At 43.1% G+C, this 72,089-nt stretch overlaps 1 long non-coding RNA gene across 1 annotated transcript; it reads right to left on the reverse strand.

The window, feature by feature from the left end:
* Positions 1-8,443: 8,443 nt before the first annotated feature.
* Positions 8,444-59,758, reverse strand: LOC123383144. The gene is made up of 4 exons (XR_006592574.1): positions 59,578-59,758; positions 35,626-35,691; positions 11,822-11,931; positions 8,444-8,707 (listed from the first exon to the last, which is right to left on the reverse strand). It is a non-coding gene; the product is annotated as an uncharacterized LOC123383144 (long non-coding RNA).
* Between the last annotated feature and the right edge of the window lie 12,331 nt (positions 59,759-72,089).

Below are 72,089 nucleotides of genomic sequence, written 5' to 3' on the forward strand. Positions count from 1 at the left end.
GCAGTTCCATTTACTTATTTTTAAAGGTTATCACCTGTTTCTCTCTGGCTAAAAATAAATTAATGAAAAATTTTGTCCAGAAGGCTTTTCTTTGAAAACTCTAAAACTGAAGTCAATTATGCCTCAGAGTTTGGGGGTTTTGAAGCTGAATAACAACCAGAGAAGGTAGGCATGGGGTGAAGACTGAGGAGGACGTCACCTCTATCTTGGTAGCAAAGTCACCTTCTTATCACAGCTCTGGCAGCTGCCAGTATACATATGTGACAACAAAGCCGTGAGTAAGCTCATTGTTTTCCAGGTAATTTTTTCTTATTCTTTTCTATATAATCAGATGTTTGGAGAGAAAGCAGACAAGTAGGTCTTCCTGCATGCACGTGTGGATGTATACATACGCCTAGATATGCACACACATATGCATTGTATAGATTTCTCTCTGCTTTATGCACACAGGGGGGTTGGCACGATAGTGGTGATGTCATAGAGACTCGTGACACAACACGTGTTTGTTTTCTGCTTCTGCTGTTTTGGAAGCCTCTCTCTACCTCCTACTCACCCCCCTACCCAACACACTCCACACACGTAAATCAGCACGGATTTCCACTCCCGTGAGTGGAGATGTGTGTCTGTAACTGCATGCCAGGGAGATTTCAGAGGCACAAGGAGCCAGAAATAGAACAGAAGGAGTGTGGGATAGTGTGGCCTCTGACTTTTGCCACTTCCCAGTGACCTGGCTAACACAGCCGCACGGTGGAAGGTGGGAGCTATTGCCAATATTCAAGGGAGATTTTCTGAGTTTCTGGGCATCGTTCCCATTTTATCAGGCCTTAGGGATCAAATGAGACATTGAAAACAGAACAGCGTTCTCCATCCAGCAGCAGCAAGACCCGACGGGGGCCACAACCTTGCGAAAGGGAAACTCGAGAAGGGCCAGCACTGAAGGCAGGGAAGTGGGTGGTCTGTCCTGAAGGTGGGTCACGAGGAGGTTCACTGTCTTAGAAAATGCAGAAAACAAAAACAATAATGAGGCTGACCAAATGTCAGTCTGTCTCAGAATCATCATGAACAGAAATTCTTAACAACATCCGTGATGAGATCCTCTCCCCTGAAACCAACCAACCAACCAACCAACCAACATTTTTGGTTCGAGTTATGCAGAACTGCTGCACTTACTGTTGAGTCCCAAGTACACGCAGCACGACACATCACACACGTTCACACACACAAAGATGATTTGCTTCAAATTAGCACGTTCTTACTACCTATCTTCAACTAAGCATTGCATTCTATATAAAGGTCAGGCCTTCGGATTCTCAGTTATTGAATCAGACTCTGACACACACGTGGGCTCAACTACACAGATTTGCCTCAAGAATAAGCTGGAGAGGGTTCGCAGTCATCTGAGTGTGCCTTGGGTGCCGTCTGTGCCCCTGTCCCCTGTGACAGCTGCTGCATGTTTCCACCTTACAATGGCAGATTCAAGGGGAACAGTGAGAGCACAGAGATTGCAAAGACAAAGAAAATTGTCCTCTTTGGTGACCACGTATGGTTTTTATTTGTGTTTAACACTGAAAACAGTGACACAGCATATGAGTTGGGAGGTGTGAGGTTTCTGCTTCATGAGTGCAGATTTCAGATCAGGTTCTACTTAAAGCTTTTAACAAATTTAATAGCATCTCAAAATTGAATGTCGATCTTCTTTTTTTAATTTTTTAAAATGTTTTCTTTATTTTTGAGACAGACAGAGACAGAGCATGAGCAGGGGAGGGGCAGAGAGAGAGGGAGACACAGAATTGGAAGCAGACTCCAGGCTCCGAGCTGTCAGCACAGAGCCCGACACAGGGCTCGACCTCACGAACCGCGAGATCGTGGCCTGAGCCGAAGTCGGACGCTCAACCGACTGAGCCACCCAGGCACCCCTTCTTTTTAATTTGTTTAGAACTAAGGAATACAGGAAATAGTGACCATCGTGAAATAGGACTCTTTCAAAAGGAACAGGAAGTGGCCAAGGCCTCCTAAACCCCACAGCTTGAGAGCTTTGCGAGCTGGTTCAATGGCCCCGGCCACAGAACTGTCCTGATGTCCTTGAAGCCTGAGTCTTATCTAAACAACATGCCAGTGGAGAACAGGATGAAATGGGCAGGAGAGGCGAAGGGGTACAGGGTGTCAACCTTGTTTGAGGAAACCGTGACCTCTGGGTATTCCCCAAATCACTGAGGATCACTTTGAGATGAGCCCGAAGGTCTGACCATCCAGGGATGTGCTGACACTGAGCTGCGGGCAGTAGGTTTAGTACCAGAAACCTCCCCATCTGTAAAAACAGTAACGCCCAAGTGTCTGGATCCTCCCCCTCCTCTTGCCTGCACAGACCCCATCTCGTCGGTGCTTCCCACAAACGGATCGGGCTCCAAGGCCCTTTCTGTTCCTACTGCCACGCGTGGCCGTAAGACAGTTTATTTTAGTAAATACAGTTAACATCTACTGGGAAATGCTATATTCCAGGTGGGAATTCCTCTAGTTTGAAAGATGAAAACACTGAAGCACAGAGAATTTGAACAGCTTCCCCAAGATCATCGATGCAGGAAGTGACCATCATAGGTTTGTCGCACGGGCTCAGGAATCTGTTCCCGGCACGAAGTCATCCTTTTGACCACCATCATGGTGCCATTTTCTGAACCACGCCATCATGGCTGTCTGTACAAGACTGACATCTTAATAATGAACTTGCAGTATCTTTACCCACACTGCCTCCGTGCCCCTGTATTCAGGGTTACTCTTCTCCTGTGGGATCATGTCTCCTGAGTCCTGTTCCATGTGGCTCTACAGTATTACCACGCTACATGGTACCAGTACGACCAATGGCAATTTAAAATTCACACCACTTCACTTAGCGCTTGTGGTCTCCTGTGGACTAGAAATACAGAAAACACTAGAGGTTCCTGGGTGGCTCAATTGGCTAGGTATCTGACTCTCGATTTCAGCTCAAGTCACGATCTCACAGTTTCTGAGTTCGAGCCTGCGTCAGGCTCTCTGCTGTCAGCATGGGGCCTGCTTGAGGTTCTCTCTCTTACCTCCTCTCTTCCCCTTCCCCACTTGTACTTTCTCTCTCTCTCTCTCAAAATAAATAAACATTAAAAAAAATACAGAAAACACTCAATAGGCATTCAAGTATTACAGTTTTTATAATTATTTTTTCTTTTATTTCGTACCTAATGTAAGACTAACCAATGTAGATAATAGATTAGTGCCTTCTTCAATCCAAAAGAATTTTGCAAGCAATTCCAGGAACTTGCCAAACTAGATATTTGGTTTCGTTGCCTTCCATATTCTCATAGATAACTGCTGATTCCTGGATTTTACCCCATGCCTCAAAGCTTTCTTTATTTTACAGCATTTTCTTTCCTGGGCTTGCTTATTTGGGTATGATTCCTCTCTCCCAATCATGAGTATAATAGCCATACTTACCATCCCATTGTTCTATACTAGAACTCACGTGTGATCTACAATAAAATCATAATGGCCGCCAATCTCTGTACTACTCAGAGTAAGCAGGTTTATGCTATCATAACCCCTCTCCACAATCTAGTGACTTAAGAAAACAAAATTATTGGGGCACCTGCATGGCTCAGTTGCTTAGGTGTCTGACTCTTAATTTTGGCTCAGGTCATGGTATCACGGTTCTTAAGTTCGAGCCCTTTGTCAGGCTCTGCACTGATGGCACGGAGCCTGTTTGGGATTCTATCTCCCTCTCTCTCTCTCTGTCCCTCCCCATCCCTTCGAAGATAAATAAATAAACTTAAAAAAAAAAAGAAAGAAAGTTATTTAGTTACACCCATGCTCAGCAGGTGCTTTGTCTTACTATAGTCACTGTGACCCAAGCAGATGGAGGCTACATCTAAAAAATATGTGAGTAGCAAATAAGGTGAAGGTAAGGAAATAAATTACCCACTTACTTGCAGAGCTTCACTGGAGTGACTCATAGAAATTCTGTTCATTGTTATTGATCAAATCAGGTCATGTTACTATGTCTGGGGTCAACAGAAATGGAAAAGAGCAATCCCACCGTATACTACTGTGAGCAGCCCTAATTTCTAGAACAAGTGCCTGGCCTCCCATGAGTATGATCACAGTTGCAAACCACTGGTCAGGAGGGGGGAGTGATGCATCACTCAACTTTTAATTTATTCTCAAGTCTTTCAGCAACCTAAATTCACAGGAAAACTAATTAGAACAATATACCTCAGTGCATACAATACACATCCAAGTTCTTTCTTTAATATCACATCCCAATGTAACAAACCCTTTCTGAATTATGGTTTTCATAGCCCATTTCATATTCTAGGAATTATAATAATACTTTAAAAGTATATAATGTTTTACCTGCTCCCCAAATTTTCAGACTTCTGCTCTTTGATGCCAATATTATATGGCTCATAACACACTTTATTGGTAGTCGGGATCACACATACAGGGCCCAGGCTGCTTAGTAAATCAGATGTGGTATCTGCACTCTCCTTAATTAAGTTTTCTATTTCTTGCTCTATTAAAGCACCATCAGTCCATTGCTTCTTAAGTTTGAGAATCTGCTGACACTGTTACTGAGGCAAGAAGCTGCTACTAATGGAAAGCCGGGGCCTTAAAGGGGGGAGAAGGACCATGAGCCCAAACTAGAGACTCGCTCAAGATCACATTTACAAAAAGGTGGGTGAGGGTGGGACTGGCTGGATGGTGTGACCCCCAGAAATCTAGAGTATGTGTTTCTAGAGAACAATAATCATAATATGGTTGTGCCCACATATGCTTGGCTATAAGGTAAGGAGACACTTTCTTTTTTGAGGACCGAAGCCTTGTCTGAAGACACACTCATTTCTCAATTAGCAAGGAGGTGAGGAGATCATTTGGAAAACTAGCAGGAAGATGTGGACAAGGTTCTTGATCTCTTATTACCACTTTTTGCATCTGTTAATCTCAGATTTCCTTCCTTCCCTTCCTTCCTTCCTTCCTTCCTTCCTTCCTTCCTTCCTTCCTTCCTGCTTCCTTCCTTCCTTCCTTCCTTCCTTCTCTTCCTTCCTTCTCTTCCTTATTTCAACTAATACTTCAAATATCTCCTATGTGCCATACTCCGTTTTAGGGCCTAAAACTCAGAAATAAACAAGCTAAGCCCTTGTCCTTTTGGAAATGGTCCACCTCCACCCCCCCACCCCCGCCGCCCGCCTCTCTCTCCCTCTCTCTCTCTCTCTGTATATATATATATATATATATGTATACACACACACACACACACACACACACACACACACGGGATGGAGAGAATGAGAGAAAGACCAAGTAAATAAATATGTTATAGCCTGAATGATACCAATTGTGACCAAAAATAAAGGATAAGGAGATAGAGATGATGGGATAGAAGCTGCTTTTGTAAAGTCTGTATGATGTGAGTTTAGGGAAGGACACTTCTCTGGAGATGAAAGATGAACAGATACTTAAATTAAGCAATAGAATAATAATCATGTGGCTATTCTGGGGAAGAATGTTTCAGGCAGAGAAAATATCAAGGAGTGAGATGGGAATGGTCTTAATATGTTCCAGTGAGAGTAAAAAGTTAAGAACATCTACAGCCAAACAAGCGAGGACATCCTAAGGATAAGGGTGAGGGAGGTAACAGGATGCTCTAGGTGACAAGGCCATGCACTAGGTCATAAGGGCGTGTAGAGCACATCAGGTGCTCCAAATGTGAGAAGACTCTGGAGAACACTAAACAGAAGCATGGGAGGATTTTCCTCTGAAACGCTCTGCGGACAACAGTCACAAAGGTAGAATTAGATAATTCTGCAAAACAGGTGGTAGGTACTCAAATGAAAATCTGATGAAAAAAATCATTAACTAAATTATTTATTCCTTTCTCCAATTTTTGTCCTAGTGAGGAAAAATGATGGCCACATGCTGCATGTGTGTGTGGCCGGGTTTCCGGTGTTTGCCATTGCTCGGCGGCCTACACCTCGCCATCACTTTGTATTAGCACCAGATGCTCTATTTGAAGTTTATTTACTTATTTTGGGAGGGAGAGAGAGAAGGGGAAGGGCAGAGAGAAAGGGAGAGAGAGAGAATCCCAAGTTGGCTCTGCACCAACACACAGCCCAATGCGGGGCTCAAACTCACAAACCTTAAGATCATGATTTGAGCCAAAAACCAAGAGCTGGATGCTTAACAGACTGAGCCACAGGCACCCCAGATGCTCTATTTGAAGGCAGCTGTCCAGAGGGAGGGAGGGAAGACTGCAGCTTCGAGTGGCCATTGAGACCCCTTTCCTGTCTCTGTGAATCAAGAGCCATGGTGGTAGAGGCATCTAGCCCAGGCCAATCCGAAGGGATGGCCGCCATTCCAAGAGTATAGCCTCTAGAGACAACTGGTTGTGGCCTCCAGTTTCCAGCCCATTATTGTGAATTCCCTGGAGCATTTTAATAAATTTCTATTTTGCTTAAGGTCTTGTAGTGGACACAGTATGGCCATGGCCGTTTCCCTTCTTATCCCTCTTACCAGATCTGTTCATTCACCCCTTAGTTTCTGTGTGACCCACATGAACTGATCGCATGTATGACTTTCTGAAGAATGCCTTAGACACTGGAGCTGCATTGCCACGTGTTAGGAAGATCCAGAAGTACCTGCAAGTGGAACTTTACATCCCCCACTGCCCTGCCCCACAGCTCCCACCCACCAAAGAGCCCACCCTCACTGCCTGACTGATGCGACGTATGAGAGCAGGAGCCCAGTCCCTTTGCCTGGATGAGTGAAGGACACTGAGGTGTAATTCGCACTCTGGAGCTCCCTTTGGGATTGAGCTGAGTCTGAGACCTGGGACACGCAGCCTTGTTGGGCTCCTTCTCATATCCTTCCATGCTTCAACCATCCCCTTGCTGTTTTCTCCTGGTCTTAGAAAAACAGTTTGCTCTGCTTTGTCTTTAGTATAGTTATGCCTGATAGGATATTCGAGACATAGTCATACCAAAAACGTGTTTGTTGCATGTCTCAAATTCAAACTTAACTGGGTGTCCTGTATTTCATCTGACAACCCTCCCTGGGAACTCTCTGACAAAAAAAAAAAAAAAAATCGCCTACACCCATATTCTTTACTCAGGGTCTGTCCTGGGAAAATCACTTCTGAAACAGACAGCTGAGGTTAGTTTCTGTTGTTTACAACTAGTAACAGATTGAGGCAGATATATTCTGATTCCTGAGTTGTACAGTAAGGACAATATCTAAACTTTACTCTGCTATAACCACAAACCATGAAAATAGATATTGTGTGGGATATGGTCTGTTAGTCTCTCCAGATCCAGTTTCTACCCACCCCCGCCTCCACCCTTCCCTAGGCCCTGAGGATCTTTACTTGCATAGCGATCTCTGGCAGGGGCCAGCATGTGAGAACAATGGGAAACCCCAAAGGAAACCTGAGTGTAGCAGGAGATAGAGGTCCCCATATTCATGTTTCTGGTTCTTTCTCTAGGTTGTAAATACCTACACTCTCCCTGCTTAAGGTCTCAGCTGCATCAGGGGGCCTTGTCATACAGCTAATGTTCTCTCCAAGTTGGGTGACCACTCCCTCCCCTTGAACCTTCAAGCCCAGGGATCCTGGACTCCTTGTGCCCAGCCCAAGAAAGCTTCATCATTCCTGCTAGGTGGCTTTAATCTTGCCCATACTCTTGGAAAGTCCCCTTCATCAGTCACTGTTTTCCATGTGTCCTATGGGAATTCCAGTTAACATGAATATATGTATGTATTTTACGTGTTAATACACGTTTGTATTCACAACAAACAAACCTACCTACAAAGTATTAGGAATTATTCTCATTTTATTATGATTAAATTATTTTTACCAATAGGGGCACCTGGGTGGCTCAGTCTGTTAAACATCCGACTTTTGATTTCAGCCCAGGTCATGACCTCACAGTTGTGAGATCGAGCCCCGAGTCAGACTCTGTGCTGACAGCAGGCAGCCTGCTTGGGATTCTATCTCCCCAACTCCCCTCCCCAACTCAGGCTCTCTCTTCTCTCTCTCTCAAAATAAATAAACATTTTTAAAAAAAATTTTTGCCAATAATATCTAAGATATTCATTTATATATCATGTTGCATTTAAGCAAATGTACTCTCTTTCTCTAGAGCATTTATATACTAACATGGACTCTGTCGGTTATTAGAAGCCTGAAGTATCATATTTATTGAACAATGAGAGGAGTTATGTAGAATGTTTTCGAAATATGGCATTGCCTTGATGGTCAGAAAATGGGTTTTACAGCCAGATGAACATGTGTTTGTATCCTGGACCTAATTGCTAATAGGTACAAAACCTTAGTTACTCTACCTTTATGGATTTCTGTTTGACACCTGTGAAATGGAATTGAAGCTACTTTGTAGTTTAACTGTGAAGAAGAAACTAAAAATGCATGTAAAGCTACTAGCACAATATTTTATTAATGGTATAGATTCAATAATCAATGACCACTTGTAAACATTTACATGCTTAGCACTGAATTTAACCTGGCAGTCTCTTCACTTCTATGACAGTAATACTTTGCAAGGCTTTATGAGAATTACAGGCAATCTATACACAAGGTATGGCCCCATCATGGCAGCTACCATTATCAGTAGGGAAGGGAGAGATGGAAAGTCAGCCCAGGTGCCAGGAAATGCCTTCCATTCTTCCGACAGGTCTGTAACAAATACCAAAATAACAACAAAAAAATTGATATCCTTGTGGGAGATTAGAAAAGTTTAAATAACTCCAAGTAAGGAAAGTTTTTCTGTGGCCTTTTACTAGTAACTGGCCTTAATCTTCCTGACTGCTAAGAGCCTCATCCTCTTTCCCCACTGGATGCTAACTAATCTGTCTCCGAGTCCAGATAGGAGTAAGCCTGAGGCTATTCTGAGGTCAGTTCCTGCCGGAGGCACACCTGTCACCCTCTTCTATATATGCTCCCTGCTACCTAGGCAACCGGAGGCAGCTCCAGGGGGCAGGAAAGAGCACCAGGGATTCATTCCTGAGCCAGGAGGCAGGGACACAGTCCCTTCTTAGTGCCAATGTACAGTTATGTCAATGATGAATGTATTTTGGGGTAAGAATCCAGGACAAGGGATATATTTAATATCTTACTCCTCAATGCTCAGACCATCCCTCCGTTACCGTGTTAAATCTTTCACAATACAGCTTAAGAGGGAAACAGAAGCCTCAAGCATACCTCCTTCCTAATATGCTTCCTTAGCTCTGTCACCTTAAAAAGGATGTTCAGACTCACTTTGCCAACAACCATGGGAAGCTTCTCATGTAGGTCTTACCTCCGTCTCTCCTGTATCTTTTCTGGCCAGTGCACAACGTGCCTGCATGCCAACCCAACTTGTCACTATCCATCTCTGACCCTGAGAGACAGCCCCAGCACACAAATAGTGAGTACACCCGAGTTTGCTCCCACCCCATTTCTCCATGGAACATGGGACTGAGGACTTTTCCTTCTTTTTTTTTTTTCTTTCTCTCTCTCTTTCTTTCTTTCTCTCTCTCTCTCTCTCTTTCTTTCTTTCTCTTTCTTTCTTTCTTTCTTTCTTTCTTTCTTTCTTTCTTTCTTTCTTTCTTTTAACAGACTTACAGACAGTTTATTCTTATTGCAATAGCTCCTTCTTCTGTTGTTTCCCAGGCCTTATTTCCCCACCCAAATAATAAAGCAGGCATGAGCTTAGCAGGTGCAAAGTAAGGAATCTCACTGTTCTATCAGGCCACCCATTTGTCGTGGTCATTACAGACAGCATGCTAAAAAGTGTGTCCAGCCTGTCTTCTCTGTGTCACATCCTTGAAAAACGACAGGGCGCCCAGTGACAGGTAGGGGACACACACTCTCATCATTTTATCAGGTGCGACATACAGCGAAATTGGCTGAATAGTCGTCTTTTCTAGGCTTTCAATCAGTGAACAGAATGAATCCTGGAAGTTCGTTTGTGGTCATGCCTGGCTCGCCAGGGTATAATCTTCAGAGAGATTTGGGTGTCAAAGGCTGAAACCAGGAAGAAAAAACAAGTATTCATCTGAGTTTGTCTTTTCCACGTGCTATCGGAAACTCCTAATGTGGCTTAGGAGCCCGAGGCTGGACCTGCCACCATCCCTAGTTTTTCCAGGCACAGCCACCCTGAGAGCCAGCAGAGAACCACAAATAAAGGCAAAGATGGGGCTGGAAGAGAGGATGGCTAACAAAACTCGAACCACAAAGCGCCTGGGTTTCCTGCAGACAAAACAGTTCATGGGAAGTAGGCGGGAACACGCATTGGCCCAGGAGGCAAGATCTGGGCTTGTTAGGGGGGAATAGGTCATTTCCTGAAGGTAGGAAGTATCCTAGCCAAATGGAAAGAGTGCCAAGGTGCAGTCTTTGGTGGACGACACGACAGCCACTGCTCCCAGCCAATGTGGCTCTTCCTCTAGGTCAGCCTGGGCCAAGGGACTAGCTTAAGGCTCCTGAGGAAGTCACCACTGGTGAGAGGTGCTGGAACATAGGTTTTGTGATGCTCACAGAGTAGCGAAGTTTAGCTGAGCCTTGGAGAATTCAAATGTTGATGCAAACGACAGTTTGGAGAGGGGGCAGGTGTCGCCTCCCTTAAGTACCCATGTCCTATGTGGCAGCGTCCCCCCTTTAGAGGAGGCAGGGGTTCATCTGAGGACCCTGTCTCCCTCGGGATGTAGGCACCTATAAACCAGATGTGTCTGCGTTCACTTTCAAGTTCACAGATGAGGATTCTAGACCACCAGCAGGGATTGAACAGTGTATTGAATAAATTGAACCCCAACCCCAACACCTGTCTTTGATGTTCCCTTCCACCCAGCAAAAAATCAAGTTTCTGAGAAAAACTAGTAGGTAAGAAATCAAGGAGCCACTTGGCCAGCTTTTAAGCTAAAGGGAAAGTCAAGTCATAGAGGCTAGTCATGGTATAGCACGTGGGAAAAAGGCCCAAACTCGTCATATCAGAGAAGTGTTTCTGAGTCCACATGTGCCAGCAAAGGGGCTAATCTCCCTGGAGAGCTTGTGTGGGTAAAGACCCACCCCATCTCCATCACTTCCCAGGGGATACACGGGGAGGGCTGTCCTGAGCCCTGCCAGCTTCCTCGCCCCCAGGCCTTCCCTCCGAGCCTTTCTGCCACAGGCCTCCGGGCCTCTTTCTCCATCTGACAAACTCTAAGCCAAGTCCCGCCCCATGGCTCCTGGACCTAAGCTGGCCCACATTTTTTGGTTTTGTTTTTATTTTAAGTTGCATGTAAATGTGTTTAGTATGGTCTGTCTGGTTCCAGCACAGGGAGAAGAGGGGCTACAACAGGCACTATTTCACATAACTTCTTAACTTCCCGACTGCTACTGTTAATGAATTTGTGCGCCTAGCACTAAGTTACCATGTCCCCACTCCAAGAAGCCTTCCCTTTCCGCCCTTAATATGAACTGGGTTCATATTATGTTATGTGAGTTATGAAGTCTCACCGAGAAACATTCTTATATCCATCATAACTATTAATGACCACACTACATCTTCCTAAAAGCAGGAGTGGGTGTTTTATACCTGTTACCAATACCCAACGTCTGTCCTGGTGCTTGCACACAGAATTGTTCTTTTATCTAACACACATATTAGATATATAACATATATATTCAGAATACTCAGGTAGGGATGATTAATGAAATTGAAGGTCGTTAACATAGAAAAGTTAAACTGCTTGATAATCGATAACACAATAATTTCATAATGCATCATTTCATAATTGAGAATTCTATCACGTTTTTTCTAACTTCATGTATTACCTTTTTGACTGGACCATGCGCAGCTCTGGGACAGAGCGTTCCACTCCCTTTTAAATTAGTAAGTCTCCAGAGTCCCACGGTGTCCGGCAAATGGTAGATGTGCAATAAATCTGTTATAAATAAATGGAAATATCGAAAGGCTTTGGAGTGAGGATATACACTCCTTTGCTTTCCCAAACGCAGAACGTTCCCTGAGTGGCACTTAGAAGGAAGGGGACTTGAAGGCTTTGGGAAAGAATAAAACAGCTGGGACAGGACAAGCCTCTGATGAACCATTTACTGGAAGTCATGAGTGTCGGGTTCTTGGCCATTTGAGAGCCCTCTTCAAAGAAAAACTCTTCCTTTGAGGCCATGGATTGACTCTCTCACCATGGCAAGTGCCTGGCACTATATCAAAAAGAGATTTATTAAATTTAACAGACCAGAATATTATTACATAAAGAATACTGCCCCTGAGCTCCAATCAAGTCACCCAGCCGTCTGTCGGTTTCACTCATTCCCTGAATGCTCTACCCTCTCTCTCACTGCTAATCGGACAGAACCAGTCTGGGCACAGCCACCTGTGTGGCTCTGGGCCTCTGATCTCCAGTGGGCAGGAAGCTCAGAGGCGCTGATATCACTAGGCGTTTTGCTTGCTAGTTGTTCGGTATTTGTGTGCTGGTTCTTTTCTTCCAACAAATTTCTGTTTGGAGTTCCAATGACAGTAAGGGCAGTCATTAAGTGACCCCTGATCTTCTCCCTCTCACTGTATCACCATTTGCTGGTCTGAGCGACTTCCTCAGGTTCATGTACAATGGTTTACATTTGAGGAGAGGGCAATGAAGTTGACGGCTGCCTATCATGATGATGGTGTGGTGCTTCTGTATAATGCAGTGGCCGGAGACCCAAGGATGCCTACGTCAGCCCTTTTGGCCCAACTCAGCTCCCTAGAGGATTCAGAAATATTGAGATTCCTCCGAGTCGAAGCCCAAATGATGATTCATTATTAGGTAGGTTTTAGACCCAAACTTCAATTGGAACTCGAGTAAACTGTCATGGATGTACATTAAGTAAAACTCTCATGTACGTGAATTCTTTTCCATTTAGCCACATCACCAAAAGCTATCCTCTTGATTGTTTTAAAGACATATTTCTCTTTCTAGATTCACCCAAAGATACTTTGGGTATGCCACACTGCTAGTGAACAACATCCATAAGATCCTGGAATCCCTCTCTCCCTCTATCTGCTATGGCTTTTTTTGCACTTTCATGAAACGTAAAAACTAATTCGAATGACTGGACACACATAAATATTTCAAAAAAAGTGTTATTAATGGCACCCCTCCTCTGTTGCTTCACTGGAACAAGACCAGTTACAAGGGGAAGATTCTGATAAAGGAGTGTAAAAATACAAAATTATTACTTTCTTCCAATGGAACGTGTCACAGTACACGCCCCCAGGATCAGCCATTCCCACATAATGACCCCATCCCCCATGACAAAGCAGTAAGCACATATCAAGAAAAAAATGTGTATGCTATCATTTAGAGTCGTCATGTAGCTTATGGGATTTTCTAACACAAAAATTTACCCAGAAGCCTCAGAAGGAGATTTTATGGATCCCGGGTTTGTCCGTCACTTGTCACCTAAGCCATCTCTAGTGTTTTTCTTCACATCTAAAATTCATAGATCAGAGAACAGCCCATATTTAATAAACCCCATGTTCCAAGCAGTAAAACAGTAAAGGAAATTAAGTCAAGGTCACCAGAAGATAAACCGATAGATGCGGAGCAGCAAAAACAATGTTAGCTAGTATAGGTCACATCCGTCCTTCTGAATTCCCGTATCTATTAAATCCTGTGATAACCAAGACTCTCTTCTGGCTGAACAATATGCTGCCGGGAGAAGCCAGAGATTCTATAGACCCTGTCGGATCACACCAGCCACTGGATTGACGCAGGTGGCTCTTCTCAGCACAATGGAGTCCCTCCTGAAGCCCAATCCTCCCCGGGATGGACACTGAGGACAGCATTGCTGGAAGATGACAGGACAGAACCTTTGGGCTCTCCAGCGAGCAAGTGCCCAAAACCCAGAAGACAGATGGAGCCAAGCGGATTTGGGGACATAGCATCATTATGGGACTGGAAAGTTCTTTGTGCTTTTCAGCGTATAGTGTCCTGTTTCCCTGAGCGATCCTTATGTTCTGTTTATCGGCACAACGGACCACCCTGATATTTGCTCACATAAAACGATAACAAGAATCATTTTTCTCATGAAAGCACAAGTGAAACAGGGATCGGCAGGGGCAGGCTACAGCTGGGGCTGGAGGCTAGAAGAGATGAGATCCTCCAGTCTGGCTCCTCATGTGGGCTCTCCAGCATGATGGTTTCAGAGTAGGTGGCCTTTTAACATGGCAGTTTGGAGCTCCAAGCCACATTGCAAGAGAGAGGGAGAAAGAGAGAGAGACACAGGAAGATGTATCCCCTTTCTAATCTATCCTCGGAAGTCACACAATGCATTGCTTCCACTCACTCGATTCATTATAAAGAGTTACAAAGGCTGGCCCATATTCATAGGGAAAGGAATCACCTTTCACCTTTAACGGGAGGATTGTCAGAGAATTTGGAGGTGGGTTTTCCAAGCACCACACCTTGAATCTTAATATGTTAAGGTTCTAGGATTCATAGAACTTCTGTGTATCTTTTGTCTGATCTTTGAACAGAGCCTCAGGACCTGTTCTTTCGCTGTGTAATTTTCCACCAGTGTACCTTTTGGTAACCATTTGCATGGGTGTTTTGCTGCATTAGAACATGTGAGTCCCTCTAGCACTTGTGTGCGGGAATCCCACCACCAGGATAATCTGGAGGTCATGTTACGGAGAGAAAACGAAAAGCAAGTCAATACCAGGAGAATAAACCAGACCACAATTTAGGACACTTGTTAATCAACAGCTGAAAAATGTAGGACAAGGTAAGTATAATGCATATGTAAATAATCTGAAGATGGGTATTTGAGCAGAATGGTGTCTATTTTAGAGCACTTGCAGGAAATAATCCTAAGATGATGACAGAATGAAGAGTACAATGGGATACGCATAAAACACACTCAAAAGACGGGTGTCTGTAGGATGTTACCTTCCACTCAAGATGCTGTCATACATAATATAGCAACTAATATTTGTCAAGTACTTCCTATAAGCCAGTCATCTGTACATAGGAAGAACTCAATAAATATTTTTTTTGAATAAAAGGAAACAAGACAAAGCAAACGAAATAAATACTACTGTCTTCCTTTGACCTTCTTGGAACTTCCTGGAGCCCCAGGTGGGGTTGAAAGCAAAGTACTGAGCTCTAGGAGCAATTTTGTGGGGGAGACAGATAGCCCCCACAAGGAAATATTTAAAAAGCTGAACAGAGGCAACCTTCCATACTAGACAGAAGTGGCAGAGAGAGGACCATTTTATGATGGAAAAATGAACTACAGAGAGGACAAAGTCCCCCCTGTGTCTCAGAACCAATTGATGAAAGAGTCAGGATTTACCCCACACAGTATGTTTCAAGCCATTGATTAGTAAATTGTCCCCTCAGTGGAGTGCTGTCATTCTATAGATGCTCAAATTGGTCTTCTGGATGCCAGAAGAAAATATTACAACTTTCACTTATATTTTTCTCATGTTTAAAAATTAAAATGTGCTATATATATATATATATATATATATATATATGAATACATATGGTAATACGTTAAGACATATAATTTTAATATAAACACATATACCTATAGCAAGATGCATGTTCATTGTTTGAAGCTTACACATATTTAATTTTTTTTTAAGTGATAACCGAATTAGGCCATAATTGTGTGCCGCCCACTGGTGTCTTAAAGTGTGAACCGATCACTCCAGTCTTAAATCAAGAACGCAAAAATAAGCCACACTTCTCTGAGTTGGAATAAGTGTTCAATTACTCTGAGTAGCTTTCAAATCGATAGTCAAGAGGCATCATTATTTCAAAAGCTATTAGTTCCCATAGATTAAATTATATCTAACACTTACCACCCCCAACCCCATTAAAATACGAGGACATTTTATGCCACTCTCTCAGCTTTCTCGGGGGCTCCATTAGCACCATGAGAAACTCAACGGCGTGAATTGGCAAGTAATTAAACGGAGCATATGATGAGATTCTGAAGCCCTGCTTCTATTGGGAGGAAGCCCAAGTGTCTTACCTGAGTCAAGTATCTAAGGATTTCTGTCATCTGAAAACATGATTCTTAGAGCAGGACAGGCCACATTATACTGCTGATGGGGAAAATAATAGAAGATGTTCCTATCAAGAGGGACAAAGGGAAGTTACATGGCATGGCTAAGCCTTCACAGCCGGTTAGAGCTAAGTCAATGCACTTTCTTTCAAGAAACTGTTACTAAGCATGAATAATGTGTCAGACTCGGCAGGAGTGAAGAAATAAGACAAGTGTCCCGTCCTGAGGGCCTCATAGTCTAGCAGAACAGACACATAAACCAATACATTCATAATGCTGTCATAAATTCAAGAATGCATCAATACACAAGGTGTATTACCTTTGCTCCAATTCTTCAAACTTGACCTACACATTTCCTCAATTGCCCCACAGAGCTGGCATATAAATGGCACCAGAGGACCACAGGAACTGTTTTGGATGATTGTCTCAGATAATTCAGCATGTGCTCTATGTTTTTCAATTGAAAAAAGTTTCAATTTCAATTGAAAAATATACATAAAATTATAGAGAATAACATGACAATAATCCTTACCTGTATCTCTAAAAAGGAATCACTGTTAGAATCTAGTCATTGTCTATTTTCATTTTAAAGAAAAATAAACTTCTTATTTCACAAAAATGATACGTGATTATTAAAAAATGTAAATGCACACAAAAGAATGAAGGCAAAAAAAAAATTCACCACAAGCCTCACTACTTAAAAGTAACCATCAGTAGGGGTGACTAGGTGGCACAGTGGGTTAAGCTTCTGACTTCAGCTCAGGTCATGATCTCATGGTTCGTGAGTTCGAGCCCTGCATTGGGCTCTGTGCTGACAGCTCAGAGCCTGGAGTCTGCTTCAGATTCTGTGTATCCCTCTCTCGGCCCCTCCCCGGCTGATGCACTGTCTCTCTCTCTCTCTCTCTCTCTCTCTCTCTTTCTCTCTCTCTCTCTCTCTCTCTCTCTCTCTCTCTCTCTCTCTTTAAAAAATAAATAAACAACAACAAAAAAAAGTAACCGTCAGCAGTGGAGCCATCATGCCAAGTACCTTTCAATGAATGTAAACAATTATGTAGGTGTGGGGGCATGATGGAGTGCAATCTTTGATATAACCAGGATTATTCTACTCCATACTGTTTTCACAATCCTTTCCTTGTCTAATTTTGTATCTAAATAACTTCACTGGATTTTACTCTATTTTGCTTATCCCCTTGGGTATTAGATATAGGGCAGCATTTCGTGATATATTTGGTTCTCTACTTCATTTGCTCTTTACCTGCTCTTCCTGCCTTTGTCTATGTAATGTTCTTCTCTCTCTCTCTCTTCAGATACACATATACATATCATATCATGTACACTTCTAGTTTGGGTTCATTGATCTGGTTTCTTCTGCTTGACAGCTTTTAGATTTCTCTTTTCTAGCCCATGCCATTCATGCCTTAATAATGACTGGACAACTCCAATGAGCTGAACACTGTGCTAAGTCCCAGTTTCTGTTCTCCATGCAGAAGACAAACACAGAGCAAGTAAATGGAAAAACAAAATCAATACAAGCGCATATGAAGGAAGCAAACAAGGAGGGAAAGAGAGACGTCCCTCAGGTATTTTAGATCGTGTGGGCAGGAGCTGCTTCCCTGCAGAAGTGAGTTAACCCAAAATGTGAAGCATGACAAGCCCAGCACTAGGATTGCACCCATCATATAGCAGCTGCCTAATAAATATTTGTTGAATGAATGCATACATTAACATGAAGGTTATGGAGAAGGACATTTAAAAGAGGAGTGTACATGTACCCAGACCATTCTAGTGGACTCAGATTGTTTTTAAATTCACTTTCCCTTCCTGTTTTGAAATCTGATTAAGATGATAATGATAAGACTACTATTATCTTTCTAGTGATCATGTATTGACACTGTAGAAAAGGCACTTTATGGGACACCTGGGTGGCTAAGTGGGTTAAGCATCCGACTCTTGATTTTGGCTCAGGTCATGATCTCACAGTTTGTAGGTTCAAGCCCTGCGTCAGGCTCTGGGCTGACACTGCAGAGCCTGTTTGAGACACTCTCTCTCTCTCTCTCTCTCTCTCTCTCTCTCTCTCTCTCTCTCTCTCCCTCTGCCCCTCCCCTGCTCTCTCTCTCTCAAAAATAAACTTTTAAAAATATATTAAAAATAAAAATAAAGAAAAGGCACTGTGTGATTCACTTTACATCAATAGCTCAATGCGTCTCACAAAACCGTGACGCAAAAATTCATGGGCGTGAGGCGCTGCGTTTTTCTTTTGCCACCCAAGGAAACTGCAGCTTAAAGTTTAACTGCATTAGCCAAAGCGACCAAGCCATGAGACAGAACCCGAAACTGCATGCCGGCCTGTCCTTCTGCAAACCAAACGATCTACATCTGGAGGGCTCTTATGTCACCCACTGTTGCCTCAGTCAAAATACCAGGGTACAACAGGTGTGAGCCATCTACACACCCCTTCAGGATTGGGAAAGGGGTTCTGACAAAAGATGGTGAGGTAGGGTAGGAGAGAGGCCCCAAAGTGGGGCCAGGTACATCTGGATTCAAGTTCAGGTCCAGGCACCTGCTGGCTGTATACACTTCAGGCAAATGACCCAAGTCCTTGGGTTTCAACACCTGCACCCTGGAAAGAATAGTGCATCAATTCTCTCTCGTGAGGATTAAACTTCAATGATAAACACTCATGCACCACGGAGCACTGGGCTCCACAGAGGGTGAGGGCAGATGTCAAGTGACCCTGAGCGAGGAATCACCGGTCTGCACGTGGAGAAGGGGTGTGAGCAAGTTCTTAGAAGGGGGGACAGATGAGCGGGGATGTGAAGGACAAATAGGAAAAAAATTCCAGATAGAAGGAATGCTGTGCACAAAGACAGGACACAGACTCATTATCTGGAACCCGCCTCTTGGCATTTGATTCCGCTACCTTCCTTGCAGCAACGTGGGGGCCGTGGAGCACTTTTCCGCTGATAGAAATTCGGACGATGCTCTTAGAACAGTGCTCAGGATGCTAAGGATGATAATACAAACAGTTGCCCAGAAAAGAAGGAAAGGGCCTCCTCGAATCCCCGCTTCCTTCATTTTCTAAACCAACTGGGCCTGGAAAGATTTATTTTTTTCCTAAGTGCCAGAGTGTCTTCCTACATTAATTGTCCAGGGTGTCCATTCTTTGAGGCAGGGAGTTTTCAAAATTATGATGTTCGCTGCGTGTTAAATGCTAATGAATGTATTCTTCCTTTCCCAACGCTTTGGAGTTCCAGCTGGGCCCAGGGCTGGAAGCACGAAACTGCCATACAGAGGCTGGGCTGGGAGGTGTTTCCAGAAAGAACCGCCAGCTGAAAGAGTCTGTGAAGAACCCTGGCGCTTTGCTATTTCCAGCTGAATTGAGCAGCCTTGAGAAATCAGAGGAGATGTCCCCAGCATTTTATTCCTCCATGATCACCGGGGCTGCTTGGCAGGAATGAAATTTGAGTCTTGCCAGCTTCTATCTGTGTTAGAATCATTAAATACTTGAGTTTGGGTGAAATTATTAAAGGGGAAAAGGAGTCTCTCTTGCGGACAGCCTAGTGGGCATCATCACATAGCGCATTCCCCCAGTGTTGTAAGAATTACTACTGTCCCCCCATTTGCAAAGATAGACTGAAAGCACACCAGGCAAGCGGCTTGCGTGAGGTCACACAGCTAAAAAGTGCCCACGTCAGAATACTATCTTTCCTGAAACGTTAGAGCCCATTTTCAAACACGTCATCATGGATTGGCTCGGGTTAGATCATTAAATACGTGCTCTTTATTTCCAACAAATTCTCTGCAACATACACGTGGACAAATGCATTGATGGATAATGAAAAACAGAAGCTCATTCATTGCTTTTCATGTTCGTTACACCATCACGCAGGATAGAACCGGGAGTGGCACACATTAAAAAATCGCATGAATTTTTGAAGGAAACAAAAAAGAATAGGAAGGCTAACATCTATTGTTTAAATAATGGTAGCTGGGGTGAAGAAATCAATTATTCAAAAACTCCAAAACATGGAAAATGACTAAAAAACATTATTTCAGAGCATTCTGGTATTCAGAGTAAAAACAGAAGCAAATTGCATTTTTACCACCCATTACTTAGTAAAAAATTGAGCATCGGTTCGCCAGGAAAGATGAATGTGTTTGGAGTTCCTACTTTATAACATGTGGTGTGGATTTGTACAAGATTATTACGCAATCCATCGTAGGCTGCTGGGAGCAGCCATGATTCCCAGCATTTACAGATTACAGGCATTACCTCCAATTGCAGTACGATTTTCTCCCGATTGTGCCATTTGATCGGAGGAAGCTCCGTTTGAAGGCCAAATAAATCTCTCCATTCTTGTTTTGAACAGTCATTGTGGGTGACTTTGCAGCCATCCCGCTCAACACAGCCTCACCTCCACCACCAGGTCCTCCGATGTAGGTTGTGTTACCTGTGCACACATCTGCCATGGTGCTCTTTAATCCCCTCTCCACCTGCTTTTCCAATTTCCCTCCTACCTCTTCTCAGTATGAGCCTGACATGACTCCAACTTTGGTTAGTTTATATAGGGACCAAAAGAAATCACTCTCCTACAAAAGTCGTAAGTTTCCAGTGACCGTGTTGGGCGACAGCCACCTGCTTATATCCGGGTAGGTCCCACAAGACCGGGCGTACAATTCGCGGGACAATGCATGAAGCTTCCGCTTTCTTTGAACTCTTCCCAGAAATGACACCCGTGAATGAGATACCAGTGGAGGTGAGCAGTGAGTATGTGGGTGTGGGTGTGAAGTCAAACAGACAGGACTCTGAAGGTCACAAGAGGTCACATTCCACCCTAGAGGAGGAGGTGTCTTGAGGCGGAGAGCAAACCTCCTGTCCTTCAACTTGGCTAGTTGCATCTCTCTTCTGTTCAATATCTTTCCTGCATATCCCTTTCTTTAAGAATAAACACCAAAATGCTCACACAACCTGAAAACTCAGTATAGCTCGCACTTTCTGCCTCTGTTGTGTATGTTTAATGACTTTCACCTTTGGGTCTTTCTGCACAGCCACAGAGGCTCTTTCATTTCCTTTACGATGCAAAGCATCCTGCTGCCTCAGGGCTTTTGCACAAGCTGTTGCTGCTGCTGCGGCACTGAGCGCTTGGTGAGCTCCTCACTTTGTCCAGGTTTTCAGGCTTTAGGAATCACCTCAAATATCACTTCTTTAGGGAAATTGTGCTAACCCAACAAGGTTCTACCTCACCTTATGTTCTCTCTTAGAAATCTGTATCTTTCTTTTTAACATTCATCATCAAGAGTCATCATATATTTGGTTACTGCTTTACCCAGCACTCCAAGCTTTAGAAAGCTAGTGTTTATGTTTCCTTTAAACTTAACATTTTATCCCTGGCACCATGTATGAAAAGACATCTTAAAAAGTTTTTTTTTTAAGTAAATGAATAAGTGAAATCTGTCCTAGGAGGGGAATATTAGAGTTATTAAAAGTTCAGGTGAGCTGACAGAGATGGAAATCCCTTGGAAAGATGCAAACTCCCAATCATAAGAACTTAAATCAAGTTCTGGATCTTCCACTTAATTTACGTAAAGGAACATTCCTATGCCATCATCTTAAAGTCTATCTCATAATGTCGTCAGGATCATTAAATAGCACCATGGCTTTCACACATAGCCATTCAGTAAATATTTGTTGAATGCATAAGTAAATGAATGTATGAAAGCCTACTAGAAATATCTAGACTGGGACATCCGAGTGGCTCAGTCAGTCGTGTCTGACTTCTGACTTTGGCTCAGGTCATGATCTCACAGTGGATGAGATCAAGCCCTGCATTGGGCTCTACCCTGAACAGGGAGCCTGCTTGGGATTCTCTCTCTCATTCTCTCTCTCTCTCCCTCAAAATAAATAATCTTTAAAAAAGAAATATCTATACTATGACTAAAAGGTGAGGGTCAGGGATATACTGATGGCACAAATGGAACGTGGTAGAGAGAGAGAGAGACCAAGAAGATAAAATGAAAGGAAAGAAAGATCACATTAACAGAAAAAACACTGCAGTGTTTTCCTTGTTCCTTTATTAGAGCATATGAGGCTTTTATGGCAGATTTCAGAACCCAAGAACCTCAGCAAGGAGCTTAAGATATATGTTATCTGAATGTTTCCCAACCTTGAAATCCTCACGGAAAGAAAGAAAAGTCTCCAGACTTCCTCTTAGAAATCTCACTTGTAATTTCAGCAAAACCTGGGGAATCTGTATCATTGACCTTGACCCATGGTTACTTTGATGACAGGTGCCATATTGGGACATGCCTGTTTGGAAGGTGATGGGCTCTGGGATGGGATTCACCCCTGCAGCCACCTACAGTAGGTGCATGTCTGCAAACGGGAACTTGGGTAGCGTGAGGCACATTGGTGTCCACATGGAGAGACTTATCTGAAAGACTTTGAGATCTCCCAATTTAAAACAGAGTCCATTCAAAAAAATTTTTAAGTTTATTTATTATTAAGAGACAGAGCATGAACAAGGGAGGGGCAGAGAGAGAGGGAAACACAGAATTGGAAGCAGGCTCCAGGCTCTGAGCTGTCAGCCCAGAGCCTGACATGGGGCTCAAACTCACAACCACAAGATCATGACCTGAGTCGAAGTCGGACGCTTAACCAACTGAGCCACCCAGGCACCCCTGAAACAGAGCCCATTCAAATGTCTGCATCGCATGCCCAATTCTACACGACTAAATGTTCAACATTGGGCAGTAATATAATTACTCTGGACACCTATTACCTGGACCGTGGCACAAAGTAGCACTACCTATTTCTCAGCACTACTTTAAACACTAACTAAATTAACTCGTACAAATCACCCAGGACATTATCTATGATCACATAACAGGTGCTCTACGAATGGCAGCAAAGAGGCAGCGGAGAAAGAACAGGGAAAGGAAAGTGAAGATTAGGGAAAAGAGAAGCATTTGCTTTTATTCTCTGCTTCAGTACAATTCGTGTAAAATTATTTGTTTAGAAATTAAGTAATGATGAAGATAGTAGAATCCAAAGAGGTGTCAATGAATACTTTTAGCTATACATTTATTTATATATTCACGCTCCATGCCAAGCCACAGATGTCTATCGATTTCCCTCCTCTAAAATAGATGGTTTTGTTTAGCTCTGAAAAAGTGAACAATTTTCCTGACACCAACTGCTTGTTTAATAGTTTTGGAATAATCTATATTTCATTAAGATGATGACTTATTACACCCAACCTTCTGCTGCCTTGCAAACTATTGATTTAAGGCAGTTTAGCACTTGTATAGCATCTAATAAATTGGTCCCAATCGGCTGCGCTGTGTTATATACTCATCCCTCACTGTATAACACTGGCCTGGCATATTTTAGAACACATCCACAGATTTGTTTTCTCGACAAGATCCTTCCCCTTGAAATCCTTCCACTGAAACAAGTCACGGCTTTTTTTTTCCTTTATAATTCACATAAAACTTTTAGATAAGTAGAGGGCACCACAATCAATATTCATAGTGTGATTTATAGGAGGAGGAAATATTCCACTAAATCCTCCTTGTAAATCCAGTGTGCAAAGTAGTTAGTACAGTAATCCATCTCCTGGATATTCTAAACGGGGCATTAATGGCCTTGAAAGGCAGAGTGGCCGTGAATCACCTGCCTGTGATGCAGGTAGGTAGTTAGCAGCTTTATTAGCTCAAATGCTTCACACTCAGCTCTACCTTCTGCCCCGCACCCCACTCCCGCCAGAGCCTAGCACATTCGTCTTAGCTCAGCCACTCCTTTTCTCCAAGGGTTCACTTGTACTGTTAGGCATTCCTGTTCTCTTTATGATGAAGGCATTATTCTCCTGAAAATCATGGAGGACACTACCTGGAGTTTCGAAGTTACTTTCTCTTCCCTCATTTTTTTCCCTCCAGAATTAGTTTTTCCCCCATGGATTTCTCTCTCTTCCTTTCTTCAAATGTATGTAAGGATTTGGTTGGCACATGGGTGGCTCACATGACTTTCCTCTTCTGTTCTCCAAAACCGTGGCATTTGCAAAGTTGTAGACTGTAGGGACATAGCAAAAGGTACACCGACTACCTTAAGCAGTCTTAGGTGATGCCACCTAAGACCTTAAGCAGTCTTAGGTGATGTAAAATTTGAATGAGGTCTTTTGAAAACGATCAGGAAAGTCCTTGGTAGGAAAGTGAGTATTCCAAACTGACACGTACTTACCTACGTGGGAAACACCACGGCACAGTGATTTCTAGGAACTGTAATTAATTCAGTTTAGTTAGAGCAAAGGAGACACAAGTATCAATGCCAGGAGATGAGTGTAGAAAAAGGCACTAAGGAAAATCCCAGAGCTACATACTCAATAATCATTTGCTGAGTGAATGAATGTATGAACTGATCATTCAACCAAACAATAAGTCAATGGAAAACATGCTCTCTTTTTCCATTCTCCTGGGTACATTCTCCTTTATAGACACAGTGTCTTTTGTCTTGTTTTCACTAGTCAACACCCCGTGTTTATTCTTACCATAGCATCTTAAAAAGAAGTCGGAATAATTGTCTTACTCCTTCAGAGTCTGCTAATCTTTTTTGGTACAGAATGGAAGTCCTTCTCTATTTCTTTGAAACCAGTTGATAGCGTTTATGTCCTTGAAGGTGATACTAATTGGGTCAGAAAGCTCGTTAAACACTTATTTCCAACTCTTTACACCTTATATTTGATAAGCATAGCCAACACATCAGCTGGTCCTTCCCATTTATTAATCCAAGAATCCATCTGTTTGAATGGCGGCACTTAGCAACACTACTGTGAAAGCCAGATGGGCTGGTTTGTCCTAACACTCAAAAGCAGGGGCATCTTAGAAGCCTAGCACAAGGACTTTCTGCTTTTTCACCCCAGATGGGGGAGAGTGGCAATTCTCTCAAGGAAGCTCTGCAAATTGGAGATTCCTGCTCTGAAGCCATTTGGCAGAAACCTATTACTCGGAAAATACAATACCTAGCATTTTTGCTCTCTTTTGTATCAATATTTTATGTGAGAAGAAGATGTAGGCAAGGAAATCCTATGACAGAGAAACTTTATTTACTTAGAGAAACTCTTCAAAATGATCTCTAACATAGAAAGAACACCCTTGATAATACTGGAATCTTTCTACTGGATTGACGTCCCAGTTGCAATGTCTAAGGGGGATTTATGGAATAATAATGAATCATTTCAATTCTACTTCAAACTCCTTGTCATTGCTAGTGAGAGATTCGGGTCAAAGAGGCTCCCTGGGAAAATGTCTGCCTAGGTCCCCAGCTTGCTGTGTTCAGCCACACCCTGCTTCCATTCCCATCAGGAGGAGGAAGACAAGGGGAGAGTCACTAAAGCTACACTGGATGTTTCGACCCTAAACTCACTTCCTATTTCACTAATCGCACCGGATTGTTGCTGTAACTTAAGTGATTTATCTGCTGCTAGCATGGACCCAGCTGGGAGCATCTTCTGGTTTATTCTGCATCCTCCATAATTTTGGTATTTTATTCCTTTCTACTCAGACACTTGCACATTTGTTGTCATACAACCTCATATTAGATCTAGTGTCAGTATTCAGAATTCACAGGGGTGCCTGGATGGCTCAGTCGGTTGAGCATCCGGCTTTGGCTCAGGTCATGATCTCACAGTTTGTGGGTTCGAGTCCTGCAACGGGCTCTGTGCTGACAGCCTAGAGCCTGGAGCCTGCTTCTAATTCTGTGTCTCCCTCTCTCTCTGCTCCTCCCCCGCTCATGCTCTGTCTCTCTCTCTCTCCTTCAAAAATAAATAAAAACATTAAAAAAAAAAAAAAAGAACTCACCACAACAGGTTTCCTTTGAAGTTTGTATACTAGAAATAATCCACATATATCTGGGCTCTGACACTGGATGTTCATTTGAACAAAATACATTCACAAGGGATTAAATCTAAGAATCATGCAAGAGAAAGTACCTATCTATTTGTTCTCAAGTGACTGAGATGAATATCAGTGCATTGATAAAAAAAAAATATCACAAATTCATTATCACATACAATGTTAGACTTTACTTCCTTAGCTATAACAGGGATGTTTTAAACTCTCCTTTGTCATTCAACCTCTGTGGTTTTAATTTTATAAATAATTAACTTTTACACAACTTCTGTAAATATTTGCTCATAGATTTATTTGCTTGTGCATTGACTTGTTATACACACACACACACATATCCCACAATTAGTAGTATGTGTATATATACACACATCTCATAATTAGTATGTGTGTATATGTGTGTGTGTGTGTGTATGTGTGTGTGTATACACACACACATACATACACACTCCATAATTAGTAGTGCCTAAGTGCCAGGCACCATTGTAAATGCATCACAGATATTAAATTATTTAAACATCTGACATAAAACTTATGAGAAAGGTAAATTATTTGCCCATTTCACAGATAAGGAAACTCAATCATAGATAGTTTAAGTTATTTGCCCAAGGTAAAACAGTTAGTAAATGGGAAAGTTAGAATTCTGGTGTCTAAGTCCTTATTCGTAACTATGGTAATCATCCAATAACTGAGAGAACTAAATATTATTATTAAAATAATTATCACACACTATGCTATGCATTCTACTATAAGACAGTTATCCATTTAAAAAATAGTCTTGAAGCTCTCTTTTAGGTCAGTAGAATTTATTTTTTATTTATTCCTTATGATGAAATTTGAAGTATCACATAGTTTAGCACCCAAGACTATTGTCTTCAAAAAGCGCTTTTCTATAACCCCAGGAAGGATCCCAAGATAAAGAAGCTGAGTTAAGCTCCAGGAACTAGCCTCAAGGTTTTGACCTCACTTCAACCACAGAAGCTCTCCTTTTTATCAGCTTTGTGATTTAGGATTTTAATTGTCACAAAATCAAAGTCTTCTAGTAATTTAAAAGCATTTTTGAAAAGCACTATTTTAATCTCTTCTTTTCTAAGATTAATGTTATCAGTCTCCTCTGTTCCTCTTGAGAGATAGTTTCCAAACACACTCCACTCTATTAACCTTTCTCAGCCTGTAATCCAGCCTGTCAATATCCTACTGTAAATGGAGATTTCCCAATTATTAGCCTGCACGTTTTGTGTGCCAGGGTGGCAGGGATTAGGAGAAGTTCCCAATGACTCACTGAAAATTCACCCAAAACAGGCAAAAGGATGAAACTAAATCATTATTTTACATCTTATACAACAATAAATCCAAAATAAAGACTTGAATGTAAGACCTGAAACCATAAAACTCCTAGAAGAAAACGCAGATAGTAATCTCTTTGACATCACTCTTTGATTTTTTTGGACCAGACTCCTCAGGTAAAGGCAGGAAAAAAAACCCTCAAACATACTGGATAATATTAAATTAAAAACCTTTTTTCACGGTGGGGTGCCTGGGTGGCTCAGTCGGTTGAGTGCCCGACTTTGGCTCAGGTCATGATCTCACAGTTCTTGAGTTTGAGCACCAAGTCAGGCTCTGTGCTGGCAGCTCAGAGCCTGGAGTCTGCTTCGGATTCTGTGTCTCCCTCTCTCTCTGCTCCTCCCCTACTCACATGCTGTCTCTCTCTCAAAAATAAAGATTAAAAAATTAAAAAAAAAAAAACCTTGCTCACAGTGAAGGAAACTATCAAAAAAAAGAAAAAGGAAACCTACTGATGGGAAAAAATATTTGCAAATCATACATCTGGTAAGGGTTTAATATCCAACATATATAAAGAACATACACAACTTAATCTCAAAACAACAAGCAACCTGATTTTAAAAATGGATAGAGAGGAGCCAAGATGGCAGAACAGCATGGAAGTTTTTTGTGTGTCTCACGTCCATGAAATACAGCCAGACCAACACTGAACCATCCTACACACCTAGAAAACTGATTGGAGGATTAACACAACAATCTGCACAACCTGAACCACAGAATTCAGCAGGTATACAGAGCAGAGAGCTGAACTTGGGAAGCAAAAAGCCGCAAGAGGTAGGGAACCGCTTTTGCAGGTGGAGAGAGGATGGAGACTGGGAAATGGGGGAGAATACGGGAAAAGCACCCCTCCCCAAAAGCAGCTGGAGAGACAGTGGAAAATTGGAAACCACCACAGGGACTAAACTAAAAAGGGAGAAAGGAGAAAGGAGAGGGTTTAAATTCCATTAAGACTGTAAACAAGGGGAGCACAAAGGCTTCAACTCTGCAGCTCGATACCTGGTGGTGCTCTCGTGGGAAGGGCAAATCCCCAGGAGCGGAGTGGGGTCTGGGAGGTTCTTGGGCCACAAGAGGAAGAGTGGCTCCACTGCTGGAAGGACATTTGGTAGAGACTGTTGACACCACCTGGTCCCAGCAGACCCTGGAAGGCGGTCACATTAGCTGGTGCTGGAACAAGGTCATTAAGGGTGAAGCCTGGTGCCAGATGTGTGTTGTGATTTTCCATAATCCCTGAAAAGCTGCTGCTACACTATGTCGTGAACTTTTTGTGGGGTGGGTGATACCTGGCCGCAGTCTCGGGGCACCGGCAACAGCAGGGTCCAGCAGGCGTACCTGGGTGCAGCTGATATTCGGCCATTGCTCATTCAGCCATTGCTGGGTGAGACCCTCCTGCAGAGGGGCAGACTGGGTCCAAGCTACAGTCCTTCGGAAGTGAGGGGCCGGGGAAAACAGCCGCATCTGAGACAAAACTTGGGAGAGAGGTACTACCTGGGGCCTGGTCACGGACAGTGAAAAAGCGGGGAGTGGACGAGAGCTGAAGACAGAGGACGGGTGCGCAATTGCTGATAAGGTAGAACAGACTGGGTAGCTGGGTGGCGCCATTTTCACCGCTCCCACGCATGCACATATGCACCTACCAGCACTGCAACAATCCATCCACCCCAGGAGGCTAGCAGCGCCATCTAGTGGAGAGAGGAACCCTTACACTGAGCCCCACCCAACTGGGCCAACCTCGCTCTTCAGGAACACAAGTCTTACCACCTGCTTACTTTATGGACTATAAAGAGCTACATGGACTGACCTCTAGGGGAAAACAAAGTAATTTCAGTCCTATTTCAATCTGTTAGCAGGTCTATCTATTCAATTTTCTTTTTTTTCTTTTTTTTCTCTTTTACGCTATTCTTTTTCTTGAATACAGAAACAGAAAAAAATCATTTTTATTTTCAATTTTTATTAAAAATATTTTTCTTTAATTTTTATTACTATATTTTTTATTTTGTGTAAATTTTTTAAATTCTATTTTACTCCCATCATTTTATTTTAGTCTACTTCAGGGTATTCACCTTTTCAAATTTTCAAACAATTTCCTTTTTTTTCTTTTTCTTTTTTCTCTTTTTCGTTTTTTTTTCTTTTTCTTGAATGCAGAAAGAAAAAAACTTCACTTTTGCTTTCAATTTATATTAAAAATATTTGTATTTAATTTTTTAAATATTTTTTTGCTTTTATGTAATTTTTTTCAAATTCTATTTTACTTCCATCATTTTATTTTAGTCTACTACAGTGTATTCACTTTTTCAAATTTTCAAACAATTTCCTTTTTTTTCTTTTTTTTCTTTTTTTAAAGTCTTTTTTCTCTTTTTTGTTTCTTTTCTTTTTTCTTGAATACAGAAAATGAAAAAAAAATCATATTTATTTTTAATTTTTATTAAAAATATTTTTCTTTGATTTTTTTCTACTATAGTCTTTAGTCTTGTGTATATTTTTTCAAGTTCTATTTTACCCCCATAATCTCATTTTAGTCTACTTCAGTGTATTCATTTTTTCAAATTCTCAAACAATTTCTTTTTTCTTTTTCTTTCTTTTCTTTTTTTTTTCCTCCCCCCTTTGTTTCTCTAATCTGTCAAACCACTTTCAACACCCAGACCAAAATACACCTAGGACCTAGCATCATCTATTTGATTTTTGTGTCTCTGTGTTTTTAATTTTTAATTTTAATTTTTTAAATTTATTTTTTCTATCTCATTAATTCCTTTTCTCCCTTCAAAATGACAAACTGAAGGAATTCTCCCCAAAAGAAAGAGCACGAAGAAACGACAGCCAGGGATTTAGCCAACACAGATACAAGCAAGATGTCTGAACCAGAATTTAGAATCACGATAATAAGAATACTAGCTGGAGTCAAAAATAGATTAGAATCCCTTTCTGCAGAGATAAAAGAAGTAAAAAATAGCCAGAATGAAATAAAAAATGCTATAACTGAACTGTAATCATGGATGGATGCAGCAGTGGCAAGGATGGATGAGGCAGAACAGAGAACCAGCGATACAGAGGACAAACTTATAGAGAATAATGAAGCAGAAAAAAAATGGGAGATTAAGGCAAAAGAGCATGATTTAAGAATCAGAGAAATCAGTGACTCATTAAAAAGGCACAACATCAGAATCATGTGGGTCCCAGAAGAGGAAGAGAGAGAAATAGGGGTAGAAGGGTTATGTGAGCAAATCATAGGGGAAAACTTTCTTAACCTGGGGAAAGACACAGACATCAAAATCCAGGAAGCACAGAGGACCCCATTAGATTCAACAAAAACCGACCATCAACAAGGCATATCATAGTCAAATTCACAAAATACTCAGGCAAGGAGAGAATCAGGAAAGCAGCAAGGGAAAAAAAGTCCCTAACCTACAAGAGAAGACAGATCAGGTTTGCAACAGACCTATCCACAGAAACTTGGCAGGCCAGAAAGGAGTGGCGGGATATATTCAGTGTGCTGAATCAGAAAAATATGCAGCCAAGAATTCTTCATCCAGCAAGGCTGTCATTCAAAATAGAAGGAGAGATAAAAAGTTTCCTAGAGAAACAAAAATTAAAGGAGTTTGTGACTACTAAACCAGCCCTGCAAGAAATTTTAAGGGGGACTCTCTGAGGGGAGAAAAGATGAAGAAAAAAAATATATATATATATAAACACCAAAAGCAACAAAGATTAGAAAGGACCAGAGAACACCACCAGAAACTCCAACTCTACAAGCATCATAATGGCAATAAATTCATATCTTTCAGTACTCACTCTAAATGTCAATGGACTCAGTGCTCCAATCAAAAAACATAGGGTTACAGAATGGATAAGATAACAAGATCAATCTATATGCTGTTTACAAGAGACCCACTTTAGACCTAAAGACACCTTCAGATTGAAAATAAGAGGAATGGAGAACCATCTATCGTGCTAATGGTCAACAAAAGAAAGCCGGAGTAGCCATACTTATATCAGACAATCTAGACTTTAAAATAAAGACTGTATCAAGAGATGCAGAAGGGCATTATATCATAATCAAGGGGTCTATCTACCAAGAAGACCTAACAATTGTAAACATTTATGTGCCAAATGTGAGAGCACCCAAATATATAATTCAACAAATCAATATATAAATCAACAGACACTCAGATCAAGGGAACAGAACAGAGAACCCAGAAATGGACTCACAAACGTATGGCCAACTAATCTCTGATAAAGCAGGGAAGCATATCCAATGGAATAAAGACAGTCACTTCAGGAAGTGGTGCTGGGAAAACCGGACAGCGACATGCAGAAGAATGAACCTGGACCACTTCCTTACACCATACACAAAAATAAACTGAAAACGGATGAAAGACCTCAATGTAAGACAGGAAGCCATCAAAATCCTTGAGGAAAAAGCAGGCAAAAACCTCTTTGATCTTGGCCACAGCAACTTCTTACTCAACACGTCTCTGGAGGCAAGGGAAACAAAAACAAAAATGAAGTATTGGGACCTCATCATACTAAGCTTCTGCACAGAGATGGAAACAATCAGCAAAACTAAAAGGCAACTGACTGAATGGGAGAAGATATTTGCAAATGACATATAAGATAAAGGGTTAGTATCCAAAATCTATAAAGAACCTATCAAACTCAACACCCAAAAACCAAATAATCCAGTGAAGAAATGGGCAAAAGACATGAATAGACACTTCTCCAAAGAAGACATCCAGATGACCAACCGACACATGAAAAAATGCTCAACATCACTCCTCATCATGGAAATACAAGCCAAAACCACCAGGAGATACCACCTCACACCTGTCAGAATGGCTAACATTAACAACTCAGGCAACAGCAGATGTTGGCGAGGATGCGGAGAAAGAGGATCTCTTTTGCATTGTTGGTGGGAATGTAATCTGGTGCAGCCACTCTAGAAAACAGTATGGAGGTTCCTGAAAAAACTAAAAATAGAACTATCCTACGACCCAGCAATTGCACTACTAGCATTTATCCACAGGATACAGGTGTGCTGTTTCGAAGGGACACATGCACCCCCATGTTTATAGCAGCACTATCAACAATAGCCAACGTATGGAAAGAGCCCAAATGTCCATCGATGGATGATTGGATAAAGAAAATGTGGTATATATATACATACACAATGGAGTATTACTCGGCCATCAGAAAGAATGAAATCTTGCCATTTGCAACTACGTGGATGGAACTGGAGGGTATTATGCTAAGTGAAATTAGTCAGAGAAAGACAAAATCATGACTTCACTCATATGAGGACTTTAAGAGACAAAACAGATGGGCATGAGGGAAGGGAAACAAAAATAATATAAAAACAGGGAGGGGGACAAGACAGAAAAGACTCTTAAATATGGAGAACAAACTGAGGGTTCCTGGAGCGGTTGTGGGAGGGGGGAGGGGCTAAGTGGGTAGGGGGCACTAAGGAATCTACTCCTGAAATCATTGCTGCACTAGATGCTAATTTGGATGTAAATTTTTAAAAATAAAAAATAAAATTAAAAAAAGGATATTGACAAACCAATAAAAAAAAAGGTAGAGAAGACCTCCAGGGAAGATATCAGAGTACGCCTTGAGTTCACCTCATCCCACAGATACAATAGGTAACACTCACATTAGTGTCAATAACCCAGAAAGTGACCCAAGGGTTAGCAGGACAAACTCTCCAGAGTTAAATGTAGAGAAGAATCCACATCGAAGAGTGAAGGGAGGTCAGAGATGCAGTTGGGAGCTAAACCGACTAGTGGGACTGTCTGTGGGATAGAGGGATGCCGCAGGTGCAGAGAGATGAGAGAAACATACCCTACACCAGGTACCCCAGGCATGAAGGGACCTGTGTGGGGAAGACAAATCCCCATAACATTTGGGTTGGAAAACCAGAGGGGTCTAATTTCACAAGTTCTCACAATCATTGAGGCTTACCACCTGGAACTTTAAAAATCAGTGGGCTCACTTCTGGGAGAGCTGGGGGGTGATAGAAAACTGAAGCCCATTCATCTGATGAATGGATAAAGAAATTGTGGTTTACATACACAATGGAATACTACGTGGCAATGAGAAAGAATGAAATATGGCCTTTTGTAGCAACGTGGTTGGAACTGGAGAGTGTTATGCTAAGTGAAATAAGTCAGACAGAGAAAGACAGATACCATATGTTTTCACTCTTATGTGGATCCTGAGAAACTTAACAGAAGACCATGGGGGAGGGGAAGGGAAAAAAGTTAGAGAGGGAGGAAGGCAAACCATAAGAGACTCTTAAATACTAAGAATAAACTGAGGGTTGATGGAGGGTGGGAGGGAGGGGAAAATGGGTGATGGGCATTGAGGAGGGCACCTGTTGGGATGAGCACTGGGTGTTGTATAGAAACCAATCTGACAATAAATTTCACATTAAAAAAAATAAAACTAAATCCCATCTTTAAAGAGAAGCGCACACACACACACACACACACACACACAAAACAGCCCTGCTGAGACACAGCAGAGAAACAACAGCTTGAAAAACACCTGAGGTATATGGAAAGGAGATTCATTCAGCAATCTGAGAGCTTGTGCTAGAGGGCCAGGGATCTTTGGGAGAATTCTCTAAGAGAAAAAGGGCTGACAGGCAGCATTTCCACTCCCCTCTCCCCAGACTATATACACGGACACCTTCAGGAACCAGCTCAGTGCCAACATTCACCACCTAACTGACTAACAACATGCCCTCATGTTCTCCTGAGGACACACCCCCACAGCCAGGCCTTGGATCCGTGTCTCATGCCAAAGCAGACCTGCAGAAATGGTATTGGGAAAACTGGACAGTTACGTGCAAAAGAATGAAATTAGAACACTTTCTCACACCATATGCAGAAATACACTCAAATGGATTAAGGGCTTACATGTGAGACCTGAAACCGTAAAAATCCTGGAAGAGAGCTCAAGCAGTAATTTCTCTGTATCTCTCTATCAGCTGTAGCAACATTTTTCTACATATGTTTCCTCAGGCAAAGAAAACAAAAATATAAACAATTGAACTACATCAAAATAAAAAGCTTTGCACAGTAAACAATACAACAAAAGTACAACTTGCTGAATAGAAGATATTTGCAGATGACATAAATGGATATTTTTCAAAAGAAGAAATGGAGACGGCCCACAGCCACAAGAAAAGATGCTCGACATCACTCATCATCAGGGAAATGCGAATCAAAACCACAATAAGATACCATCTTGCACCTGTCAGAATGGCTACAACCAAAAATACAAGAAACAACAAGTGTTGGTGGGAATGTGGAGAAAAGGTACTTCTGTGCACTGTTGGTGTGAATGCAAACTGGTGCAGCCAGCATGAAGGTTCCTCAAAAAATTAAAAATAGAACTACTATACAATGCAACCATTTCACTTCTAGGCATTTGTCCAAAGAAAATGAATACACCGATTCAAAGACATAGGTGCACTCCTATGTTCACTGCAGCATTTTTTTTTTACAATAGCCAAAATATGGAAGCGACCTAAGTGTCCACTGCTACATGAATCAATAAAGAAGATGTATGAATGGAATATTATCAGCCATAATAATAATGAAATCTTGCCATTTGCAAAAACATGGATGGGCCTAGAAGTTAGTATAGTACGTGAAATCAGTTAGACAGAGAAAGACAAATACTGTATGATTTCACTTACATGTGGAATCTAACAGCAAACAAACAAATGGACAAAGAAAACAAAACAGAAACAGACTTACAGATACAGAAAACAGTTAGTTACCAGAGGATTATAAATGAGTTGAGGGGGCAGATGAAACAGGTGAAGGGGACTAAAGAGATCCAAACCCCCAGTAATAAAATAAATAACTCATGGTGATATAATATAAAGTATAAGGTATATAGTCAATAACACTGTAATAACTTTATATGGTGGCAGAAGGTAAGCAGACTTATCATGGGGGTCATTTTGTACCATGTAAAAATATCACAGCATTCTGATATACACCTGAAACCAATAGGATATTGTATGTCAATTATACTTTAAAAATCACCTAAAATATTTATTTTCTTTTTTCCCTTTTAATATTTATTTTCAAATCCACTTTTTAGCATCACATCCACACATAGGATCGCTGGCGATATTCCTAAATATGCAGATAAAATTGAAAAGTACACAAGGACCTCAGCATTATCCTTGAGCTAACGATGCAGTAATACTTTCCAAATGAGCCCATTAGATTCACCCTAGCTACAGCAAAGTAATGAACAATGAGAAACAAGACTGTCAAAAATTTATAAAGGAAATGGATCATTAAAATTACCTGGAACACAGGATTCATAGGAGGGCTCTAATTAGGATTAACACGAGGATCCATAATATTCGGAACCTGTAATGAATCGGAAATAAAATGAGCACGAGAGTTGAAATCCTGAAGTATTGAGATAATTTTTAAAAAATAAATTTGTACTTTTGTTTAAATATTTGCCTGTCCAGTTATATTTCCCACTGTTCATTTTTCATGTGAGTTTGAGTTACAACTTAGTGTCCTTTCTTTCCAGTCTGCAAAACTCCCTTGAGCATTTGTTACAGAGCGGATCAGATAGCAACAAAATGTCACTCTTTATCTGAGAATGTCTTAATTTCTCCCATTTTGAAGATAGCTTTGCGTGATATAGAATTCTTTGGTTGTCAGCTATTTTTCTTTCGGCAGTTTGAGTAAGTTGTCTAACTGCCTTCTGGCCTCCATGGTTTCTGATGAGAAATTGTTTGTTATTCTTGATGATTCCTCGTTCTTTATGAGTTGCTTCTTTCTTGCTGCTTTCAAGGGTCTTTGTCTTCACAATCAGCAATTTAATTATGCTGTGCTTTGGTGTGGGCTTCTTTAAATTTATCCTACTTGCAATTTGTTCAGCTTATTGTATAAGTAGGAGGCTAATGTTTTCATCTAATTTGGGACATTTTCAGCTATTGTTCCTTCAAATATTTTTTTCCATCTCCTTCTCTCTCTCTTCTTCGGGAACTGTGTGTTGGTACTTGATGGTGTCGCACACGTCTTTTAGGCTGTTTTTCTTCTCTTCACACCAGGCTGTGACAGGGTGTGCAGTACCCACTGGGTGAAGTTCTCAGATAGTTCCTCTCATTTCCTTATGTCCCCCAGGCAGTCACCACCCTTGGTGGGAGTGGAAGACTTACTGGTTACCAGTTGGCTTTCCCTCTCAGCATTGGTCTGATTTGTCTAACGGGAGGCAGAATTCACTGATGGAGGTTTGCAAAGTCTGACCTTATAGGATATCATTGCCAGGTACACTGTCTGGTATTGGAGAGATAATATTATCCTATTCTCAATGGGGGGTGGGGGGCATTGTCAAAAGGACCATAGCTGTCAACCCCCCATAACCATCAAAGGCACTAAGGGGTCCAGAAAACATTTGAGGGTTACCATGGATTAGAGGACATTCAGCACCAATATCCACCAGAGCAGTCACCCTTTGTTTATTTGTGGGGACCAGTGAACAGTGAGCTCAACATGAGGCCTCTGATGGCCTCCAGAGGCCCTCTCCTGGAGGCAGTCTTGGCCTACGTCCTCTACTAGGGAGTGGAAGGCATGAATCCAGAACAGGGGAGTATCTGGGGAGTATCTCTTAGGTCCCCTGCTGGCCCCTGCTGGAGCAGGTGGCCTCAGGGCTGGTAGGCACAGGTGGGGCAGGTCGAAACCACCGTTGTTCAGATTTGAAGGCCTTCCACAGGCCAACCAACAAACACAACACTGGGCTGCCATTCTATCTTTCCAGGTGGGGTCCCTGCAGCAGTGAGGTCAAACCGCATTGCTTCCAGGTGACTTTTACAGCACAATTTATAGCAGATTGGAATAGCCTTTTGGATTTTGAAAATCTCCCCACCCCCACTCTCTCTCTCTCTCTCTCTCAGGTCTTTCCCACAGTCCATACCTGGGATTTGTCAGTTTCCCCAGACCAGCAATGGATTGCCCAACATCATAAACGTCTTGCCCCACAGCTGGAACCAGCATGAATTTCCACATCCCATATCAGGTACTAGAGGCAGACTGGAGCATCTTAGCTTTTATTCCTCAAGTGAATCTGGCCTGACCAGGGCCCCCAAAGACAGGGGTATAGATGGCCTGTCTTAATCCCAACTCACTCAGTATCTGTTGTGCCTCCTCTATGGATTTCCAGGGTCCCATGAGTCCAGAAAGGCCCCCCTCGTTGGCTCCAGCCTCCCTGCAGGCTAGAATAATTCACTCTATAAAAGGGTGGATTCATGAAACTCTGAGCTGCACGCATACGCTGCCAGAGGGCAAGGTGTCTGGTGACCTTGCTCATTTTCTCTGCCTCCTGCCCAGTCAGGGAAATGTCAGCACCCCTTTCCCATCTCTGTGCCAAAAATGCCTGGTTTCCCGGCCTGAACTTGGCAGCTAAATCAATTACCTCCGCAGGTGCATATTCTCTCACAATCAACATTTCCAGAATGGGGGGTGGGGGGGGAGTCCTGTTGGCTGGGGTTGCCATTGCTCTGCTTTTTCTGTCCTTTCTATTAGAGGTCCAATGGCGTAGGCGCTCCCCTGGCTTTGTTCCCCATCAGCAGTATACCCTTCTTCTCTCTTGCTTTCCCAGAGATTCTACCCCTTAGCATCCCCATCAGACTCTGGATAGTGTCCGGGCCTTAATTCAGGCAGCCTGCACCCTCCTGGCTTCGCCCAAGGGCAGCCCCACCCCCACCTCCATCCCCACTGCCTGCCCTGCATCCCCGCTTCCGTGAAGTGTCCCTGGTCCCTGAGCATCAGACACATGGGCCACCACTCTGCGCACAGAGCTGGTGACCAAGCCGGGGTCCCCAGGATGCCCCCGTCCCAGGGCCCAGGCCCGAGCCGCCTGGCTGACTGCCCCATTGTTGGCCCTGACATCCTTGGTAGCTTTCAGGGAAATCCCAAGGGGCTGGTGCTGGGAGGCCAGGGAGAGAGGAAGGCAGAGGGGGTAGAGGGGTGGGGAGGACACACTGAAGAAGCAGGGGGACTTACTCCAGAGGCTTGTCTTGGCCTAAGGACCAGGAGTCTCCCACCTGCCCGTGGGATCTTCAGAATTTCCAGAGAGGCCTTAGGAGGCGAGATCACTGCCAGGAGCCTCTCAGGGCTGCGCCCTTAGAAATGGCTCCCACCGTGGGAACAGGATGAGGTCAGAGTGCATGCTCTAAGGATAAGGGGGGAGCTTCCCATTGCTGGGGGCCACCTATCCAGTCACCCTGAAGCCTCTCCATGACCTCCCCCCACAGTTCAGCCTTCTAGTGCAGCTTTCACGGAGCCTCAAGGCCATCAGGAGGTGACAGTCTCGGGTCTTCTGAGGTCTTTCCTGAGCAAGAGCTTGGCTTTGGTAGTTTTTCAAAGCCCTTAAGGATGCTTAATTCACTAGCCCTACCTCTCCTGCCTTGGTTAGGTTGCTGCACCAGTGCTGATTCGGCCCCCAGGCAATGGTAGCCAGGGCGATGCTTGTGTCTTTCACAAAAGCTCCCCACTCCCCAGGACCTTTAGCCCCAGGCTAATTTCAAGTTACTCAAATTAGACCAACCAGTCCTTTGGAGCCAGTCTAACAAGGAGCCACCAGAGCTGTCAGAACCAAAGATGAATTGCAATTCTTTGTGAGGGATCCCCTCTGTCCTCCCTATGCCCAGGGAACGTGGGCTGTCCTGGGCTCCCTCCTGGAAGATTGAACTGAAGCACGTGAAGGTGCCACAGACTCCCTGTTCTTCCTAAGAACCAGCCTTTTTGATGTTGTGAAATAGAGGCTCCTTGGCGGGGGAGGGGGGCTGCAAGCCTTTGATTCATTTCCAGAGTACGAAAAAAAAGCGGACTCTATTTTTCCCCTATCCGATCGTGGCTTTTACGAAAGAAGGATGCGCAGTTCGGTACAGCACCGCTTTCACTGGCCTCCGGCCTCCATTTCTTGGCAAAAAGCCCTAAAAGAGAAGGAGGAGAGGATCACAGCAGCTCGAGGCTGAGGGGAAGGTGCTCCTCTGTCGCCCTCAGGCAGCAGCAACCCAGCTGTTCCAACGATCTTAATGCCTGTTGCAATTAATGAATTTTACTCCATGCCTTTGAAGGTCTAGCATAATTCCCCCCTTATAAAAATAAGAAACTCGTTACAGAAAATCTGCAAGATGCACACATGTGGACAGAAATAAAACAAGTACACTGAATAATTAACTATTAACCCTAGTTAAGCATCATTGTTTCTGTAGTTCTGTCTACAAGGTCATGACTTTCTCTAGATCCAAGTTCGCACACTGCATATATTCATTTTATATTTCAGTCTGTGATGCATTCAGTTAATTCTTATATAAGGTGCAAGGTCTTGGTCTATTCTTTTTTCTTCTGTTTGTAGATGGATGTCCAATTGTTGCAGCATCTTTGCTATTCTTGTCCATTGAGTTTGTCCTGGTGCCTTTGTTAAATTTTGGTGGGCTATTTTTGGGCTGTATCATCACGAAAATTCAGTGGGTATACTTCTGAGTTCGATATTTCAGTCCACTGATCTAGGCATCCATTCCTTCACCAATACTACATTGTCTGCAATACTGTGAATTTGTACAGTGTGAATTGTACAGTGGTGTGAGTCCTAAAACTTTGTTGGATTGATATTGCTAATATTTTGTTGAGGATTTTTGTTTGCTTATGTACATGAGAGCTGTGATTATAGTTTCTTTCCCTTGTAAAGTCTTCATGTGGTTGTAGTACTTGGTATTCAGATAATCACAGTCACATTAAATGAATCAAGAAGGGTTCCTTGGTGCCTGGGTGGCTCAGTCGGTTAAGCATCTGACTTTGGCTCAGGTCATGATCTCACGGTTTGTGAGTTCGAGCCTCACGTCCTGCTCTGTGTTGACAGCTCAGAGCCTGGAGCCTGCTTCTGATTCTGTGTCTCCCTCTCTCTCTCTGTTCCTCCTCTGCTTGTGCTCTGTCTTTCTCTCTTTCAAAAATAAATGAAGATTTAAAAAAATTAAAAAAGAAAAAGAAGAAGTGTTCCTTTATGGGGCGCCTGGGTGGCTCAGTCAGTGAAGCATCTGAATTCGGCTCAGGTCATGATCTCGTAGTTCTGGAGTTTGAGCCCCGTGTGAGGCTCTGTGCTGACAGCTCAGAGCCTGGAGCCCACTTCAGATTCTCCCCCTCTCTCTGCCCCTCCCCCACTTGTGCTCTCTCTCTCTCAAAAATAAATAAACATTAAAAAAAATTAAAAAGAAGTGCTCCTTTTACCCCTGTTTTCTGGAATAGATTATGGAGAACAGGTATCATTTCCTCAGTAAATATTTGCCAGGATTCATCAGTGAGACTCTCTGGACTGGACGTGTTCTTTTTCAGATGACTTAAAAATTTTTTTTCAATTTAATAACTACAGGTGAATGTAGATTGTTTTTCTCTTTGTACAAGTTTGGGTAGTTCAAGTCTCTCGAGGTAGTAGTCCATTTCTTCTAATTTATCAAATTTGTGGGAACAGAGCTGTTCATATTATTCTCTTATCATCTTTTGTGACTATTACGATTTTGTAATATTTTTATAGTATATTATATCATAACAATGCACATAACACTGTGATTTCGTACCGTTTCCTGTTTGCCACCTACAGGTAATGCTCTGGTAAGTATTGAAGGTGGCAGGACATGCCATCCCACAATATGCCACTTTTGCATACGGGTTTTTTTGACAAACAGCAGTTGTGAAAAGAACATTCCAATCTCCCTGTTCTTCCTGGAAACAGGAGATGAAACTTGTCCTGAATGATGCCCTCCCCACAGCAGTAGGAAGGCCACCTTCCTATCACCTAGGATGAGAAGTTGAGACCAAGAGAATTCTATACAAACAGACCTTGCTAAAGTAATTCTTCCCTGCAGCTCCCCCACAGAGGTTAGTAGATTTTCCCCAATCGCCTCTCTTTGTGCAACTTGAGTCCAGAGGCTTCACCATGTCTTTGGGTCTTCCTTTTTTCCTTATGAGGGCTCTGTGCCACGTACAACTTCTAGAAACGTGTGTGTTGTTCCCCTGTTCTCCTGTTGCCCTGTCTTATTTCCGGTTAATTTTCGAGGGCAGCAGAAAAAGCCCGAGAGGGCAGAAGTAAAATTTTGCTTGCCCTCCAGCATATTAATACACGCACCATTTCCCGCATCTATAATATTCCCTTAGGTTAAGCTGGAAGAAACAAAGATAAAAGGGGTGCATACTTCCACGATTATACTTGTTTCTTATACTTTATTTCCTATTTCATGTCATCTTACCAGACTTCTTTCATCAAGTGTTAAAATCCTGTCGGCGGTTTTTCTGGCGTCATTCATTCTTTCCTTTATTCAGCACACTTATTTGACATTTCATTACACTCATTAATAGCACAGTCACATTTTTTTAACTAGGTTAGTTTTAGGCTTTGAAATGTCCATTGCTATAAATTTTACTTCCTTTGATTATTGGTAAGTTTTAACTATCTTTCCAAGTAGCATTCTAATTGGGTGCAAATCTCATGGGTAAATTATCTATCTATCTGGTAGAATTAATTTTGTGTCTATGTTTTCTTTACTGATTTATGTTTTATGTTTATATCATATACATTAGCCTTCTCTTGAACATATTGGTTTTAAAGGATTTTAATTGTATTCAAAGAATTTTGAAAAGCATCTAAATTAAAACTCAGGGAAATGTAAGTTTAAAAAAGTGCCATCTGCCTGGGTGGTTCAGTCAGTTAAGGTCTGAATTTGGCTCAGGTCATGATCTCACGGTTTGTGAGTTTGAGCCATGTGTCTGGCTTTGTGCTGACAGCTCAGAGCCTGGAGCCTGCTTGGGATTCTGTGTCTCCCTCTCTCTCTGCTCCTCCCCCACATGTGCTCTGTCTCTCTCTCTCTCAAAAACAAACACTAAAAAAAAAAGTGCCATAAAATGAGATAAAGAAAGTGAAAGTGCTGTGTAAAATATAAGGCTGAATCAATGTAGTATCATTTTTTATCTTCTGCTAATCTGATAGTAAGAGTTTAAGGAATTTAGTAGTAGTATGCTATAATTAAAGAATAAAAACCAATAACTTGGAAAGATTAATTTACAGGTGCAAGATCTTGGAAGAATAATATAGATCTTCCTTGACTTAGGATGATGTTTTGTCCCAACAAACCCGTGGTAAATTGGAAATATCCTAAGTCAAAAATGCATGTACACCTAACCTACTGAACATCAGACCTTAGCCTAGCCTAGCTTAAATGTGCTCAGAACACTTACCTGAGCCTAAAGTTGGGCAAGATCATCTAACACAAAGCGTATTTTACAATAAAATGTTGACTGTCTCATGTAATTCATCGAATACTGTGCTAAAGTGACAGAATGGCTCTGTGGGTGCAGAATGGTGTCAGTGTGTCGACTGTTGACCCTTGGGATCTCTAGCTGACTGGGAGCTGCCGCCATTTGGTGTCACCAGAGAGGATTGGGAGAGTACCACACCTTGTATCCTAAGCCTGGGAAAAGATCCCCATTCCAAATTTCAAGTTTGGATTCTACTGAATGCAGATCACTTAGGCACCTTCGTGAAGTAGAAAAATCTAAGTTGAACCGTCATTATGTCAGGGATGGTCTGTAAACGAACGAGAGAATCTAACCCCAAAAGGATATTCATTAACTAATATTCTTTTGGAAAAAAAGTATGTGCCATGGAACATAAAGGTAGGTCCCGAAAAGCCATAAGGAATCCATATTTAATATACACAAGTTCCTAATTATACAAAGGACGAAACTGGTTGGAGCCTTAAAAAGCATCACTCTTAGATAGTTGGATAGAATAGGTTGTGCCTGAAGTTGACAGAATAAATTTACAGAGGAGGAAGTAAATTTGGAGCGGCTGCCCCTGTGTTTCTTTCAACTTTGAACATCACTCTCAAATCCATAATATGCTTTCTTGCCCATTAATATACGAAATAAACTTAGCTGAGTTGAGAACGTAAGCTCCAGGAAGAGCAGCAACTTAGTGACCTTGTTTCGTACTCTCCCCACAAAGGACATTAACCAGATCCACGGCGGAAATTACACAAATATTTGCTAGCTAATTAATAAAGTACACTGAGTAATAAAGTTGACATTTTTGCTTCATGCTAGAGAATTTAAAGACAGAAGACTGGGATTTTAATTACAATTTTGACATTTGTGAGCTCCCTTCTTTGACCGCTGTATCACGGTTAATTTCAGCACTGCACTAACAGCACGAGAGCTACAGGCATCTGTGGTGTATGAGACACTGCTGGGGGCTGTGCCCGGGGCAGCATACTGGGGGTTTTACCATGTACACAAACATTTTGAATACAAATGTGGATATTAAGGTAAAAATAAGTTTAACCTTCACAACTCACAAGAGTCCAAGAAAACTTCCTGGAAAAGTGATTTTCGAAACGAATGTGACAGATTAACTGGGAGGTAGACAAAAAAATGGGAAGTAGAAATTGAATAGTTAGCCTGATAGATATAGATATATGAAATATACAAGAAGCAAATATACAAGGAGATATTTATGTCAACGAAAATTCCTTGATTTACCCATATCATTTATATCTCTATATATTCTTTTACATGTATGTATATGAAGAAGAAAAAAAGGACAGTAAAAGAAATATTTTATTTGCATTTCCTTAAGTTTAAATATTTGATGAAAACACATAAAATCATGAAAAAACACCATAAAGACAATCATATCATTGATCCAATTTGAAGAACTTTAAAATAATAACTTTGCCAGCTCTTCATCTTTGACTTACCTTGAAGACTTCCTAAGAGACTGAGCTTCCTGATTTGCATAACAATAAAGCTTAAAATATACAGTGTTTTTCATCTTCAACGCCTCTTATAAATGACTATAAATATTGTTTAAGCATTAATTTCATCTTCGCAAGTACTCACTAGAGAACACCCATTACTCTTGATTTATGTCAATTTTATTAGCTCTAGTTACAAGAACATACATATAACAAGCTTCTGGACCAGCTTTCCTAACCCCTGTAAACTGTACGTACGATCTCCATTTATCTATTGATGTAAATTTGATATGCTCTCTCTTTTGGAAGTCTTAATTTAATGAGCCTGGTATGACACCCCAGGCAATGAGAAAGTGTTCCGCGCACAAACAGTCCATCAGATCTCCAGGCTCACCGAAACAGCTGTGTGGAAAGGAGCGGAGAAGGTTTTTTTGCGGGAACCAAAACATTTTCAGATGGAGGCCATGTATGCTGCCAAGAAGAAATATTCATAAAACATACCAATCTGACATTGCAAAGATTTTTCTGACCACTCTCTTACTTCCTCCTGGTTCCCACTTCCCACCAAAAAATAAAAGCAAATGAAAAGCTAGAGCAATTACTCTTAACAGAAGTCCCTCCTCCGTGCCTGTATCTCTCCATCAGGCCCTTTCCCAGACAGACTCTAAGATTTCAGGTTGTGATCTCAGATGGCCTGTGTTCAAATTCTGGATCCCCATATACAGTGATGTGAATTGAGGCTGCTCCATTAACCTCCCTGTTTTTCTGTTTACCTGTTTAGAAAGAGGACTACTGACATTACTTCTTGCTTTGTGGTATTACTTATATTAAAAAAAAGAATTTAGGAGTGCCTGGGTGGCTCAGTTGGTTGAGCATCACACTTCAACTCAGACCATGATCTCACAGTTCATGGGTTTGAGCCCCACGTCGGGCTCAGAGCCTAGAGCCTGCTTTGGATGTGTCTCCCTCTCTCTCTGTCCCTCCCCTACTCATGCTCTCTCTCTGTCTCTCAAAACTAAATAAACATGAAAAAAAATTTTTTTTAATTTACCCAGTACCAACACTAAGCAGGCCCTCAATCAATGTTAACTATGAATGACTATTATTAAAATTACTGCATTTAATTTTCTGAATACCATCATCAATTTCCTCCTTACAACCCTAGGAGACTGATGCATATGATTCTGTCATAGCAAATCCCATGCTATCTGTGGAAACCCTTCTGTGATTGCCTAGTCATCCCACCTGATCCCACAAGGACCACTATCAAACTTGGCAATCTGGTTACACCCCGGCCACCAGCTTCCTAGAATGTTTATTTTCACCTGATAATCTTCCACAGCTTTCCCAGGCCAAATAGCCTCCATCAGAAAGGAACTTCTTTTGACTTCCCCCCAACCAGCCATTTGTTCCATGCTCCCCGCCTGTCCAGCTGGTCTCCAGGCTCCTGTCCAATATGGAGTCTCCAAGTCATTCTTTACACTAAACAGGTGAGTGTTTTAGAACAACAACAACAACAACAACAACAACAACAATCTTGTGACCCTAGTGCTCAAAACTCATAATTTTCCATTTCCTTTAAAATAAATGTATCACTCATCATGTTAATAACATTATAAAATGCAATACAAGCCCTAATGGTTGGTTGGCTTTTGCTTTCATAAGCAAGTACCTGTTTTAAGCTTTGGTTGCCAAGACACCCATTTCCAAGATGGCACCCACTCAAAGACCTTATCCACTGTATAAATGGCCATCTCCAATAAAAATATTGCTAGCCACGAGACTAGATAAAGAACCAACCCTCCCTTCCCCACCCAGGATCCTCTGTTTTAGAGATCTTAGTTGATTTAGATAATTGAGCCTTTGTACTGTTTGTATGTTTCTCTTCTCACACTTTAAATTCCTATACTCATATTTTAAATTCACCAATAGAGAGAGACTAAACCTGTAAAACTCTAGCCCCTCACCGTCTACTTGTGCAGAACTTTAGGCCCTCTCTTTCTCTTTCTCTCTATAACCTCACTGTGTGGCTCCAGGTATGCAATGAAATTTCTAGGACTTGTAAGTAACAAAGTTGTTTTTTTTTTTTTTTTTAATTTCCTGGTGGTTATTGCTGAAGGTGTTTTACAATCCCAATACAAACCAAAAGGAATGTTCTAGCCACAATATTGGTTACCAATAGACTGAGACTGGCACAAAACATAATAAGACAAGCCCTATTTTTCTTAGTAGACCCAGGCCTGGTTAATCCCACTGGGAGAGAAGGATGAAATCTGGCTGTGCACTTTGAGCGGCTTTGACAGGACAAAGAAAAAGAGGAAGATGACATGAGTGTTTTGGGTGCATATTTGGAGAATTTGGGGAAACTAATCTTGCCTACTCTATCTCTTACTAACCAAGGGGGAAGGAACTTTAAAAATGAACTTAGAAGTCTGATTGGCTCATTTTGTCACATGTGCTTTTACTATCTATTGCTAGCAGAGATGTTTGTCCACATTCTCTGCTTAATCCTTACCAGAAGCCTATGACTTAACTTCTACCTAATCTCATTTGCGCAGCTAAGGAAACTGAGACTCTGAGCAATTAACCTTCTAGAATATAGGCATGCCTGGTCTGAATCCATGCAGAATGAACCCAGGGCACACTTTCTTAAATACTATATTGTTATTTAATGATGGCAAATTTTAATTGTGACAAAAAGTCTTGGAGGGAGCACATTGCTTTTTTTTTGGGGGGGGGGGTTAACAGAATGCTTTAAGCCAGGGTAAGCAAACAGCGTGCTATTTTAAGGATTTAGGGACATCTCACAGAAACCCAGGGAAGGAGATGCTTCAAAATCTCAGAAAGGATTTGAACCAGGGGGTTAAATTTACCAGGAGGCAATCTGTTCCTTCAAGCATCTGGCTCCCTGTCTCTGCCTCTCTTTCTCTCTCTCTTCTCTCTCTTTCTTTCACTGTGGCAGCAGTATTCTACACGTGTCCCCCCAGCATCCTACTCCCCTGTTACTCAATCAGACACCAATTTAGGTCCTGCTGGGAAGGAATTCTGCAGATGTAATTGAGGGCAGGGCCCAGGAGATTGCCCTGGGTCATCAGGTGGGCTCAATCCCCTTACAGGAAACCTCAAAAGCAGAGAATTTGAGGGTGGTAAGAGACGTACAGTGGTACGAGAAAGCAGAGGAGAGGTGAGGGAGCAGGGAGGGGAGATTTGCAGCAACAAGGGCTTGAATCACCATTGCTGCCTGGAGGAAAAAGGCCACCAGCCAGAGAAGGTGGATGACCTTTAGAAGCTGGGACCTCTCCATCCAGCTAGTAGGCAGCAAGTAAAGAGGGACTTCAGTCCTACATTCCCATGGACCTAAATTCTGTTCAACCCCCTGGATGAGCTTGAACATGAATGTTCCCCAGAGCTCCCAAAAAGGAACACAGCCCTTCCAACACCTTGATTTTAGCCTAGTGAGACCCGTGTCCGACTTCTGAGTGAACTGTGAGATAATGATGCTGTGCTCTGTGAAGCCACTTAAAGTGTGGTAATTTGTTCCAGAAGCAATAGAAAACCAATATACTTGTGTTCTCTTAATTTTGCATCTCTCATATATATACTATATATATATATATATATATATATATATATATATATATATATATATATATATATATAATCTTTGCATACAAGTTTCCTTTTTCTTTTGCACGCATTCCATCTTGACAACCCCAATTTAGACGGCAGCCCTGAATTTCATGTGTCTTTTTATCTAGTCCGGAGCCTGTGATTCATTCAACCTGTTTTAATATCCCAATTCCAAATTTCTGAGGAAACATCAAAATTTTCCAGCCCAGGCACTGAATTACATCCCCCTGGTTCAGGTCACTGATATCCATCCAGTGACATGGGGAAGAGTCCTGGAGAATGCTGACATCTCATTCCAAGACTTGGAGGGGTGAGTTATCTAAGGGGGCTCCTAGAAAAAGGATGTGGTGCCAGGGAGGGATATTTAGGACACATAAATGGCATGAGACAGATTAAACGTAACTATGTAAAACCGATCCAGGTACTGAGAGAAGGAGTCTGGAAAGGGTTAGGATTGTCATATTTTTCTCAATCACACTTAGGTTTGCACCCTCAATAATTTGGATGTATGGATTACTTATAATGTGAGTCTTTTGTGCACTTGTGTGTGTGAGCTTGTGCAAAATACATGCCTATGACTATGTATTTATGCTTCATTTTACTGTTCATCAATTTTTTCCCATTTCTTCCACCATGTAGGCTCAGCAAAGTAAAATGGCAAGTGTAATAATTAAAAGCACAAACGGCCAAGATTAAGCTCCGTGAAGATTAATTCTGGCACGGATTTTATTTAATGTTACAGAGTAGTGACCTGGGGAAAATAAAAGCTCCTTCACTGGAGAAACTTTATTGACAAAATAGCAGTAGGAATACAACAGAATTCAAAATGCAAAAATGGATCTGGGAAATTGTGTGCTTAAGCATTCTGTGCAATGCCACCAAACAGGGGCTTCATAAATCCCGATGTGTAGCCGTATTAGTTAAAGCCACACTTCTCAGTGTGGTTAGTTGGCCGGGCAATGCACGAGGGACGCATGACTTCTGCTGGGTATGCAAAAACTGAGGAGACATTTATGAGTCCAGTTGTTAAAAACTCTTTGCTACCTAGTAAAACACCCCCGTGCTTTGAGGCCCACCTTCCATGCAGTTTTTTTTTTTCAGGCATTCTTAGCCACACCCCTCTTAGCAAGGTGCTCTGTTTGTTGAACGGTACCATCTAAGACTTAGAATCCCAAATAATTCTCATCAGTGCCTCCACTGTCAGATATATGCCTCAATTTCACCTGAAGATGAATGAGACGAATCTTATTTGTCAAAGGACCTAGGTGTATTTATTCAATTAACTCAACAAATATTTACTTAATATTGACTATACGTCAAAGATATCTAAGAAAATCTGTATTTTTTTAAAACAGGGATGATTAATTGGGTTTATCTGTGTTATGCGCAATAAGTAATGTTTTCTGTTCCTCATGGCCATTCCTCTGCCACTTTGTCTCCATGACCGCAAGCCAGAGAGGATTGATTGTTTTATTTTCCAGTTGTGTTAGTCTTTCTTCTGGAGGCAGACATAAGCTCTGGGCGCCAACACAGACTTGCTTCTTTGCAAAGCATCTCGACACCACTGAATAATTTTAATGAAAATAAATAGCTTCACCTTACTGAAATGCTTATGAACATAACAGTTTGGTACCATGTGTCAATGGCAAACTAGCGAAAACGAAAATATATATTGGTAACGAGCAGAGGTTGAAATGACTACTCTCATACGCTGGGGGGTAGAAGTGAAAAATATTGAATCCTTCTAGAGGCACTTTTACAATATACATCAACAGCCTCAAAACAAACAGATGCATCGATATTAAGGAGTCATTCTGAAAGAAATGGTCAGATATGATTTTTGTGGTCTCCTAAGGTTCTGAACAATTATCCCTCTGTACTTATTTATGATGATATTTAAGACAGTATTACTAGTAATTGCAAAAATATTGAAGATATTTAAATTCTTCTACATTACGAATCAATTGCATAAATCAGAGCAGGTCCAAAGGTTCAGCGTGATGCACCTATTTACATAGAGTGTCAAAGAATGTTCAATGCTGTATAAAAATGCTCTTACGTTAAAATGAAAGACGTGCAACTTTATAGAAAATACAATTTCAGTCATGTGAATCGCCATTAATCCAATAAATGCTCATGTTTTGCGAACCTGTTTTATGTGCTGGGCGTTATTTTAGGAATCAGAGATAAAGCCAAACACAGCTTTTTGTGAAGAGCCCTGTTGTCAAGGAGCTTAAAATCCAGATGTACAATCAATCACACATGATTAATAGGTCCGTGTAGGTGGAGCTGCAAAGAAAATGCATCTGTAGGGAACGTACTAGAATGTGAGTGGCTTTCTCTGAACCGTGGGACTACTGTTGATGTCTAGGTGCTATTCTTATTTTTTTTATTGTCAAATTCCTACCATAAACAATGTCTTACTTTTATTATGTTTTTTAAGAAAAAAAAATCATCGTTATTATCCATCTTTACCTATCTGGTCAAATCCAGCCAACGGATCACCTGGAATAATCATTTGTAGCTATCTCATCCTGGAGACTTCAGGGGCATCAGTGTGATGGACAATCAGAAATACTGCGCTGCGGCTTCTACACCCCCTTGTGGATATTACCTAATGCTTAGCCCAAGGAGAACCTCTTCATATGACAATATACAGATTGAAGAGGAACACACGTACCCTTGAAATGTGCCTTCTCTCGGTAGAGCTGTTGCCGTCCGTGATTTTAGATTATTTCCAAAACAACTCTTGCAAATGAGCGTTGCCCTCTCCAGATGCAGAAAAGGGAGCCCAGAAAGCGAAGTCACTTCCAAGCTCACACAATGGGTGAAACCAGATCTTCCTGTACCAAAATCTGTCCTCTCTCAACTACAATGCATTCTTCTTCCTTCCCTCCCTCCCTCCTTCCTTCTGAGCCTCACTGTGTGCTAGGCACTGTTCTAACTGGACATGCTAAGGTCTCAATCCTCCTATGAACCAGTTGTCATTACTCTTACCTTGTAGATTTTCAGGAGCAAATAAATCCCTTTGTTTAAGTGATGAAACAGATAAGTAATTGAAATGTTCAGCTACAGGAGCAAGGAAAATCACATATTTCCCCAACCTGAAAGCACTGAAAAGTAACTAGAAACAAGCTTACATTAGAAAGAAACAGGTGGCAACGCAAGCTGGTGCAGCCACTCTGGAAAACAGTATGGAGGTTCCTCAAAAAACTAAAAATAGAGCTACCCTACGACCCAGCAATTGCACCATTAGGTATTTAACCAAGGGATACAGGTGTGCTATTTCGAAGGGACACATGCACCCCCATGTTTATAGCAGCACTATCCACAATAGCCAAAGTAGGGAAAGAGCCCAGATGTCCATTGATGGATGAATGGATAAAGAAGATGTGGTGTGTGTGTGTGTGTGTGTGTGTGTGTGTGTGTGTGTGTATACACACACACAATGGAGTATTACTCGGCCATCAAAAAGAATGAAATCTTGCCATTTGCAACTACATGGATGGAACTGGAAGGTATTATGCTAAGTGAAATTAGTCAGTCAGAGAAAGACAAAAATCATATGACTTCACTCATATGAGGACTTTAAGAGACAAAACAGATGAACATAAGGGAAGGAGAACAAAAATAATATAAACACAGGGAGGGGGACAAAACAGGAGACTCATAAATATGGAGAACAAGCTGAGGGTTACTGGAGGGGTTGGGAGGGGGGATGGGCTAAATGGGTGAGGGGCACTAAGGAATCTACTCCTGAAATCATAGTTGTACTATATGCTAACTAATTTGGATGTAAATTTTTAAAAATTAAAAATAAAATTAAAAAAAGAAAGAAACAGGGATAACACTTGGGTGGGTTTGGGGATACAGGTGGAGCTGAGGCAAGACAGAGTTTTTAAGAACTAGATTTTCCTATTACTAGGTCTATACCACAGAGCAGTGACTAAGTTGGACAAACTATATAAATTCTCTATGTCGCAGTGGTCTTGTGTTTAAAATATCTCCCCGTAGGTTTGTGGGAAGATCAATGAAGACTTTCTAACATCATGCTCAGCCCGCTCTCAGTAAATGCAGGGCCACATTCCACCCCCCACCACCCCATCCACCCCTATCACCTGCCGGCCATTCACCACCGTCCTGAATGACGGTGTTCTCACTCTTGGGTGGGAGACAGACGTATACTTGTTTATGACAAAATGGTACTGTCGCTCTTTACTCATTTCAACAAATCTGTAGAACTTGCTCTGAGTGCTGCTATTCCAGGTGCTAGAGGTACAGGGCTGAACTAAGTAGTCAAAGGAAGAAGTGCAGATGAAGAAATAGTCAGAGGAACCCTGCCAGGGCGGTGGTGGGGCCTGCCCAGAGTGGGGATGGAAAGGGCAAGCTCAGAGAAGGCAGCGTGTGAAGGATCGGAACAACTGGGGACCTCGATGAGGTGCTTGCTGTTCTCTTCCTGGTTTGAGGACACCTACGTGCTCGCTGCCTCCTATGGGCTTAGTGCAGTATTTAGAGGCAGGGGACCCCTTGGAAACCTCCAGAAGTCCTCTCACCATGGCCACAATGAAGCTTGTGTCAACAATTCCTTTTTTTTTCAATTTTTTTTTCTTATTATTTTCAAAAATTATTTTGAAAGAGAGAGTGTGAGCAGGGGAGGGGCAGAGAGAGAGGGAGAGAGAGGATCCCAGGCAGGCTCTATGTTGTCAGCACAACATGGGACTTGATCTCACAAACCGTGACATCATGACCTGAGCCGGAATCGTGAGTCAGATGCTTAACCAACTGAGCCACCCAGGTGCGCCTTATGTCAACAACTCTATGGAAATCCAGCCTCTGTCCCGAAAGTGTGGTCTTTTGCCTGCGCAAGCCACGGGGCGCCTTTTCCATTCAGGTTTACCTTGTCCCATTTGCTCTGAGGGCAAGAGCCTGGACAATGGATGGAATCAGAAGAAGGCATATTTTGCCACAAATCAGGCAGCTGTCGGTGACACTCAAACGTAGAATCAGTGACCCCAGAAAGCAGGAATATTTTTGTCCTGAACTTTGTTCCAGCTGACACAGAATGGACAGCTGGCAGCAATAGACCATGGAGGGCTACACCTCCACTTTAGACACTTGAGAAACCAAGATAAAAACATCTACCTGATCGTGCCATTGCAGAGGTAATGGGTTAATACATGATAGACTTCTTAAAGCAAAGACTGGTGGGTAAAAACCCTCAGCAAGCACTTAACCTACACTAGTAATGGTAACAGCAGCGTTAGCATTTGGAACTGTACCTCAGTGAGCTAAGCACCAGTATTATCCACAGTGTAAACCCTTCAGAAAACTCGGGATGAAGGTTATTATTAACCTTACAAATTGCTTTTTTATTCTCTTTCCTCATCTTCTTCTTCCTAATAAATATCAAATCAGTGTCTTCCATGTGAGTGGCCCCATTTTGGACACTTTGCATAATAAAACGTTAGACTGGGGAGTGATCAGCGATGAGAGTCTTAGGATCTAGGACGTCTGTGGGGCACGCTGTGGACCTGAGAAATACAACAGGTCACTAGCCACATGTGTCTACGTAGAGTTGAATTAAATACAATTAAATGAAATTTGAAATGCAATCCTTAGGTCACCTTAGCCACACGGGGTCAGCAGCTAGCAAACTGGACAATGCAAATGTAGAACTTTACGCCATCGAAGAAAGTTCCACTGGACAGCATTGTTCTAGGGGTGTGTGGATATGCACATTCATCACAATGATGGTCGAAAGGACTTGGGCACCTGGTCTCCATGATTTTGTCTCCCTCTCCTTACTTTACTACCCCCGACACTCCATGCTTCCTTTTAGACAGGATTTCCTCCCTTTGCAGAAAGCTCTTAAAACACATTTGCTATTCTCAGCACGTCTTCATACACCTACTCTACACACACATACGCGTGTGCGTGCACACCCACACACTCACATCTTTACCTGTCGGTCCTTTTGTTTCAAACCTCAGCTCAACCATCACCTTTCGTTAGGCACCCCCACCCCCAACATCCTGGACAAGGCCATTTGTCCCTGTCACATATCCACACCCTGATGTTACCTCTTTAGCAGCACTTTGTACAGGTGAGATTTTACATTCCTTCATGAGGTTATTAAAAGCTAACCCTTCCAATGCGCCAAAAATTCCATGAAAGCAAGGACTCTGGCTGGCTTGCTCACAGTCTCTCCTCTATCCCTGACACAGAGCCTGGCATAGGGTGGGGTGACAGTAGCTATTTAGTAAATGAATGAATGAAAACAGAAGTCACTCTGACTAGTGGGTCAGGGCAGGCCTCCAGGACCAAAAGTTTGTCTTTCTAGACTATGGCAAGTCTGGCCGCTACGAGTTGATCAAGACAGGCATGGTCCTCATTGGGCAGAGGGACACAAATCTTTTCAAGTACTGAAATATGCGTGGGAGGAAAAAAAACATCTGACCCATAGCAGGGAGAAGAGATTGGCAGGTTTTTCTCTCCAAAGATTGGGTCATTTATCCAAGGACCATATGCTATCACATCACCTCCATACAACTTAGGAATATCAGAGCGGCTCTGTCGTCATAGAAAGACTGAAAGCAGAGTGAGCCTTGTGTTTAATGCTTCCTGCTCCTGGAAATGGCTATTCACTGTTCTTTATATATCCTCTGAACTCGTATTTAGTGAACAACCACTACTTTTTCAAGTTCCGTGTTCCACCCTGTGAATATCAACATCACAAATGTCAAGGTTTGGTGAACAGTTTACCCTGGCCCAGACACAGTGCTAAATGCTTTACTCTCAGTTAATCCTAAAAAGCTACCCTATGGGGCACCTAGGTGGCTCGGTTGGTTAAGCATCTGGCTTTGGCTTAGGTCATGATTTTACAGTTCATGGGTTCAAGCCCTGTGTCAGGTTCTGTGCTGACAGCTCAGAGCCTGGAGCCTGCTTCAGATTCTGTGTCTCCCTCCCTCTCTGCTCCTCCCTCCCCTCAAAATAAATAAACTTTTAAAAAAAGAATTCATTCTTTGGCTATTTGCATTATGCACAAGATCTACCCTCTGATTGTCCCCAGCCTCGCTCCAACCGAAAATCACTTTCAGATGTGAAAGGGGTTTTGGGATCTAGAAGAAAGTTGTTTTGCTGCACCCCAGAGATGCACAGCAGGAAGGTGCAGGTGATTATCAGGCTGGCATACGGCGCTCCGAGCACAGCACCAGGCACGTTCACAGGCGAAGCCTTATTTAAGCTTTCACAGAATCTCCCGGGAGGTGTGAACAATTCTCATCTGGCAGCTAAAGAAACTGCCTCAGAAAGATTAAGTTTCTGGGGTGCCTGGATGGCTGGGTGGGTTGAGCGTCCAACTCTTAATTTCGGCTCAGGTCATGATCTCACAGTCCTGCGTGGGGTTCTGTGCTGACGGTACACAGCCTGCTTGGGATTCTCTCTCTCCCTCTCTCTCTGTCCCTCCCCTGCTTGCACTCTCTCTCTCTCAAATAAATAAATAAACATTAAAAAAAAAAAGGAAAGACTATGTTTTCCAAAGTCATACAGCTAATGAATGAAACTCCAACACTTTGTTAAGCGGCCTCATATACGGTTATCTGAGTTCTAACAAATGAGACACACCTTGGAGATTTAATGATCGCATTAGTATAAATTCATTTTAATTATTTATATTTTTTAAATCATTTGATTTTGCAATGGAAAAAATACTTCCAATATTTTACCCCAGCCTATTTTTGCAGGAGTTATAGCAAAGTTCCCAAATCAGATAATACTTTCCTTGAAAAAACAGACATTTAAAAACGTTTCCTTCAAAGCATTTTTAAAAAATAGAAATCAGCCTTCTCATTTCATCTTACAACAACTAAGGTTCAAGGTTGTGTGTGTGAAGGATCATTTAGTAGCCGTGGTTTTAGTCCCAAACTAAGGTGCTCTAACAGGCGAGTTGCTCACATCTGCCTGAGCATTCCTGGGGACAGCAGGAGTCTCAGTCTGTGTTACAAAACTGCTTAGCACAGTACCAAAAAGAAAAAAAAAAAAAGAAAAGAAAAAGAAGGAAGGAAGGAGGGAGGGAGGGAAGGCAGGGAGGAGGGAAGGCAGAAGGGAAGAAAGAAAGGAAGCATGGAAGGAAGAGAGGAAGGAAGGAAAGAAAGAAAAGAAAACCATAGCAGATGGTCACTACATACACTGAATATTAAACTAACCAATAACTAAATGCGCATCACATACACCCTGGCATGCCTGATACATGTCAGTGTTCCAAAGTAATATGAAATATACTGTCAGTGGATCTTAGTCGTTTGACTACCTTGATCCTACCATTTTGTGGATCTTAATGCTCAAAACGCTCCCCCAGTGAGGCAAGGCAATAAGGTTCAGACAACCCAACCTGGTCAGCCAGACATGTCTGACATGTCTCAGGACCTTGTTCTCTCTCTCACGAGGACTTCAAAACAGAGAACACAGAGAACTGCTAGTTTCACGCCTAAGAAACACTTGATGGATGCTGAACACACCCCAGGCAGTCTACATGTATGTACAAAACTCTTGCCAGCAGAGGTGACCCCCGATCGCGGATGGCTCGGGAAGTAAGGAGAAACTTCTACTCAGAATATGCAGCTAACAAAAGAAGTGGGGCTCAGACTCAGCCTAATGCCACACATGACGCTCTCCAGCCATGGAGCATCCATCGGCATCTCAGATTCTCAGCAGCCTGACCGAGGGAGACTGTATCTTCTCATCAACTCCAAAAACTAGGTGTATCCTAGAACAGTTCCTGAAACAAGGAACCAGCATCGGCCCCTAGAAATCCCTACTGGAGCCCGCAGACCAACAGTGGCTTCACATGGCCAGTGGCTGGATGCTACGGGGCACAGAGCAACCAGCCTCTGAAGGAGCCAGCTCTGGACAGACACAGCAAGCATCTGTGGCAAAGAGGAATTCGAACAAAGAAAGGAAACCAACCTTTCCTCCTGTTTTCACTAAGAGATACTTTTGAATAATTACTATTTGGGGAGGTGGGTCTTGAATTTATACAGCTGGATATTGTCTTTCCCTGAGCTACTGACATTTGGAAGCTTCTGCTCAGGGTTCTGTGCGGAGACTAGTCAGCACTTGGCATTTCCTGTGAATGTCCTGCTTCTGTTAAAAAGGCCCCCGATTGCCCTCTCTGGAAAATTTCCTGTCTTGAGGATGGGAACGGCCCTGACATAAAATGCCGCTGCTCTTGTCAGGTGGGAGACGTGGCATCGTTTATCACAGCTGAACTCCTAAGGGCCCGCACTGGAAATGGGGAGCGGAACCTGCTCTGACTCCCGCCACACTCCTGGTGACCGTGGTCTGGTCACTTGTCCTGTGGGTCCCGGTCGCTCGTATGCGTAACTAAGAGGATGGGGATGATGACTCACCGATATCCTTTCTGCCCCCAAATTCAGTATCCACGGACACTTTTGTTCTCTGGGTTTGGGAACTTTCTAAAGGTTACATCAAGGATAACTACATACCCCAAAGCAGTCTGAGCTCCTACACAGTTTCTTGCCAGAGGAAACTGACTTGACTCTGGAGAATCAGGTCAATTGCTTTCTAAAGCTAGGGAGGGTACCTGGGTTGCGGGGGCGGGGCCTGCAGAGGTTGAATGGTGAGCCCAGGGGCGCAGGATGTTAACTGCAAGGTGGAGTTAGCAGCCAGTATTCCCACTACAGCCCAATTCACTTCACACCAAACCATGCTAATCCCCCAGGCTCTCCTTCACTTGTTGACGCTGCTTTGAACCATACCGGCCCTGGCTCGGTACATTTAAATGTAGAAGATGGTGACCGTCCTGCCCAGGGTTCTCCAGAGACAGGGAAGAAGGGCTGGGGTGGGACTGACCAAGACAACAATATGGGACTGATGAGTCTGCAATCCACAGGGCAGGCTGGAGACCCAGGGAAGGGGTGACATTGCGGTCTCGAGTCCAGATGTCACAGGGCAGCAGGCTGGAAACTCAGGCAGGGTGTCTATGTTGCAAACTTGAGAATTCCGAATCCTATTTCTCTTCAGGCAACTTGAGCCTCTTCTCCAGAGGCTGTAGGGGATTGGACGAAGGTCATGAGAGAAGGGAACCTGCTTTAGAGGGTAGACTCAAGTCTATTGATTTAAAGGTTAATCGCATCTGAAAAGTACCTTCACCGCAACGTCTAGACTTGCGTTTGACCACACATCTAGGCACCATAGCCTAGCCACGTCAACCTATAAAATTAACTATCACAGTGACCATATTTAATTTCTCAAGGGGGAATTGTCGGGTGACCCAGGCTTTTGATTCTGACAAGGCAGGCTTGAATTTGCTATCAGCTATAAGACTTCAGACATTCTTAACTTCTCTGCACTTCAGGGTTCTTATTGGTCAGATGGATGATGATGATGCAGATTCCTTGACATATTGCTCGTCACTTCCTTAGCGGTGTGGACACGGGGTGTACAAACAGTGTATAAGCACCACATAAACTTCCTCCTCTCCAAGAATCCCTTTCTAATCCTGTCTACAGACTCCGTGTCGTGTTCCCCAGTAGAATGTGGTTTGAAATTTGTTGACGTGACCTCCACAGCCTGTCTCAGGGAAGATTCCTATTGTTTCCTTCTACATCCGTTCAGTCCACAGATACTCTATCACGCTAATGATGGCTACTGGCTATCTGTTAGGGGCCTACCGTCCTCAGGGCTCAGCACTTACCATGTGTTAACTTATTTAAACTCAGACGCAACCCTAAGAAATAGGCACTATTGTCATTACCCACACTGAACAGACGAGGCAACTGAGGCCCAGAGAGGTTAAGTTCCCTGCCCAAGGTCACACAGTGAGGAAATAGTGAACCAGGATTCAAACCACAATTGAGTGTAGGCTTCTTAATAATAGGAGCTGTTCTGCCTGTTTATGACCGCTTGTATCCACCCCAGCTCAGCAACCCCTTGTTGGTGGGTAGAATAATAACCCCTCTAAAGACAGCCATGTCCTCCTTCGTTTACACAGCAAAGATGGCAGATGGGTTATGGTTACCAATCAATCAGCTGACTTTGAGATTTTTCTGGGTGGGCCAAATGTAATGCCAAGCACCCTTATAAGTGGAAGAGGGAAGCAGACAGCAGAGAAGCAGAGAGAGCAGGGACTTGGCTGTCTGTTGCTTGTTTTGAAGACGGAAGAATAGGGCTAGAAGCCAAGGGGTGCAGGTGGCCCCTAAAAGCTGGCAACTGCGAGAGAACAGATTATTCCTCAGCCCCTCCAGAGAGTAAAGCAGGTGATTATAGCCCGAGGCGACATTTGGTGATAGTCCGATGCAACCGATTTTGAACTCTTGACCTCCAGAATTTTAAGACAGTAAGTCTGTGTTGTTTTAAGCCACTACGTTTGTGACAATTTGTTACAGCAGCCATGGGACCCCAGTACACTCTTTATTGACGCAAACCTCATATTTTAGAAGGAAAAAAGAACACGTGTGTGCTTCCCAATTTGCAAAGTAGTTCAACATACACTGGGTAATTTGACCTTCCCCTACCTACTCCAAGGGGAAGACTTACAACTGCTGTGCCCATTTTACGAGACAGAATACTGATATTCAGAGAAGCGTCCAGCGTAAATGCCGGAGGGGGCCCCGGGGAGCAGATTATGCCTCCACGGAGCAGCTGAGTCCCATGCACCAAAAAAGAACATAATCCATGTTTGCTGAGAATAAAAAGTGAGACAAGACATTAAAAACACAGACCATCCTGGATGCGTCAGGAGGATGTCCCAGGGGGACCTGCCTGCTGAGAGATCACTTTCTCAGTGACCTCCCCGCAGACCGCTGTGGCCCCACAGTGTCACTTGGGTGGCTGCTTTCATTACCTTGGTTTTCCCAGAGTTCATCGTCAGGGTTGGTACCTTTGAAGGGGCTCTGGGCCCTGGAAATGCAGGCGGCCGGAGGGCGGTTCGTCTCCTCTCTGAAATAGCATCCTGTTCGCGGCCTCACATCAGGACCCCGGCAGGCCAGGACGCACAAGCCGCTCCCACCCTCCTTTCTTTCTGTCCAAATCAGGCAAATGGCGGAGCCATGTGACTCTACTTGAGTCCATTTAACTTAATTGAACGGAATGTGATTTCCGGGAGGCACAGGTGGCGGTGGAGACCGTGTTACGCAGCGTATTATCTGATTTGAGGTGGCGGCCTCCAAATGAGCTGCTTGCGGAGCACATTTTAAGGGGCTGAGCCTGGGGAGAGGCGCCCAGGCTGAGGGGCGGAGGCTGGGGCCCCTCATCTGCTGAGATAGGATGCAAGAGCCGAGCATTTAGAAGGAGCCAGCCCATGAAACGCTCCCAACAGTCGGTGGGGGGTGAGGGGCTGTGTTATCCAGAGTAAGAGATGAAACATGGAAATTCAGAGAGCTCGCGTACATTTCCCAGGGTCACACAGCGAAGGCGAAGAGTCTCTGCCTTGCCAGCCTCGCTGTCTGCCCTAGGAAAGGCTGCCTTTCTGAGCAACACCTCAGGGACTGGGGGTGGGGGCTGGGGAGGAGCTAAGAGGTAAAGTCCTGCATTAGAGACCCAGACTGGCCATGCTCGGGGCTCGGGGCACACCGTGCTCTCAGGCAGACCAGGCCCCAGCACCAGTATAGCCCTGTCAAGCTGCAGAAATTCTAGGGGCACTTGGGTGGCTCAATCGATTAAGCATCCAACTTCTGGCTTGGGCCATGATCTCATGGTGCGTGAGTTCGAGCCCCATGTCGGGCTCTGTGCTGACAGCGCAGATCCTGGAGCTCACTTCGAGTTCTGCGTCTCCCTGCCTCTCCCCTGCTCACGCTCAGTCTCTCTCAAACATAAACAAACATTAAAAAAATTTTTTAATAAAAAGAAGCTGCAGAAATTCCAACAAGTTACTAATCCTTCCTGAGTCTGCTTTCCTGTCTCTATGCTGGAAATGTTCACAAAGCCTTCCTTTTAATTCCATGGTAAGGATTACATGAAATCACACGTGTGAGGGTTTTGCCATTATGGAGCATACAGGAAGTGCCCCAACATTGCTAGCAGAGCTGGGTATGATCAGTATTGCGGCTCTCTGTCCTCGTTGGAAAGGCAATCATCGGACCTGCGAGGACTTCCGGCAGTGACACAAGCTCCTCTTGTTATCAAGGAACTGCACTGTCTTGTTGATGCAACTGACTCTCTTGAAGGTGTTACATTAGATTCTCAAGAGCTGTGGGTGCTCTGGCAACTCCACGGGGATCCCTGGGGCACAAGTAAGGAATTGAGGGTGGGGGCAACCAAGCACAGTTTGGGGGCTCCCCCGCTATTGTAAACAAGGTATCTCCCGCTTTTATTTTCCTAAAAGTTGACATTTCCATAAGAACTCAACTTAATACAAATGGAGGGGAGTTTACACACACCTCCCCCAGAAAGCTTGGTCATCCCTAGTGCATTTCGTTTTTCCTTGGCCCTCCTTGTCCACATCGCTGTGCCCACCAACAAGCGTCGCGTGTAAGTTCCATCTTTTTTTTCATCAAACCGCGCCATTATCTTGGACTTCAAAGCGCCAACCACTTTCATACATGTCTGCCAGGACAGAGGCCATTCCCCATGCCCTGCCCTGTATGTCTCTTCTGCCTGGCTGTTCCTGAATTATATCCTTTTATAATAAATATCTAGGAAGTAAAATGTTTCTCTGTAAGCCCCTCCAGCAAACCAAACTCAAGAAAGGCTCATTGGAATCCCGGATCTAAAGCCAGTTGGTAAGAAGCACACGTGATGACCTACACTTTCGATCGGCATCTGAAGAGGGTGGAGCAGTCTTGTAGGACCAAGTCCTTAACCCTGGGATCTGATGCCATCTCCAGGCAGAGAGCGTCAGCATGGACCAGAATTGTAGGAACCCCCCCATTCCCCCCCCACACACACACACTGGAATTGAGTCCAGAACCTTTAGCATCTTTTTTCCTCCATCACTCCCCTAGAAAAGAAAATTGAGCACTATACTTCTAAACGTCTATGTTGTTATTTCTTGTCTTAGGCAGTAAGTCTAGATAGAACCTCTGCATTAAAAAAATCTTTAAGGATTAGAACTGTGACCACCAAAAGGAGGTTTCTTTCGTCAGCTGCACAGAAGAAAAAGCACCCAGAGAAAGTTCCAAATGCCCCAAGGGAGGATGGGATAAGAGGTGTCAGGGTTTCAGTGAACTTCTTTAGAATCCTTCAGCATGGGTGTTCGGATGTTATGTGCGTGATAGTTTACACTGTAGAAGCTATTACTTGTCTTAATTAGAAAAACACACTCCACAAATGGCCAACTAGCTCACTTTAACTCTGGTCAACACCAGATGTTCTGCCAATTAGCATAATAGAAGTAGACCTAACTTGTCATTGGTGAAATCATAGACTTTATAAATAGCATGAAAGATTCTAGAAATAGAGTCTTGGTATAACTAATAGCATTCATGATATATGAACTGACTGAAATACTCTAGAGCCATTCCCTCCTTGGTGTGGAAAGGGGATATGGATCTGGAAGCGCTTCTCTGTTCGGTACAGTCCAACCTTTTGGATTGGCATCGGAGGCAAGTTTTGGCAAGAAGTTCTGGGTCCACCCTGGCTTCTGAGGGTTCTGTTGCTGGCAATAACTAAGGCTAACTGAATGTTCCTCTAGAATACTGCTGTGTTTTTGACAAATGGATTTTTCGTACAAAGTGCCATGCAGAGCCCCTAAAATTTGGAGTTGGGATATTTTTCAAGCTATATGACTGTCTTTGTGATTGTTTGATGATATATATGTTTGTTTCAAACATCTTATGTACCAATCCTTGTATACGTTCAGAAGCGACCGTTAATAATGGCCCAGCTTCATGAACCTCATTATCTATGGGGGCATTAACAGAAAAATTACAAAATCACAAAATCTGCATGCATGACACAGAAGGGAACTTTTTGGAAGAGCAGTCTTGACACCTGTGGTCTTCATTCCGAACCACTCCTGCTTCCCTGCCCTGCGTTTCATCGCTTTATCTTATTCTCCATCCCTCTGCTTTTGACTTCATGGTAGCCCTCTTCTGCCAAAGCTCCACTGGCTTCTATTTTTGGCTCTGCTACTGTTAGGTTCCTGAACTTGGTACCCTCGTCTTCACCCCAGTCTCTCGTAGAGATGTCTGGAGTTCGGGAGGAGGAACCATTTGGGCTCAGAGACAGAATGGCCTGGGGAGAAGGGATGTCGAAAGAAGAGAAACCAGTTACAGGTCCACGCCGGTGGGCTGGGGCTGGGTGTGGGTTGTTAGTGTACAGGACAGTGCAGGGACAGGGCAGGGGAATCAAGGCGAAAGAAGAGGGGCTGACAAGTGAAGGGGGGAGGGGGAAGAGGCAGATAACCATCCTCTCTTCCCTATCTCAGGTTCCAGCCTGGAATCCATTTTCCCTGGGGACTTCCCAAGGCCATTTGAGGGACATTTTGTCTTTAGCAAGGCTCTCTGCTGCCCTCTGTCTGCGGGGAAAGGCACGTACCTATTAACCGTTTGTGCACATCACTCCTGCCAGGAATTGACTTCTCATTGTATTTAATTCCAAGACCTGCCTATTCTCTTCTCTTTCCCTGTCGACCTCATTAGATTCAGCTCGTTTCAGTGCAGCTCTCAGAGCTGGTGCTTGAGGCTACTACCTGGAAATGGAACCAGTGAGGAGAGGACTTTGACTGGGCGTGGCTCATGCCATTTCTGAAAAGAGAAGGCCAAGAAGGGGACTTGAGACGTGGAAGCAGCTCTTGCTGAGACACTAACTGCCTGTAGCCACCGGCTGCGATGGGCTGAAGCCCTTTCCTTCCTCAGGCCTCAGGAACAACGCACGCGGTGAGGGGCTGAGGGTGTCTGGTTAGAGACACAGAGTGCTCTTCCCATGGCCAAACTCATGCCTCTGCTTCTGTATTTTCTCTTTCGTGCAGGAGCATTCAATTATTCATTTTCTCCATTCTTTCCTTATTCATTAAAAAATAGCAAAACAGGGGCTCCTGGGTGGCTCAGTCGGTTAAGCGTCCGACTTCAGCCCAGGTCACGATCTCACGGTCCGTGAGTTCGAGCCCCGCGTCGGGCTCTGGGCTGATGGCTCAGAGCCTGGAGCCTGCTTCCGATTCTGTGTCTCCCATTCTCTCTTCCCCTCCCCCGTTCATGCTCTGTCTCTGTCTCAAAAGTAAAATAAACGTTAAAAAAAAAATAGCAAAACAACTTATGTGCTTGGCACCGTGACCGGCACTGAGAGGACAGAGTTGGATAAACCCAGTGTCCACACTCAGGAGTGGCCGGCTCCACGCAGACTCCCAACTTTGGTGACAAGCTGTCCCTCCTCAGCCTCATCCAGAGTCTCCTTCCTGACAAGCTCGGTGTGTTAGCGGAAAGAGGTAAAGGATCGAGACAACACTGTCGTAGAAATGGACACTTTCGTTTGTTACTTGCGAACAAAACCTACAATTTGGGGAGGTTTGCGGCTGATTTGCAAACCGTGCTTTTTTACAAAGCACCTTGTCAAACTTTGTTTTGGTTCACCTCGATCGATCTCTGTGGCAGGTGTTACTGATGTATTTCTCTAGTTAAAAATCACTGAGGTTCGCCTTAGCCAAGCCTCAAGTCTCTAATCAAAGTCTCTTCACCCCTAAACTGATGTTCCCTCTACGACAAAACCGCGTGGCCAGACTCATTCTTGTGCTCCTGTATTTTCTCTTGTGTACTGGGGGATTCAATTATCCATTTCCTCCATTCTTCTCCTTTTCCATTGAAAGAAAAATCCACACACAAACACTTACATGCCTGGCATCATGCCCAGCATGGAAATAACATTCCTTATAATTTCTCTGGGCCTCTTCCTCCTTACCAGGCATCGGCGTCCAGAGTTATGTTAGACCAGCCCATGCGATCTTTGATCTCTGGCCCCCTGCACTGGGACCACGAAAACTTCCGATAATGACATTTGTCTTTGATACACAATATGATTATAAACTATCTTACAGGATTATCAGCCTTTTGTGACGACCATCTGCAAACCTCAGAATTTTGGAAGGTTAAACTGAGTGCCAACAGGCAGTGAGGCAGTGTTAGGAAGAAATAGCAAGATTATACATGTGTCGGCTAGACCCTGCCATGGTTTTACAAACAGTTTGGTGTTTGTTTTTTCCTTTGTCTTCAGCTCCAACAACTGGATAAAATAGGTAACATTTGACCCATTTCAGAAATATTCAGGTTAGAGTGGTTAACCAGTGTCTATATAGTCAAACAGCTTGCGAGTAATGCAGCTGAATCGGTATTGGTTAATCCAATATCGTCCAACTAATTTGATAAATCACTCATCAGTGTTGGGCTTGGGTCTAGTTGCGGAAAGTCCTATTCCAAAGATCTGATTTGCAAAGTCTTCTGTGCACTACTTAGTATTTCAAGAATTACCTAATTGAACAACCTAACACTACTCTTCACACACCAAAGTCCAGGTGTGATGCTACAGGTGAAGTTAAAAAATAAATAAATCCCCTGTGATCTGCGTGGTTCGCAGGTGCCAGTCCATTTCACCTAACTGTCCAGTTCCAGAGTCTCCATCCCCAACGCATGCACACCCAGACATACCACACATATGACATCACCCACTTGGACTCTGAGGCTCCATTCAGACCCTGGAAAGCTCTCTCTCCAGTCTGTCAAGTAAGGAGTCCTAATAGTCTCTTGACTGATGGATTTAAATGACCAGAGACTCCCTGGCTGCTTGATTTCCACAAAATACATTTACTGAGTCCTCCATCTGTGCCTGGGGTTGTGCTGGGGGATGCCGACATGAAAAGTCTCCCTGCAAGTGCCTTAAGTCATGGAGGGATCGTCAAGTTATGAGTTCAAACACTGTGATGCCAAATAGAAAGTGATTAGCAGCAAAGTACGAAGTGATCTGCTATTTAGAGGACAGCAAAACTCACTGCAGGTAGGACGTTCACATGATTTATAACAACAACCGATTCTTTCGCACGTATTATGTGCTGCCCTGGAGGCCTAGTCCTTTCTATAAATAGTTCCATGTAATATGCCCGGCAGTCTTATAATACAAGCAACATTTACTGGTTCATAGAGCACACATTATTGCATGCCTACAATATGCTCGGCACTGGGTATGCTTGTTTATGTGGAACATCATGAAGAAATATGAGCTTCAAAAACTTTCCCAAGGCTGCCCAGTGGCCAGAGTCAACCCGTATCTGTTTGATGCTCTCTTTCCTCCAGATAGCAGTGCACACACACACACACACACATACACACACACACACACATACACACGGCTTTGCAAAAGGGACAGCAGGGAATCTTCAGCTAAGCTTACAGGAGGAATAATTAAATTAAATTTGAATTCAACAAAGATTACATGTCTACCAGATGCAGGCATGGACATCCTGTGTGAAGGCTGAGACCGGGGTGGGGGGCAGTGGAATAAACATCCATATAACAACATGCTAAGAATTGGGAGAAGTCAGAATGAGACACTACCAGAGAAGGAACAACAACAACAAAAAGCTTAATTTGATTGAAGAGAATCAGGAAAGACTTCTCAGAGGTGGCTTTCTTTGCATTTAAACAGGAAGGTGATGGCTGCACAGGCAGAAGGAACTGGGGAAACACTAGTCTAGAGACGGGCAACTTGAAATGGATGCTTCATTGCATGTTTATTATGTGAATGTGAAGAAGGACATTTAAGAGTTTTATAGGGGTGCCTGGGTGGCTCAGTTGGTTAGGCGTCTGACTTTTGGTTTCAACTTGGGTCATGATCTCCTGATTCATGATTTCCTGCCCCACATGGGGCTCCGTGCTGACAGTTTGGAGCCTGCTTGAGATTCTCTCTCCCTCTCTCTCTGCCCCTCCCCTGCTCGTGTGCTCTCTCTCTCTTCCCCAAAATAAATAAATAAACTTTAAAAAATGGCCCAAAATAAATAAATAAACTTTAAAAAAATGGGTGGCTCAGTCGGTTGAGTGTCCGACTTCGGCTCAGGTCATGATTTCACAGTTTGTGAGTTCGAGCCCCACGTCAGGCTCTGTGCTGACAGCTTGGGGCCTGGAGCCTGCTTCACATTCTGTGTCTCCCCGTCTCTCTCAGCCCCTCCCCTGCTCATGCTCTGTCTCTCTCTGTCTTTCAATACTAAATAAATGTTAAAAAAATTTTTTTTAAAATAAAAAAAGGTCCCCAAATGCTTAACATCAGTGGAGTAAATAAAAAGCAGGTGTTTTAAAACTACCGCCCGCAGATGAAATTCTGCCCACTCCCTGCTTTTGTGGATAAAGTATTATGGGAACCCAGCCACACCCATTTTTTACAGGTGGCCTATGGCCCCTGTCATATTATGGCAGCAGAACTGAGTCCTTGTAACAGACACCATAAGGCTCACAGAGCCCCAAATATTTACTATCTGGCCCTTTACGGAAGAAGTTTGTTGGCCCCCCGGATTGGCACCTGGTTCTGTCATCCTGGACATCTAGTAACAACTTTTGATCGCACATGTTTAGTTGTTGTTGTTGTGTTTATTGGGTTTTGTGAGGTGGCTTTTGGGGTTGAGTTGTAGGAGGACTGAACACGTAACAATCTGCAGGCTGGCTTTGAAAGGCAGATGGAGAGAGGTCAATTCTACTATCACTGAGAGAGCAACCTTACCTTGCTGGACTCAGGGGACCAAGGGGAATAACACACGCATTTTATCTCCAGGACGACATAGCAAGAAGCACAACAGTGATGCTCATGAGCAGACCTAGTAAGGAGAGAACACAACCCAGACAACCACGGTCAGAGCAAAGTGTCCTGTGTGTGTTTCCAGAAGGCCATGAGACCACATCAGGTTGAGTATCTGAGCCGGCTTCTTGAAGGAGGTGGCATCTGAGCGGAAGATGGAAGGACTGGTAGGGTTTGAAAAAGAGAGGATCTGGGGAAAGGCACTGCTCTGTGGACAGACTCAACTGTAAGCACATGTTCCTACCTCTCAGAGCTGCCTGTACGACCTCCGTGGAATCTGTCAGGACAAGGGGAGTTGTTCAAGCCACTGGCCAATTCCTTGTATACCTTGCTTCGAGCACCTTGTTTTTTGGCCTGGAGGAAATTTCCACATTTAATTTTTTACATGTGTACAGATCTCATGACTAATTCTAAGAATTGAAGCAGAGAGAAGGGGAGTATGAAGGAACCATTTTATTCAACCCCTTCATCTCTGTTGCCCCATTCAGCGACTTACTAAGTTAAATCTCAAATTCATTGGGGCTAGGTTTGACACAGACAGAAAGTTGAAATGTATTTCCACTACATTAAGGAAATGGTCATTTTCAAAATGAATCTCCTGATGAGAAGCCATCAGAATTAGGTAAGGATTGAGAGCAAATGCCTGCAATATTTAGATGGTTGCGATATTAAGGGTGATTAATTATCATCTTAAAATATCACAGGCAATGCTTGGCTCATCTGTTCGCCTGAATTGACCTCTTCCAAACCCATTAGGCTTCTCCTCGGTTGAAATGAGTTTTTAAATGGCTTCGCACAAGCTGGTGCTTTGCACGTGTGCCTGTGATGAATGGGACACTGCCCTTGGGGATGCTTCTTGCCTGTTGATTGCTGTCGCTATGGAAGAAAAGATCGGGGGCGCTAGAGGCAGACAGAACCTGGAATAATATCCTTCAGATTCACTTCTCTTTGGCTCATTTTTCTTCTGGGTTGTTGTAGCAGTTATTTTCTTTGGTTGTTTTGAGAACGAAATGAGAAAATAAATACATTAAAAAGATTTTAAAAACAGTACGGTGTCTGACACACAGCAGGAGCTCGATAAGTGTTTGTTTCCACCCTTCTTGTTTCCACGGATTGATTTCCGTTTAGAAGCAACAGCAATGTCTTGGGAAATAGGGGGCTGATTTCTTTCCTCAAATAGTGGAAAATTTGGCATCCAAAGAAGGAACAGAGCTCTTACATGTGGTCCCTTGGACAATCAGTGGAAACACCAGGGTGAAGGTGCATTCAACGCATTCTCTTTTCAGGGAGAATTCCCAATCATCTTTCAGTGCTAGAGAGTAAGAGGATGTGTTAATTGAATGCTTCCCATATGCCAGGTGCTGTTCTAAGTGTTTACTTTTCACAACAGCTTTTAGATACAGTCACTATTATAGATAAGGAGAGAGAGAGAGAGATCGCCTTGTCTGGGCACCAATAATCAACAGACACATCAACCCAAATAAATAGGGTCAGAGAGACAAGCATATCAATGTCTGTAATGGATGTTATACAAATCAGTAACTCATTCTAACTAAGGCACTCATCAGAATCACAAGGGATTTTTTTTTAACACAGGTAAAGCAGCAGAGAAAGAACCCGATTGATCAAGTCTGGGAGGATTGTATGTGCATTTACATGTTTGTAAATCCCTGGGGATTTTAGTGTTCACTGGTTGTTTTATATGAGAGCCACCGATAAAATGAATAATGAAAGGAAATGTTCAAATTGGACAAAATAAGACCATGGGAGCGTGGAGGCAGACGGTGGGAGGCGTTGAGCATGGAAAGCGTTTCTGCTACACGGGGATGTTCAAGAGGAGAAGCACGCAGACTGGTTCTCTGTGTTCCCAGAAGAGTCCAGACCAGTGAGTGTAAGCTGAAGAAAGGCAAGCTATCCGTGCATCTGGGAAGTCTCACAAGTGAATGCACTACCTTCTGAAACAAGGACATATTTTGTGTCAACCACCCAAAGGCAGGGCAGACATATTTTGGGAACATGGCAGAGAAATTCCTGCATGAAGCGTCAGGTGTGGCGGTCAGAAAGGATGACTGCGCAGGTGGCTTCTTGCTGAGGGAGCCCTGATGTTCTGGGATTGCCACAGAACACTCACAATCTGTATAAGTGTTTCCTGAGCAAGCGGGATCATTTTTTTTTAAATACCTTGAGTACAGAGATCATTCTGTGCTCATCCTCCTTTTTTTTTTTTAACAGTGAATGATTCTGAGCTAAAAATATAAAGTTTTAAGAGATAACCATAACCAAATTGTTTCTCCAAGTGATGTGTTCTTGGGCCGAAGACGCCGGATTGTCTGGTCCCTCCTAGTGGGGGAATGCATACTCTACCCTCAACAGCCTGCTGCTGCTTTAAGGGCTGGTGCACATCCTGCCAGGCAAGCAGGTGAAATGGCCTCTGAATCGGAGGCAAACGTTTGGGGAGAATCATAGAAGTGGGTCCAAGTTCTGCGGAATAACAGAGCAGCTAGAAGTTTTGAAGGAAGGATGTGTTTCCCATGAAAACAGCTTTAGTTGTCTCTGCCGTGCTAACTGTAGGGGAGGAAAACTTTCCCTTCTGTCCTTCCAGGTTCTTTGGCTGGTCTAATAATTAAGTTGATAGAAGACAGATGACTAGGAGAAAAGCAACTTTAATTTCATACGTACGGGAGCCCATAAAAAAATATGAGACTGAAAGAAGTGAACAAAGCAGATAGCTTGTACACCTCTAAGACAGACAATGGATTTGTAACAAAAGGACAAGACGGAGGGGTTTGGCTTGGAGTAGCGAACTAGTGAGGAGGTAACCAAGTTTGTTTCCACAGCTCTCACAGCTGCATCGTCTCCCTCTCTCTGGGGGTGAGGTTGACTTCGCCCCTGGTACGGGGAGGGGATCTTTCCCATGGGAGAGTTATTTCCTGCTTTCAGGAGGACAGAGGAGGTCAGTGTCCCTCTTGCACTGGCTGTTTCTTAAATAACTTTAATTCGAAAGAGTCAACATGCCAAAGCAGCATGTCATGGGGAGGCGTCCTCTGCACTGCTTTGTATCATCTGCTCCCTTTTGGACACAAATGATCCGCAACCAATTCAGACTGGGATAGGAAGAAAGGAGTCTTGTCTCTTGTTGCCCAGAGGGCAGAGGTTCCGAAGCTACCTTCAGACATGACGGCAGACACCCAGAGGACTCACTGTCTGGTCCATGGCTTCTGCTTCTCTTCCCATCTCCGCTGCTCTTCCTTTGCCCACCTGCCTCTGCAGGGACTCACGTCTCTAAGAACCATCACCCTAAAGGGACTCGCTCCCGTCATCTCCGGAACCAAGTTAGCATTTTGTCAATTGTCTCCAACAAACAGTAGAATGTCATACTGGTGTGAGAAAAAGCATCCCAAAGGCAATGAGGGAGAGGAGGTAGGCTAATCCAAAGTAGAGTTGTTCATAATTCACCACCTTCTCTACCTCTCTGTCTGTCACTACATTCTGTTCCGTGGGGCCAGGGAGGATAGTCAGTGGAATTTCTGCCCTGGTAGGAAGAACTTGGCTGTGGAAGCAGACAGACCACATTTATTAATGACTTTTGTTTTGGGGGCACCTGGGTGGCTCAGTAGGTAAAGCGTCTGACTTCGGCTCAAGTCACGATCTCACAGTTTGTGAGTTCGAACTCCACGTGGGGCTCTGAGTTTTCAGCAGAGATCCTGCTTCTTATTCTGTGTCTCCCTCTCTCTCTCTCTCTGCCCCTCCAGTGTTTGTACTCTGTCTCTCAAAAATAAATAAACGTTAAAAAAATTTTTTTAAAAGACTTTCGCTTGCAAGTAGCAGAAATTCAACTAACGTACAAACGAAAAACAAACAAAAAACACCATGATGAGTGGATATGTAGGGTTTTCTCTGCTCATAACTAGACACAGTGTCCAAAGGTTCTTTTGAATTTCTTTCTGTCTGACTTTTTTTAAAACTTATTTTGGCCTGGCTACAATCACCAGCAGGTTCCATGTGGTGACCAACATGTCCATGATCTGCCTTATGGTCTCTTGATGTTGAGTGTTACAAATCAGATGTAGAGAGGCTCTTTCCTCCCCAGAGTTCACAGCAACCTTTCTTGCTGGTTCCACACGTAGGGGCCTCACATGCCCTCCTTGGAAGCAGTCAGCAGCCCTGAAAACAGGGTACCTGGGCCTGGCAGGATCTTAATAGGCCAAGTAGGGGCAGTAGAATCCCTTATATGACGATGACCATCTCTTGTCCTCTTTCCCAATTTTGATGTAGAAAAAAAGAGAAGTAACTCATTGATGGCAAAGATATAGAAAAGAACAAATAGGAGTCAGAGCCTTAAAAACACAGTAATTATACGAGAACAGAATGATCAGCAAAATTAAACCAAACTGTAATCCATCCATCATATATATTAATGACGACCAAAATAGCAGCAATCAAAATTCTCAACCAACCCGAGACAGTACAGATGACATACTTCAGAACAAAATTATGAGAATCCCAATTATCTCTGATTACGTATGCACAGTGGGAAGTTTGCAATATTGCAGACAAAGTGTTGCATGGCAACCACAGTTTTTTGTTGGAATGTGAAATTGGAGTCTTCAGGAAATTCTAGTTATGCACTAATTTTAGTTTAAAAAT

Source organism: Felis catus, chromosome F2, assembly GCF_018350175.1.
Source record: "Felis catus isolate Fca126 chromosome F2, F.catus_Fca126_mat1.0, whole genome shotgun sequence".
NCBI classification, from domain to species: domain Eukaryota; kingdom Metazoa; phylum Chordata; class Mammalia; order Carnivora; family Felidae; genus Felis; species Felis catus.